Source organism: Vombatus ursinus, unplaced genomic scaffold (assembly GCF_900497805.2).
Source record: "Vombatus ursinus unplaced genomic scaffold, bare-nosed wombat genome assembly UNPS02015414.1, whole genome shotgun sequence".
In the NCBI taxonomy this organism is placed as follows: Eukaryota; Metazoa; Chordata; class Mammalia; order Diprotodontia; family Vombatidae; genus Vombatus; species Vombatus ursinus.
This window is the reverse complement of record NW_020955192.1, coordinates 810,736-882,824: the sequence shown is the minus strand read 5'-3', so window position 1 is coordinate 882,824 and position 72,089 is coordinate 810,736. Positions and strand designations below refer to the sequence as shown.

General features: G+C 36.8%; 2 protein-coding genes and 2 pseudogenes across 2 annotated transcripts; 2 read left to right on the top strand and 2 right to left on the bottom strand.

The window, feature by feature from the left end:
* Positions 1-9,645: 9,645 nt before the first annotated feature.
* Positions 9,646-10,227, bottom strand: LOC114032324 (annotated as a pseudogene).
* A 9,055-nt stretch (positions 10,228-19,282) lies between these two features.
* Positions 19,283-25,513, bottom strand: LOC114032294 (olfactory receptor 8G1-like). Its single transcript, XM_027847544.1, has 2 exons — positions 25,492-25,513; positions 19,283-20,208 (listed from the first exon to the last, which is right to left on the bottom strand). Exons 1-2 carry the CDS (start codon positions 25,511-25,513, stop codon positions 19,283-19,285), a joined length of 948 nt encoding a protein of 315 aa, XP_027703345.1.
* A 19,287-nt stretch (positions 25,514-44,800) lies between these two features.
* On the top strand, positions 44,801-49,887 carry LOC114032297 (olfactory receptor 150-like). The gene is made up of 2 exons (XM_027847547.1): positions 44,801-44,815; positions 48,961-49,887. Exons 1-2 carry the CDS (start codon positions 44,801-44,803, stop codon positions 49,885-49,887), a joined length of 942 nt encoding a protein of 313 aa, XP_027703348.1.
* Positions 49,888-62,083: 12,196 nt separating this feature from the next.
* On the top strand, positions 62,084-63,028 carry LOC114032323 (annotated as a pseudogene).
* Positions 63,029-72,089: the final 9,061 nt, after the last annotated feature.

Sequence of the window (72,089 nt, the reverse complement as noted above, 5' to 3'; positions counted from 1 at the left end):
ATTTGCCTTAGAGCTAGGGAGTATTTTGTCAAGAGCTGGCCTTCTGTGTCTAAAAGGATATCAGTGGTCAGAAAAGATCTACCAAACAGTGGTTCAAAGGGGCTGAGCTTAATATGGGCTCTGGGGCCATCCTGACTCTGAGTGAGGCCACAGGGAGGAGTGAACTTCCAGAGTCAATTTAGTCAAGGTTCTTTCCAGGGTGTGGTTCATCTTTTCAACCTTGCCAGAAGACTGGGGATGCCAGGCAGGATGGAGGTGGCAAGTTATGCCAAGGGCCTCGGCAACCTTTTGGGTAATTTGGGAAGTAAAAGTCGGTACATTATCGCTCTGCAAGGAGCTTGGCAGTCTGAGTCTGGGAATAATTTCCTTCAGGAGTACTTTAGTCACTTCCACAGCTTTTTCAGAGGACAAGGGAAGGCCTTAACCTAATTAGTGAAAGTGTCAATGAGTACTAAGAGGAGTTTGAATCCTCTACAAGGTGGTCTGTATGTGAAGTCTAACTGCCAGTCTTCCCCAGGAAAAGTTGCCCTGGCACTGGACATGGTTGAGAAGAGGAGGGGGCCTAATAGTGCCCTCAGGATTGGCTCTAATGCAGATGGGGCCTGTCTTACAGACTTGCCTTATGGCGTCCAGCAGTCTAGGTCCTGGGAAAAGGGGTTTCACAAGATTGTGGAGGCTGTGCTTTCCCAGATGGGTAGACTGAAGCCCTTGAAGGAGTTTCCACATCCCTGATTCAGGAATAACCCGCTGGCCAGTGGGAGTTTTAAGCCATTCTGTAGGCAAGAGTTCAAATCCTCTACAAGAATAGTGTTGTCTTTCCTTGGGCGTATGTTGAGGGCCAAAAGAGGGTGGGACCTGGGGAGTTAGGGGTGTAAAGACAGGGCTTGCATTGGGGCTCCAGTGGTGGTATCTTTTGATGTCCCCTACAGTGCAGAACTGCTCCATCTTTGCTGGAAGAGGCATAAGATTTCAGGATCACTTCTTATGGGGGAATTCTGTGTGGTTAGGAACCTCCTCTTTCCTTCCACATCGCCCTATGGGCATGAAGGCATATTTGGAGTCAGAGTAGACAAAGATTCTCTTATCTCTCCCCAGTTCTAACGCTCTAATGAGTACTATTAACTCAGCCTTTTGTGCTGAAGTCCCAGCAGGTAAGGGGTGTGATTCAATGGTGCTATGAAGGCTGACTATTGCATAGCTGCTCTCCTAATTCCCTCTCTATAAAGCTCCAACCATCTGTATGCCACGTATCATAGGAGTTTTCCAAGGGAATGTCTGTGAGGTCAGGGCAACTGGTGTGCACTGCCCCAAGTTCCTCCTCACAGTCACGTAAGGAATTCTCCAGGATCCCTAGTGGAAGGGAGCAGGGCAACAGCGCGTAAGGTTGAATCAGGGATATCAAGGAGGAGAGCCTGATGCTTGGTCAGGTGGCCACTAGCTAGCCATTGGTGCCCTCTTATTTCCAAAATGCTCTGGACATGTTGTGGGATCAGGACAGTCTGGGGCTGCCTGAGAGGGTGGTGGCTGCCACTGCTCCAGGACAGGCAGACCAGCAGGAGGCTGTTGCATCTAGCTGTTTAGAAAAATATGCTCCGGGGCATGGATTGGGCCCCATGGTCTGAGTAAGTATACCATGCCCTGACCACATTTCTCATCTACCTACAGGGTGAAGGATTTCCCAAAGTCTGTTAAGGCTAGTGCCAGAGCAGAGGTCAATTTGATTTTTTAAGTTAAATGCCTTAGCTTGTTCAGGGCCCATTCAAAGGGTAAGATGTCAGGGCCCCATGTGTCATTGTAAAGAGGTTTGGCGATGAGGCCAACGTTAACATTCCAAATCCTACAAAACCCTGCCAGACCCAGAAAAGTGTGGAGCTGGCATTCAGAGGCAGGGGTATGATAGCCTAAATTGCTTGTTTTCCTTTCACTGTCAAGAAACAAGAAGTGGGGTTTAGGAGGTGACCCAGGTACTTTATAGACTGTACTTCAATGTGGGCTTTTGGAAGAGAGACCTTGTATCCCCTCTGGCCTAGAATATTCGGGGTGGAAATAGCAGCTTCAATGTCCATTTCATGGGAGGGGCTGCAGATAAGGATATCATCTATGTATTGAATAATAGTGCTGGAATGTAGCTCTAGATGCCTGAGGTCTTTGCCCCAAAAAAGTGAGGGCTATCCCAGAAAGCCTGTGGTAGGAGTGTCTAGGTGAGCTGCTGGAGATTTTGTTCCCCAGGCTCCACTCACTCAAAAGCAAAAATATATTGGGAATCTTTGTGAAGTGGTATACAAAAGAAGACATCTTGGGGCAGCTAGGTGGCACAGTGAATAGAGCTCTGGCCTTGGAGTCCGGAAGACCTGAGTTCAAATCCAGCCTCAGAAACTTAACACTTAACTAGCTGTGTGACCCTAGGCAAGTCACTTAACCCTGATTGCCTCATCAAAAAGCAAAAAAAAAAAAAAATTCAATTACAAAAGAAGGCATCTTTGAGATCTAGAGTACTAAACCAGTAAGTATCTCCTGGATCCTGAGCTAAAATAGTATAAGGATTTGGGACAATGGGGATAACAGCTTCATTCACAGCCCTTAGGTCCTGAATCATGAGAAACTCCCCATTTGGTTTAAGAACAGGGAGTTTCAAGGTGTTACAGGGTGACTGACAGGGGACCAGTAAACCATATTGTAAAAACTTAGCATTGAGAGGCTGTAACCCCAAGAGGGTTTCATGTTTAATAGGATACTGTCACCCATGTGGGTATGAGGTTGGGTCTCTTAAACGAATCTGAACAGGGGTGGCATATACAGCCTTGGGGACCCTGGGCCAGACCTCGGACGTGGTGGTGTCTGTCTGTCATGACTAATAGGGTTAGGGGGTTCTGGATCAAGGAAAAGTGGGATCCTAGTTTAAACATGAAGTCCTGGTCCAGTTGGGGAATGGTACAAGTGGGGAGGATAATGAAAGTATGCATAAAAGCCCTTCCCTCATAGAGACAAGGAAGGGGTACTGTTTCCCTAACTTTCCTGGGTTTGCCATCAATCTCCATTAAAGATAAAATTGAGGGATAAGTGGAGCCCAAATAATACATGAGGAGAGAATAATTGGCTCCGGTATCAATCAGAAAATTAATTGACTTGCCCTCCACATTGATTTTGACCCTGGGCTCAATCATAGTGATGTCAAAAGAAGGAACCCAACTGACCCCAGGGTCTCATCATTCCAAATCCTAAGGGGCCTGGAATGCCTAGAGTTGGGGCTGCAGGTTGACTTCCTTGTGGACAGTCACATTTCCAATGGCCTTTATAGCAGCAATGAGGGTATGGCCCAGGAGGTGGATGGTTGTTTGACCCCTTCTGGGGACAGTCCCTGGACCAATGGCCAGACTTCTTACACCAAAAGAGTTGCCACTACTCTGTTTCCCAGATCCTGGATTTTCTGAGATAGCAGCAGCCAAGAGATTCATCTTATGGATTTTCTCCTTGGCCTTTGCCTTATCCCTATCATTAAAGACCTCAAAGGCAGTTTCCATTATCTCCTTAAATGAGGTTTGAGGGCCCTGTTCTAATTTTTGCAGTTTATGTCATATGTCTGGGGCTGACTGAGAAATAAAATGCATGCTCAGGACAGTCATTCCTGCAGGGGGGTCAAGAGGTCAGTGTATTTCTTCAGAGCTTCACCTAGTCTATTCCTAAAGAGGGAGGGGTTCTCACTGGGTTCCTGAGTAATGTCTCTCAGATGGTTATGAGACCTGTTTTTTTTAATCCTGCCTTCATCTCTTCCAATAGACAATTAATCATATGATCCCCACTATCCCTATCATTCACATGGTCCCATGAGGTATCAGAGCTTGGGACCACAGTGGCCCCAGGAGAATAGCGGGGTCCATTAGTATTTCAAGTCATATCATCCACACACTTCTGGGTATAATCCCAGATCATCCTCTTTTCCTCTACCAAGCAGGCAGTAGAGAGGAGCAGATTGATGTCTCCCCATGTGAGGTCAAGCTGGAGAGACATCAGTCGGAAGCTGTCTGAAAATTTAGTAGGATCCTCCGATTAACACCCCAACTTCTCTTTAATTTGGGCCATAGAAAAGGGGACACGGACTCTAGTGTTCTCACCCCAAGGATCAGGAATCTCCTGTAGTGGAAGAATAGGGGCTGGGTTTGTAAGCCTGGGAAAGGCAGAAGCTGAGGAGGGCTTTACAGAAGAGGGAACGAGGGAGGGAGTTCCTTGATGGGTATTGGAGGGACTAAGAAGTGGAGGCCCAGGTGAGTTAGGGACTTAGTAAGTGGGCAGGAGCTGAGGATAAAGATTAGAGGTATAAGGGGTAGCAGGGGAAGGGAGGAGGGAGGTGAAGCCCCTGGTCCAGTAGACCATGTGACTATGGCCAGGTCATCAAGTATGTCTAGGGAATCAGGATTTAGGAGTTTTGAGATATTTAGGATTTTTCTCCTGCGTCCTGGAGCCAGGTCCAAAGGAAAGTCTGACCAAGAGCATTTTATATTTTTCTCTAAGATCAGGATTTTGAGATAAACTCATAAAACTTTGAATATAGGGTACCTCAGTCCACCTCCCTTCCCTCCTACAAAATAGATCTAACTGGAAGATAGTATTATAGTTAAGGGACCCATTCAAGAGCCATTTCTCCTGATCTTACAATTGGTACTGGAACCAGGTGGTGTTACAATAAAACATCAAGGGCTTTTTCTTAAGATCTCTTCCTCCAAATTTCTCCCAATGATGTAGTTAGCATCCTAGTGGAGAATCACAGGGTATTGACTGCTTCTGTTCCCATCCTAAGTCTCCTAGCAGCCTCTTGCTTGTCTTAGTATCCCAAGACAGAACAGAGGGTAAAAAAAGTGTGACCAACCCAGCACAAGGGTGTCCCCTTATCTGAGGGTCAACAGTCTGACTGACCCCAGAAGTCAGTGGAGCTTAGACACTGCTGGCAGTGTCCGGGCCCTCCAGGGATCTCTCAGCTAGGGAGACAGTAGGAGCAAAAAGGTCTGGGGAAGAGAACAAAGAAAAGGTCATTTACCTATTATTCTAGTGGCCAGGAGAAGATCAGTGGAGTCCAATTAACATTTGGACTCCTGGGTTTCAGCACCACAATTATTGAGCTTCAGAATTGGGAGAGCTGGTTCAGGTGTAGAAGAATTCACTTAGATGATTTTCTCTTAACCAGTGGAGCTTTATTACATGTAACACATGGGCCTGAGATGAGCAAGGAGCTAAACAAAAGCCCAATATAGGAAAAGACCCAGGCTTATACAGACTGAAAGCTATACAGCCTGTAGGATGGTGATGGGTTTCTTATGGGGGTTGAAGATTAGGGACAGGATAAGAACAAACAAGATGGAGAAGATAAGGATCCTTACAAGATGAGGAAAAATTGTCCTGACACAGGATGAAGAAGATGAATGACAGGATAAGGAATACAGGATAAGGGAGACAAAGGCAATTCTTTTTGGTACAAGTTGTATGGTATTTCAAGATAAGGGGAAAAGGACTTGAGAAGTTCTCAAGTTACAGGATGGGCTGCAGAATGAGTCTCAAAACGCCTCGGGCACTGGGAAAGTAATCCATTAATATTATTTTTATCTATATCATAAGCATGCTTCCTCCTTGGAAATTTTTATGAAAAAACTATCCCTTTCTGGTGCAATAATCCATTTCTGCTAATGTGGATTGTAAGATATCAGTTACTATGTATAGCGCTATCCAATTTCATGGACATCTGAATCAGAGTGGTTAAGGCTAAGAACTTTTGGTGTTCTAGGCAGGTTTTAAAAAGGGCAACTCCACTGGAATCTTTCAGATATCATTTTAGCATGCATTGATTAACATGATAAAATAGTTTTCTATTTGGGGTAAAGAGCAACATTTTCTGAAATTAATCATATGCATATTCAATTTAAAAATTCTAGTATCCTTCATTACATACTCTCACATGTTATGATTTTGGCAACTGCTTATCATGAGTACTCTAAGTTCTGTATTTGATTCAGGAAAATACTAAAAGAGATTTAGGATCTTCAAAAGCTCACAAAAATCCATCATAATTATGTTCACTTCAACAAATATTTATTAAGCTCCTACTATGTGTAAGGCATTATGCTAATTATTGGTGATACCAAGAAAAAAGAAAAAAACAGAAGAATCATTGGCTTCAAGGAGCTTGCATTAATCTGCAATGAGAATTGAGAATAATGTTTAAAAGGTCATTTTCTGTCTAAACAGCTCCCTCCCCATCTTCCAGTAAGTGAGTTCTTCCTTTAAAGGGTGAACCTTGTGAAAAATGATTTTTTTTCTTAGTAACCATTATCTTGGAGACTCAGAGTTTTCCCCATCCCTTTATCTAATTCATTGGCTCTACTCCTGCTCATTGTTACATAGGTCTGTGAAAATGTTAATTCCTCCCCATTGTCAAGACAGGTGATATGGAAATTGATGTCTCTTTGGCTAGGATTAAGTGACCTAAATTACTACTCAAGACCTTTATTTTAATATAGCCCACCTCTCAGTGTGTTGACCAATTAGAGTTGATTGGCACCCCTTGTTCACCTAATCTTCGAACGGCATATAACTATACCCCCAACCCCCAAATTGAGCCTGTTCTAGACTGGCCCCCATAGAGGGTCCAGTTTTGGAACTGTAACCCTCATGTATGTCATACCAGCCCGAAGGAAATAAAAACACGGACCTGAACTAATCATTTGTCTCTTTCTTAGAACAAACTTAGTTTTGGATTTTGGGGGTTCACAACCCCTAACACAGGCCCAATAAGATCATAGGAAATATCTGAGAATGTGCTTTCAATTCCAGCTGCTGTTGGCCTTTTGACATGAAGCCATCATTGTTCAAGTCCTTTCAGATATTCTGCTCAAGGCAGCACATTCTGAAGTGCAGGACATCCCCAGGACATGAACAAGGAAACACAGAGATACACAGCGAAAGGCATCCTGGAATGTTCCGACTCCTAGAGTCCTGTTGATCCTCTGTAAGAGGCTGTTTTCCCCTCCAAGACAATGAGGTCTAAAGTTTAATTCAATTAGCATTTACTAAACACCTACTTGGTATAGAAAGCACTGAAGTATAATGAGACCATTTGTAATACCAACAGAGAAGAAAGGGGAACTCTCTACTTTTGAAAAAAAACTATTTCTGAATTTGAAAGAGGTTGGTGAAGTTGTTAGGGTTGCTACCCATAGCTATTGTGTTGGCTACCTTTGTCCTTTTTTTTTTTTAAGGTGAATGAATGAATTTTAAAAAAGTGTTTGTTAAATACTTACTATGAGCAAAGCACTGTGCTAAGTACTGAGGATACAAAACAAACAAACAAACAAACAAAAAACAGATACCATTCCTGTTCTCAAAGAACTCACATTGTAAAAGGGGAGAAAATACATTTAGGAACTTTCATCTCCAAGTCAGATGGAAAGGTTCCATGATCCTTAGAATGCAGTAGCAAAGCAAGTATTAACGTGCCTTCTTTAATGTCCTTCCACTAATAGAATGTATTTCTGATTTTGAAAAATTTGCCCAAGTGATTTGGTGGCAAGAAGTTTCTTATCTGGGTCTTCTGTAGCTGTGGTAGTTGAGATTTTAGAGGGAGGGATACAGCATATACAGAATCAGATGCCAGGTTATTTTTCCATAGAAGTTGCTCCTTGGGATGATGGCTGCAGGGCCTGGCCTGGAAGCAGGTCTGGTGGAGGGCACTGCTATTCTGAGGGTTCTTGGATTCGGGTCCCTACATTGCTTTCATTGGAGTTTAAGGAGAGATAGTAGTTGAGGTGATTTTACTTGCTCAGTATATGGTGTCTCATAATTTTCAAAATCTCATGGTGCCTTGCTATTTCAACTAGGAAGGGCTGACTGTTTTGCGAGGGGCAGTTGGTTAGCAGATGGTGGGGATGGCTGGTCCCTTCCCCACAGTAGTTGCTTCCTGGGATGATAAATTCAGGGGCTAGTCTAGAAGAAGGACCATTTTGGGGACACTTGAGCCCAGTTTGTGGCAACTGATTGGTGGTGTTTGGAATTGGTGGTAGTAAATAAGGTGAGCCCCTTTTCCCTAGGCACTGCTCCCCTAAGTGATGGCTATGTGGATTAGGATGGAACCAGAGCTGGTTCCATCTCAGGGCTCTTGAGTTTATGGTCCTGGGCTGTCTTCATAAGTGCCTAAGTGGAGGTGGCGGTCAAGGTAGTGGCAGTAATTTGATTCTCTTGGCACAAGCTGCCTTTTCTCTCTCCCTCAGGGTGCCTACTTCAGCTAGACTGCCTCATCTGCCCTGCGGGTGTGTGCTAACATCATGTATTCAAGTGGCATCTTAGTAGGTGCTGTGGAAGAGACAATGAAAGAAATATTGTACCTGCCCTTTAATATGATTATAATAAGAAAATGTTATTATTTATATATCACTTTCAATTAAAGATAACACTTTTTTATTAACCACCTACTGTATTCAAGACACTGTACTAAATACTGGAAGTCCAAAGGTGAATAATGACATAAACTCTGCCCTTACATATATTACAAATTATCAGAGGGGAGAAGTATAGGACAAGTTAGAATGTAATTAACTATATAATTATGTATACAATGTAAATATGCATGTAGTCAAACCATGTGGCAAAAGAGATGTGAGGAGAGGGTTGTTAGGAATGGCCTTCATGGAGGAGGGGGCACCTGTGCTAGGACTTGACGGACAGATAGAATTTCAACAAAAAAGAGATATGGGTGAGTGTGCCCATTCCAAACATGGAAGAGAACCTACTGCTTAGAGGCAGGAAAGGGAAGAACTAGAATGAGGAACAGGGACTATGACAGCTTAGCTAAATAAAGACTATGTAGAGTAGAATAGTGTGAAATGAGGCTAGAAATGTATTTTGAAGACAGATTGAGACTGAGAAGGGCCTTGAATGCCAGACAAAGGAGTTTATAATTTCTGCTATTGGTAATAATATGATGCTGAAGTCTCAATTGCACTTATGGGGAATCACATGGTCAGACTATGGTTGTTGTATATAAGAATGTCATTGATCATGAATCGTTTGCCGTATTTTGCTCTCCGAGGTCCACCATGAATTACCAACCGCCCTGATGCTTTATCCTTCAGACCGCTGGGCATTGTCAAGTGACTTGCTGTTTAACTCTATATTCTAAATTCCTTACTAACAGGGATCAGGTTTTTTTTCCTTCCATTTTCTATTCTAAGACTTTAACTTTTGTAACATAGGCCTGGGGTGGCCACCTAGTCTGTAGGACGTTGCACATCTCTTATGTAGCATTTAGACACCTAATTAATCTCTAGGTTGTTTTGCTCACTCCAACCTGCTCTCATACTGTCAGGTCTAAGTTTTTAGAGAAGAACCATCCCCATATGATTACACTCAAACTTTCTCATAATTCTAGGGAAAAACCTATTATGGGGGAATAAACTAATTTTTCCTACCATGTTAGCTCTTCAGGCACTATTTCCAGAATCAGAGACCCTGGGTTCAAATTGCACCTTAAAGAAAGAAAAGAAGAAACTGGAGTTCTGACTGGCCTGTTCAGCCACCTGTGATAAATTCATAGGTAACTATGTCATCTTGAGCAAGACATTTAAAATGCTAGGCCTAAAATTCCTCATTTTTAAAACCAGGGACCTAGCTTAGGGGGTTCAGCATAGGTATCACTATGGTATAAAACACAAAAGATACTTTTCCGTCGTCCATGGAGTTGGTAAAAGAAGATATATGAGTGTAGCTGAACCAAAGAACAGAGTGACAGCCATGATATGGGGTTTTGCATCTTCCCTCAGTGGACTGGATGTGGAGGATGCTGAAGAGGATGACAGTGTAAAACTAAGGATGATTAAGGTTGGAACACGGAAATTAAATGAATTGAAAACCACTACTTCATTGATATAGGTTAAGAGGGGGAGAAGATCACAAAAGAAATTATTAACAATATTGTCTTTGCAGAAGTAAACTCTAAGCATGAAGCCTATGTAAATTGTGCCTCCAAACATAGCCATTGTACCCACTCCACCCACCAGCCAGGAGCAGACCTGATAGGATGTGATAACATTATACAGTACAGAGCTATAGATAGCAGCGTAGAAGTCATATGTCATCACCGCCAACATATGGCACTCAGAAATTATTTTTAAAAATGAAGAAATAGAGCTCAACCATGCACTCAGGGTAAGAGATAATGTTCTTCTCTGACACAAAGTTCACCAGCATTTTGGGAATGAACAGAGGTCAATGAAGGACAGACAACTGAGGAAATAGTACATGGGGGTGTGAAGGTGGAAATTAAGACCAATTAAGATTGTTAAGATACTATTAGGGGTTTTCAAGAGCTAAGGTCCAGCCAGCAAGCTGTACCCTGAGCTTGGTATAACAACAAACCTTTGCACTCACCTTCTCGATAATCTCAGCCACAGCAAAATCCCACAATTGTTTTATATAATTATTGTATTTGACCAGCATTGCATTCTCTGAGCTCAGACAAGCCCCTGCTGTATTCATGTTCTGGTCATGAATCCCTGCTACAAATCAAATTTGTCTCATAGTTGCTGTTATCCCTCATTGTCAGGGCTACAGCCCAGTGCACAGCCATTGATTTAAATATTGAAATTTGGCCACACTAAAGCAGCTCCCCCCATTAGGGGCTGGGCTCTGGCACATATGTCCTCACTTGTAAGCCATTTCCCTCACCTTGAAGTCAAATTTCTGTTTGATTCCTGACTCTCCTGTCTCTAGCTTGCTCTGTTAGGCTCTGACCACCCACTGTCCAGAGGCTGGTTCTGTCTGGTTGGTGTGATCACGCCCAGGTTTCCTACCTTGGTGATTATATAGATCCCCAGGATCAGGAAGAAAATGAGAAACTGGAGTTCTGACTAGCCTGTTAAGCCTGGTATGATAAATTCAGTCGCGGCAGAGTGTTTTCTTTCTCTGAGTTGTGGACCTGTAGGACTGGGAAAGAAGTAGCCCATTAGAATGGCTCTCCATTTACCACCGTTCCCACTACTCACATAGAATTTGATTACACAGAATGGGCACTGCTAAATTCTGAACATTTTGGTTATGTGGGGCTTATTCCAATTGCTGTTGATCTCCCTATCACTATATATGACTTAGAGTCTTAATCACTTTTAGCTTTCACTTTAGCAATCATTCTAGTCTATTTTTATTCTTATTACTACGTCTAAGAATTAGTATTAGAATGATAGTACACATGAACACAAAAGTTGAAAATGAGGCATGCTCAACTTTTCCTCATTCTGTACTAGGGAGGAATTTTCTACTGGTATAGAGTGATTCTGCTGACAACAATGAATGTTCAGGGGTTATAGAAAAGCATAACTTTTACTTCTTCCATTTAGCCACTTTCTGCAGCCCTTCTCTCTAGCTCCTGTTCATGTTTTGGAAACTCTACACACAACACAGCAGATCCCTGTGCTGACCATCAAAAGAGGCTGAACTCCATTAGGGTAAGAACTAGCTATTGTCCCTATCATCAAAGAATCTCAGTTGTTGCCCAAAGTCATTCAGTGAGAACACAGGAACCATCTCTGTTGAAGCAATTATTCAAGGCACTAAGGGATCAGAGCCATCATGATTCCCAATATCTCTAGACATTTTGCTCTCCCTCTCAGAGGCATTACTAGCTCCTGAGTATTGATAGTAAGGTCCTTGAAAATTATTCATTAATAATACAATCCTACTGTCTTATGAATATCTGATGAATCAATAGACCCAGTGAGATTGAGAGATGGTGTTTACTTTCCTGTACATGGAATGTATATGTACATGGAAAGTTCTTGGGATAAAGTAATAATAAAGAAATCATCTTGTCATCTCTCAGAACTCCTAGGGCAACTAAGAAATCAAGGCTCATGTGTGTATCACTACAGTACAAGAAGGAATAGAAGAGTCCCTCCTGTAGATTCCCACAACTGATTTCATTGGCAAGATACACAGATTCCTTCACTGAAGACCTGACAGTAAGGGTTAATGCTTTGTTTCAATTGGCCTGATGTTGTCTACAAAACCAACCATCATGGGGGCCCAGATCTCTATGAAACCAGACTTTCTCATCTTCTTTGGCCCATTGCTAGCCCTAAGTACTATGGAGCTAGTAATGCCTCTGAGAGGGAGAGCAAAATGTCTAGAGATCTAGCTTGTCAGAAACTCAGATGTATGTATCTCAACCTCACCTTGAGAACTCAAGAAAGATGAGAAAGGGATTATCCTATAAGGCACTCTATTAAATAACCAAAGTATGATTAGAATCCACTGATTAAGATGGGTTGAGAGCAGAATATGGTGGAGGAGACAAATTGTTTTTTTCCAAGATAAGTCTATATTCTTGATGAGATAAACACATAGGAGAGGGTAAGACAGGTACATCTGAGTTTCTGGCAAGTTATTTCTTAGGAGTGCAACACATCTTGAAATTCTGAAATAATGGAAACTAAAAAAAAAATTTCTAATGTGCTCATGAAATACTTATGTTAGGATTAAAAAAAAAAACAGACCTGCAATTTCATTGTCATAAGGAATTCCCAATGTGGAGAAAACCCTAACAATAAAAATTAGCATCTGATTGTAACTTCTAGTCTTAGAGAGTTGATGGATACAGTGAGAGATGTTTAGTGACTTGTCCAAAGTCATAAAACCAGTAAGTTTATGAGGTAGGAGTTGAATACAATTATTCAATTATTCCTGACTTTGAGGACAATTCTATGACCATTATACAAAACTGTCAAGTTTAGTATTATTGTCTAAAAAATAACTAAGTCACCCAATAGTTATGAATTAATGCAAAATCCAACAACTAAATTACACAGAACCATATAATTTGCATTTTACTGTTTTTGGAAAAATAGAATTGGAGCTATAAGCCATTCACTTTAAGGAATCTGGTATCAATTTTCTGTAATTCCTGGAAACTGGGTCTTTATTCTGACCTCAGCAGTGAAGCCAAAGTAAGCATCTCTGTAGTAAGAAGATCTGGATTCAGCCCCACCTGTGACAATTACCTTATTCCTGACTGTGGACAATTTACTTAACTCCCTGAACTTATGTTTTCTCATGTGTAAAATGAGAAATTATGCTAGAGATGCTTTAGTTCCTTGTTCATCTCTAGAGATATGTTACAATGATTCTGTAATCCTACGATTCTTTTATCAGAATTCTTGTCCATTTGGGTGAAGCCAGCATGCACTAGAAAACAGACTCCATTAAAACCATATTAAGGAAATGAAAGCTACTGTGTATATGTGTACTCAAAAATGTCAAATTTATTCAAAAAAGAAGGTGAAGGGGAAAAGTAACACCATTTAAAGATGCTATTCCAAGAAGACATCAACTCATCCCCTTTCTTTCTAAGTGTGTGGACAGGAAATATCTGATCTGAAGATGGACAGGGATCCGGAGGGAAGGGATGAAGTCAGGTTTAGAAAACTGAAATGACAAGATAGATAACCTTTTGCTCCTCAGTATGAATTTAAAACGACTTCAGTGTAGTTGTATTGCTCCTATCTGCCCTACTCACTGGCTTTTCATAATCCAGTAATAAATCAGGAAGTATTTATTCATATTAGGCTGTGCTCATTAATGAGCTAAGACTGGATAGAATTATATAACCTAGTCCAGAGTTAGTTTACTCTTGAGTTGGGGAGATAATACTAACAAACTGTTATAGAATAACAGAGCAAGCAAAATACTACACAGTTGTTTCACTTTGAGAGTTAAAAAGTATAAATATTTTTGATATAGGTGGGAGTAGCAAAGGACAGTTTTATAGAGAAGGTGGAAAATTATCTGGGTCTTTAAAAATGAACAAAACGTAGATATTCAAGAAGTAGTCAAGAAGGCACCCCTGGTGAGGGGAAGATGATGACCATCAGAAGGGAGGAGGGGATGCGAATGAGTACATAGTGTTTGTGATGAATTTGGGGAGACTGGCCTGATGAGACTATGGATTACATTGGGTATCTGTGATGAAATGTGTGAAGTTTGAGTTAGTTAAGGGCATGGGGATCATCAAAAGTCATGGAGAATAATATTAATTTGATAGGGTAAGAAATGATCATTCACTTAATTTACATAATTTCAAATTGATAGTGACCATGCTATAAGTTATACTTAGAAATTATGCTTGTGTTCTCACCAAATTTCTTATTCCTTTCCTTTTGGCCTCAATTTATCTCTGCTTGATCTGATTTTTCATTATTTTATGAGTTCACATGATAATTTCACCAAAGAATACTTTGAGCATTGCTAGAAGTCAATGAAATACATATCAGTCAATTGCTCAAAGGATAATTCTTAAATGTCTACTATCTGTCAGGAACTGGGGATATAAAATATAAAAAAAAGAAATAGTTCCTGCCTTTATGTATTTTACATTTTAATCAAATTCAAATTATTATATGCTTCATCATTATATTTCTTTTTCTTTCTTATTTAATATTTTATTTTTCCCCGGTTACATGTAAAAACAGTTTTTAACATTTGTTTTTAAAGCACTGAGTTCCAAATTATTTCCCTTCTTCCCCCCACCGTGCACCCCCAACTCCTCCTCATTAAGAAGGGAAGCTATTCCATAGTCATACTGTGAAAGAAAACATAGACCAAAAAAAAAAAACCTGAAGAAAAATAAAGAAAAAAAAAGTATGCTTCAATCTATATTCAGACACTATTAGTTTTTTGTCTGGGAATGGATAGCATTTTTCTTCATGAATCCTTCAGAGTTGTCTTGGATCATTGCATTGTTGAGAATAATTAAGTCATTCACAGCTGATCATCTTACAATATTGCTGTTACTTTGCACACAGTACATTTCACTCTGCATCAGCTTATGTAAATATTTCCAGGTTTTTCTGAGAGTATCCTGCTCACCATTTCTTATAGTACAATAGCATTACATCATAATCACATACCACAATTTGTTCAGCCATTCCCCAATGGATTGGCATCCCCCCATTTTCTAATTCTTTACCTCCAGAAAAGAACAGTTAGAAATATTTTTAACATATAGGTCGTTTTCCTTTGTTTTTATTTTTTATCTCTTTTGGGATACAGACCTAGTACTGATATTGCTAAGTCAAAGGGTATGCATGGTTTTATAGCCCTTTGGCATAGTTCCAAATTGTTCTACAGAATGTTTGAATCAGTTCACAACTCCACCAATGGTTCATTAAAGTCTCATATTCACCACGTCCCCTCCAACATTTGTCATTTTCCTTTTTTGTCCTATTAGCCAATCTAATAGAAATGAAGTAGTACCTCAGAATTGTTTTAATTTGTATTTATCCAATCAATGGTGAGAGTATTTTTCTTATGATTATAGATATATCACCTGAAAAGTGATCATATTTTTCATCAATTATCAATTGGAGAATGACTCTTGGTTTTTTTTATAAATTTGACTCAGTTCTCTACATGTATGAGAAAAGAAGACTTTATCAGAGAAACTTGCTTCAAAAAACTTTCACAACTACTGTTGCTAACTGTATTTCCCTCCACCCTATTTCCCCCATTTATTCTATTCTCTCTCTCTCCTTTCACCCTTTCCCTCCTCCAAAGTGTTTTGTTTCTGACTACCTCCTCCCCAAATCTATTTTCCCTTCTATCATCTCCCTCTTCTCTTATCCTCTTTCTCTCCTACTTTCCTGTAGGGTAAGATAGATTTCTATACCCAATTGATCGTATGTTATTCCCTCTTTGAGCCAATTCTGATGAGAACAAGGTTATTCACTCCCCTCACCTCCCCTACTTTTTTTTTTTTTTTGGTGAGGCAATTGGAGTTAAGTGACTTGCCCAGAGTCACACTGCTAGTAAATGTCAAGTGTCTGAGGTTGGATTTGAACTCAGATTCCCCTGACTCCAAGGCCAGAGCTTCATCCACTGTGCTATCTGACTGTCCCCCTTACCTCTCCTTCTTCTCCTCTTCAAGAGCTTTTTCTTGCCTCTTTTATGTGAGATAATTTACCCCATTCTACCTCTCCCATTCTCTTTCTCCTAGTACATTCCTCTCTCACCCCTTTATTTTATTTTTTAGACTTCATCCCTTAATATTTAGCTCACACCTGTGCCTTCTATCTATATATACTCCTTCTAACTACCCTAATAATGAGAAAGGTCCTATGAGTTACAAATGTAATCTCCCCATGTAGGAATGTAAACAGTTTAAACTTATTAAGGACCTTATGATTTCCCTTTCCTGTTTATCTTTTTATGCTTCCCTTGAGTCTTGTATGTGAAAGTCAAATTCTCTCTCTCTTTCTCTCTAACTGCCAATACTTATGCTGATTGGATATCTCCCTTATTTACTTTCTTGGTAGAAAGATACCACTGAATTTTTCTCTCCTACTCCTCATAACCCCAGTAACTCTACATTTTGTCATGCTTTCTAGGGACATGGCATATGGTATCATGCATCTACTATTTTCAAGGCACTGTTCTAGGTCAAAGGGGTAAAAAAAAAAAACGAATATGGTCTCTGCACACAAGAAGCTTATATTCTCTAGGTGAGGTATACAAAAATAATTAATGGCTGTATGTTGCTCATATTAATAAAAAGTATTTCTGCCCTTCCTCACTTCTGTTGTATGCCCAACAAATCTACACTGACAGTTGGATACCTTTCCCAAAATGTGGCTAGGAAACGAAATCCCTTCCAACTCTTTGAATCCTACCTCCACTACAACCTTTACCTGGATAAATATACAATACAAACCAGCAGTTCCCCACATCATCAAAATCTCAATTCTGTACATATGGCACATACATTCTTTACATTGTCATTTGGGTGTATGGGGATAGAGTCTATAATTTCTTAAACTCTTTGATTCAACACTGTGTGACCCAAACATGCTTGGCTCTGGTTTTGTTCGTCCAACCCCATAGATCAGTGGTAGTTTAAACTAAGATATATTGAACATTCTATCAATGGGAGGATTCATGTGTCAATGAGAATGAGGATATGAGCAAAGATGGTCAGCAAAGTAGCAATGATTAGGAAGCTGGAATGATAACAACATGCATTACTTTGTTATAGTAATCCCATTCTTGCTTTTACTGCATTGCATCAGTAGGGAGATGCTATTGACAAATTCTATGAACAAATCATTAACAAATGCTATTATTAAATTCTGTCAAATAAGTTAACATAAATTTATTTTTAATAAAATCATATATACAATATGACAAGAAGAAAAGCTTAGGACAAGAGAATAGTGGAGTTGTTTGTTTGTTTCATTAAGATAGGTTTTCAGAAAGCAATCTTGAGAATCAATGGTCAGAGAAAACAGTGATGTGGAGTTAGGGTTGGACTTTTCCCTTTTAAGTCAAGAAGAAGGCTAACTCTGTAGTCCTAGGTGTGGAAAGATTAGAAACCTCTTACCAACCTACAAGTTTTTTTTTGTAATAATGGACATAATGGTCAGCTATTCCTTGGTTATCTCAGAGAATTAGGTACTGATCTCAGCAGTTACATCCTTTGTGTATGACAAGAAGGAAAATTCACTTTCTGTACTAATTTTCTACATGAATAAAATCAGATCTAGGAGTTTCAGGACCCAAATTAAACTGTAAGTGCTTTATCTATACCTAAGAACATATCCCTCACAACCATCTACCAAAATGGGAAGCCAAGTATATAAACTGTCAGATGCTCTATGCCTCAGAAACTTCATAAATCCACCTTGAAAAAATCATAGGTGGAGGGCTTCTGTGTATATACTATGGAAATGAGTAGCATACCTGTTATCTGTGCTGTGGTGGGTGAAAGATGAAATGACTGAGGAAACAAAGGCTTGAGCTTCAGAGTATATCAGTTTATTAAGCAATGCATACCAGTTGCCTTAACTAATTGGGACTGGACCTCCTCACACATACAGAGAGAAACAGATTCTTATGCACTAAAAACAGTTAATCAAATAAGAGCCATTAATTAAATAAAACAAAATTAACCAGGATACAAAATTAAATAATCTGATTTCTAATTATAGGAAAGATTAGGGACTTTCTAAGTTGGGAGGGGGAAAGCAAATAGGTGCAATTCCCTGAAATCAGAAAGAAGAGGTGTCCTACTCCTTCCAAGTGTCTATATTCAAAGGAACATAAAAAAGTTACTGATTGAACAAAATGGGGCCAGTTTTCAGAAAAGACATGTGGGTTGCTTGAGTTGTATAATTGTGAGAAAATGCTTTCTACCAGTCTTCAGATCTGACTGGGTTTCTTGTGAGCATAACCTTGTTTCTCAGTTCAGGGTCTCTAAGCAATAAGTAGAGTTAGTTCAAACCATGCAGAACTAATTTCCAACAATATTAAAGTCCTATCACAATTCACATAATTGAATAAAATTTTTTTAACAAGACAGAAATTAGACTAGACCCATAATTGAACAGAAAGGAAACTGAGCTCCAGAATTGATGGAGTCAGTGTAGTTTACTCAATTCCCATTACCACTTACTGTTCTAATCCCCTCAATCCACTCAGTGCAAGCAAACTGATTGTATGTTTAGCTCTAGATACTTAAAGTTAGGTATATACCATAACATAGCAGCAACTTTATGGATTATTTGTTTCTTGATCCACAATACACAGGGTTAATGAGAGCACTGAAGGTTTTTGTGTAGGCAAGAGGACATTAGTAGCCTGATTTGGTGATGATGGACTTAGTACTGAAAGCTGGGGTACAATTGTTGGCACAGGTGGGGGAGTCCACAGTCCATGAATATAGGAAATTTAACAGAGATTCTTGTTTTTTAGAGGCACAAATATACTAAAACACCAAGACAGTAGAGTGGGCAAGAAGGAAATGGAACAGGCAAGAGTCCATGAATGTTGAAGGTAGACCAAATGAAGTACAAAAAGTAATTGTAGGGTAACTAGGATTACTAAAAAGGATTGCCCACATTGGAGGTAAGGCAGAGCTTGTAAATGTAGAGAAGTGGCCTCTTGTAATGATAAAAATAAACTGCACCTTCATCAAAAGGGGCTGCATAGGATCACAAAGCAATTCTAGTTGAATGTGTAGAGTGCCCTGGTAGCTACACTGTCAGTAGCTTATCTGACCTAAGATTAGATATGTGGCTATTCCATATTATTAGAATTAATTTTTAAATGATTCCTCCTCCTACAGACATTGAAAATGTAACTGAAAGAGGAGCTACTTTTTGGAGGGAGATAACAGGAAAAGGGTTATGGGAGGAATGGAGTCAATTGATGCCATCATCTAGGATGGAACAATGTTTTATTTCTCATAAAACAGCATTAAAATTCACCAGAATTTACTTCTCTTTAGAATTTTCCTCAGGGCAACTTTGACATCCTTGTTCCTCAAGCTGTAGATCAAAGGGTTCAGCATGGGTATCACTATGGTGTAAAACACAGAGGACACTTTCCCCTGGTCCATAGAACTGACAGAAGAGGGCTGCAGGTACATAAATGCTGTAGAACCATAGAAGAGAGAAACTGCCATGATATGGGAGCTGCAAGTGCTGAAGGCTTTGGACCTTCCCTCAGTGGACCGGATGCGGAGGATGCTAGCAATAATGAATACGTAAGAGCTAACAATGGTTACTACAGGGGCAAAAATATTTAATGAACCAAAGAAAAGCATCATTGCTTCATTGATGTAAGTACTAGAGCAGGAGAGCTTCAAAAGGGGAAGAAGATCACAGAAATAATGATTGATGACATTTTTCTTGCAGAAGAATACTCTAAGCATACAGCCTGTGTGAGCTGTGGCACCAAGCAAGCCCATTATGTATACGACACTTACTAGCCCTGAGCAGATCTGTGGGGACATAATGACATTATACAGTAAAGGGCTACAGATGGCAACATAACGGTCATATGCCATCACAGCCAGCATGTAACAGTCAGCAATTACAAAAATGGAGAAGAAATAGAGCTGAGTCATGCATTCAGGGTAAGAGATGATGTTTTTTTCTCCAATAAAGTTTACTAGCATTTTGGGAGTGATGGTAGTTGAGTGACAGAGATCAATAAAGGATAGACAGCTAAGGAAATAATACATGGGGGTATGAAGATGAGAACTGAGACCAATCAATATTACCATACCCAAGTTTCCCACAACAGTGACCAAATAAATTGCCAGAAAGAGGAGAAAGAGGGGAAGCTGGAGCTCTGGCCGGTTTGTCAGTCCTGCAAGAATAAATTCTGTCACTGTGGAATGATTTGCTGTGAACATTGTTTGGGTGTGATCTGTGGGAATGAGAGAAAAGCAATGTATTAAAAAAGGATCTTCATTAATACCCCCATCCAGAGAAAGCTCACCCACAGTGGGAAATTTATGTTATAAGAAATGTATAAGGTTCTATTAGTCCTTTTGAGTCTGTCTCTTTGTCCCCTGAATACATAATTTCCCTTCCATGCTATCTACACTATCAATAATATAGCACAGAGAAACTCAAGGCAGCTGTTTTTGTATTTTTCTGAGATGTTAGACTGAAGACTGAGCTTCTGAGTCAGACAATGGAACCACTAATGACACACATGGACCAGGGTTCAGGGAAAGGCAAAAGAAGAAAATTCCAGCTCTTCTTTATCATCTCTATTTCTCTCTCATTGATTGTTGATTGAGTTTTGACTGTCCATATTGGTGAAGCTTTACAAAAAGCCCATTAGTTTCCTTTGCTGGACACTGGAGGGGGGAAAGGGAACTTGCTCGTCATTTCAGAGAGAGGACAGCAGTATCACAGAGGAATGTGGTGGCTTCCTACAGGTTCTCAGTTAAAAAAAAGTCACTGGGAAAGTACTAGGTACTAAGGGATTGGAGCCATTGCAATTTTGATTATATCTATATATTTTCCCCTTTTGCCCCAGGTGCTTTGGCATTCACAAAGTAGAATATGTTAAGGATAGATTGATCCAAACAGGGAAAGAGTGTGTCACAGAGCTTTTGGATCCCATAAGTATGAGTTTGGAAAGACAAATCAGGATACTGAGTCATACACTTACCGTCCAGTGTGGCACTTTATAAATTCTGCACTGACATTGTCCTTGAAAGGAAATGATCTTGATGAGGTCAGGGTTGATCCCTGCCATAGAGCTTTCTGTTGAATCTATGACAACATGGAAATCTGTTTCTAAACTACTCTGGATTTTTAAGCTCTTGAGATGATAATTCCTGAGTGTGATTTTTCACAGATCATCCTCTATAGGTTCAGAGAGTCAACTAATACTTATTAATTTCAGCAGGGCTGTATGTTACAGAAGGATTTTCTTCTCAGTTTTAAGATTTCAAGGACCTCATTAGAAATGGCATGGACGAAGGCTTGACGAAAGACTCACCAGGGATCCAACTCTGTTGGGAAGAAATTATTGATGTTTACCTTTCTCATTCCTTAAGTCTAGCATTTATATTCATTCTCCAAGTATCGAATGATCTCTCTTGGGGAGATGGTAGAGGAAGTCTCTGCCTTACCCTTGCTTGTGGTCTACAGCAATAGTGTCAAATTAAAATGGAAATTGGGGCCACTAATCCATACATAAGAATCCCCACTGGTCGTATGTTGACTTAATTTTAAAATGTAGTATTATTCTTATTTTTTTGCATTTTATTTCTTTTACTAAATATTTCCCAGTTACATTTTAATCTGATTTGGGCTACACTAGGGAGCATTGTAGATGCCCTGTGACCTTCCAGATGTTTGACACCTCTGGTTTAGAGTAGTCAAGTAGTAGAACTAGGAACTTCAAAGCTGAGTTCTGACAAGCAACTTCCTAAGTATTTAATTCAATTCAATCACATGTCTGTTTATTCTTTCAGTACTTACTAAATGGAAAGCACAATGTCAAATGCTACCTCCTACATGAGGCTTTCCTGACCTCTCCCAGCAGTGAGTGCCTTCCACCAAATTACTTTGTATTTGTTTATATATATATATATATATATATATATATATATATATATATGTATATGTATATGTATATATGTATGTATGTATGTATAATATTTTATATTCTTATGTATGTGTATGTTGTCTACCCCCCCATAGATGTAAACTCCTAGAAGGCCAGGACTGCTTCATTTTTGTCTTTGCATGACTAGCACAGTGCCATACATTTACAGTAATAACTGCTTAATAAACACTTGATGATTGATTTTGAGGAATCTACAAATGAAAAAAAAAATGATAGTCTGTGATATTGTGAGCTTACAACCACAAAAGTGGATAGGATTTGTATACAGTTATAGTATGAGAGAAGAAAGAGAAGTCTACATGCTCCAGAAAAATCTGAGGCATGAAAAAACACTTTTAGCTTCGGGTATACTTTAGTCTCATTCAGTGGTAGCATCGAAATAATGAACTTTAAATGATAACTGTAGTTTCAGGAAACGTGTTCATTAATTTTCATAATTGTCTAGCATCTATATACATTTTATAATAAATATTAATGGCACCAAATGTAGTCATGTTTCCCAACTTTTGAATAAATGATAAAACTGTACTGAAATTTAGCTACCTTATTTTATAACCAACATACCATAAAACAGAGATTGTTTTCTTTTGTCTTTAAATGAACTTAGTAGAAATAATAAGTTTCTATATGTATATTCTATTAAGTTGGATAGAATCTTAGTGTCAGGAAGATTTGATTTAGTACATTATAGCTATGAAAAGTAATTTTATTTTTCATTTAAGTGTCCCAGGCAACTCAAAGGTTTTAGATTACACATGGATTGCCAATACATATTGATGGAGAAAATTGCCAAATCCAGGGTTCCTGCTATCATTAAATCTCAGCTCTGAATGACAACACACAAAAAGCTTACTAAATTACAATTTGCAATGAAGCACAAAATTAAATCTTTTCAAAGTATCCATTTGACTGAGCGTTATTTTTAAATTAGAAAAATATTGTTTTCTCAAGGACTTGACATTGAATATATTAGCTATGTCAGTTAACCAACAAAAATAATTTTAAAATAAAAATAAAATTGCATATAGAATATAAGAATAAAATAAATAAATAAAATAATAGAAGAATATAATAGTGTAAAAAGATATTTTTTTAGAAAATTAAATAAAAATTAATAGAAAATTTTATATTGACTAGAATGTCAGACAAATCTCAATTTCTGCTGCTCAAATTGCTTGTGTAAGTATACATGTGGTGGGGGGGCAAAAAATAATTGGATCCCCATTCATAAACAAGCAAGAGCTCATTCCACAATAACATTTATGATAGAAAAGGACAGGGAAACATAACAAAGTCTTTCCAAAGGCATCAAAAATAGGAGGATGCCAATGGCCTAATAATATGAAAGGAAAGTTGGGACAAAAGGAATGGGAGGATATCCAGAATGAAGTTCTAAAGACCTAAAAATAATTTTTTTCTGTTGAAGAAGATAAGAAATAACTTCCTTCTAAAAGACTGCAAAACCATTGGAAACTCATGGACAAACATAAATTAAAATTTAAAAAAAAGGAAAGATAATGGAAACAAGGAGTGGGAATGAATAAAAATTAGTACCATAAGAATACTGTTGAGTTATATAGGGCAGCTAGATGGCACAGTGGATAGAGCACTGGCCCTGGAGTCAGGAGGACCTGAGTTCAATCCAGCCTCAGACACATGATACTCACTAGCTGTGTGACCCTAGGCAAGTCTCTTAACCCTGATTGCCTCGCCAAAAAAAAAAAAAAAAAGAGTTATATAGGGCAGAATAAACTGACATTGTCAAGAAATGCTAAGGACAATTAGAGAGGGTTTTTGAAGCTACATTTGAGGTAATAGAAGGACCAAGAAGGATTATAAATGCTGCTCAAGGTTGATGAGATAATAAAAAGGATAATAGTAAAAGGGCCAAAATAATTAAATTTTAGTTTGCTCCCATTTTTTGTTTCAAATAAAGTGATCCTTGGACTTGAAAGGTTAAAATAAAAATATTCATGAGGAGTTGAAACCCAAAGTAAGTGGGGAGATGATCTAGAGGTTCTCAATAAGTTCAAACACTAGGCCTAGATGAACTACATCTTAGTTTAGTGAAATAACTGATTGATGCTGTTGCTAATTCACTATTGGTGATTTTGGGTTACTGGAAGAATAAGAGAGGTGCTAGAAGCATGATGAAGGTAAAATATTTCCATTTTCTAAAAGGGAAGTTAGTCATCAGTCAACCAATGAGCATCTATTAAGGGACTCCTGCGTGTCAGACATTGTTTGGTGCTGAGGATACAGACACAAAGAATGAAACAATCCCTTCTCATAAAGATTTATATTCTAATAGAGGAAACAATAACATATGTAAATATATAATGAATAAAGATAAAGATAACAAGGGCAAATACCTATAAATCAGTTAAGTAGAAGAGTACAAGATGTTTGGTAGGGAGAGCTCTAGCTGGAGGGATCAGAAAAAGCTTCATATAGAAAGTATGCTTCAGCTGAGCCTTTAAGGAACAGAGAAATTGAATAAAGCAGAGGGAGTATATCCCAAATATGAAGGAGAGCAGGTACAAAGGTATGGAGGTAGGAGACAAAGTGTCGTGTTTGAGGAAGAAAGGGAAGGCTGGCTTGGCCAGTAGTGTAGAATGGAAAATATCATATGAGTCTAGAAAGCTAAAATGGGTCCTGGGGGTGAAGAGCTTTAAAGTTAAAAAAGGGTTTTATAAAGGCAAGAGGGAGTCATTACAGTTTATTGAGTGAGGAAGTTGACCTCGTTAGATAAGCACTTAAAGAAATGGATTAGAGTGAGGTAAGACTTGAAGTAGAGAGAGGCACCCATTGGATTGATCTAGGTGAGATGTGATAATAGGCATAATCACCACTAATGTGGTGATTATGAGAGTGGAGAGAAGGGGTTGGATTGAGAGATCTTATGGAGGTAGAAATGTTGATATTTGGTAATTGATTAGATATATGTGGTGAGGGAGGATGAAGAATCAAGGATAATGCTGAGATTATGAAACTGAGACACTTGCCAGAAGAATGGTGTCCCTTGACAGAAAGAGGCAAGTTTGGAAGAGAAATGAGTGTGTGGAGAAAGATAATGAGATGTCTCCAGGACATCCACCTTGAAATGTTCAGTAGGTGCTTGGTGATGTAAGACTAAAGCTCTGGTGAGAAACTAGGGCTGGATACATTTCTGTGAGACATTTGCACATATATGACAATTAAACTCATGAGAGCTGGTGAAGTCAGTAAGAAGGAGAAAAGAAAAGGAATCAGGACAGAGACAAGAGGGAATATTCATAACTAAAGAATGTGTGTAATAGGTATTAAACCACCAAAGGATATTGAGAAAAAGGTAGGGTCTACAGGCTAAAGGCCCATGAGTCTTCTTTCTATTCCTGAAAAAATAAAGTCTAGAATATTAAATATATAATATCTGAGCTCTGGAGCAGTAGTAAGACAGTGGATTGAGAGTTGGCCTTGGAGTCAGGAAAAACTTGGTTCATATCCCACCTCTGACTTATAAAGTAAATCATTTAACTTCTGAGACTTGAAGATAACTTTCTAATTCTCTAATTTGCATAGGTCTCAGTCATCTGGAATGAAATCACAGGTCCAGACAAAACAAAAAAATTCACAAATCATTATGAAAATTTAGGGAAATCATGCTCAATTAAAACCAACATGGTTTCATCAAAAAAAGATCATGATACATTTATTGAATTTCTTTTTCTTCTTTTTTTATAGTTTATTTTAACTACTAGATCAGGGGAATCTTATAAACATGGCAGACAGATTTTAGCAAAGTATTTGTTAGTCATCCATGTTATATTTGTGCATAAGATGAAGAGTAATTAGCTAAATAATTATATAGATGGATCAGTTCTAACGTTTGAATTTTAGAACCCTACCACACCTCAATATTCATTAGTAGGGCTATTGTTGTTTGTTCTTTGTTTTTGAAGAGGACCAGTGATATCATAGAGTGATGTCTTGACTTGCTCATGGATTAGATTAAAGCAAGGCAGAATTGCACAAAGTCATCAGCCTCTCTCTCTTTTCCAGTCATCAAAGTCCAGTGACAAGACAAAACTCAAAACAACTAGTGATAGCTTGGCACACAGTAGATGACCTCAGGGTCTTTGATGTCAGGTCAAGCTCTACCTGCTCCACAGTACCTGTTTTAAAACCTCATGGCCATTGCAACACATAATTCTCATCCTCCCATTCTATCAGGGAAAGTCTTCATCTGCTTGGGGTAGAAAGCACCCTAATTCACTGATAGGTTTGAGGCCTATTGGTTATCCTCAACCTGGGTTAGCCTGTTTGCCAAGATGGTTTTCTGGGGTGTGGCTGCTGTGCATGCTACAGTTTCTTGGAATGACAGATGTGAGTTGGGTGACAGATGGTGGATGAGCAGCCTTGAAAAGGGCTTGGCAAGTCCTCATACCAGAGGTGCTAGTGCTCCATGAACACTCCATACGGCTAGGTGGTTCATTAGACAGAGTGCTGGACCTGGAGTCAGGCACACCTGAGTTCAAATTCAATAGCTGTGTGATCCTGGGCAAGCCACTTAACGTCTGTTGGCTTTAATCCAAGGAAATGGCAAAGTGCTCCACAGTATCCTTGCTAAGAAAACTCCATATTGGGGTCACAAAGAGCCAGACATGACTGAGCAACAAAGAAGTGTTTTTCTCATAACTACCATATGAAATTGTTAGTGAAAGTACTATCTCTAGCTGCTGAGAGGCAGCTGGTGGACCAGTGGAGAGAGTGCTGGATCTAGAGTTCAAATCTATCCTCAGACACTTATTATTTTTTTAATGGGACTAAATCAACTCAGAGATAAGTCACTAATGAAATAGCCATATGAATGCTTCTGGGAATTCGTCGTATATTTGTATTATGGAATATGGTAGGGGATGGAATTACAAAAGGGACATCTCAAAAGGAAAGATTAGAAATAATGCACTAAAAATAAACTGCTCATCTTTAAGGAATATGGTTTCTTTATTATTTTGCCTATTTGGAAGAACAGAGATAACACCTGAACATTATATAGATGTAAATGTAGATAGAGTAAGATGAAGGAAATTAGTATTTTCTGTTTCTACTAAATACAGAAAAACATCTTTTAAAAAAAACTTATTTAGGAGCATCTAGGTGGCACAATGGATAAAGCACCAACTGTGGAGTCAGGAGGACCTGAGTTCAAATCTGATCTCAGACACTTATTGGCTATGTGAGCCTGGTCAAGTCACTTAACTCTGATTGCCTCCAAAAAAACCTTATTTAAATATAGCATAATTTTGAAAATTACCTATTTAAAGATATATGAATAATTTGACGAAGTTCATGTTAGAGAATAAAATACAGCTTAACTTCCAACCAAGCCTGGAGCAGTTTTGTAGGCAGCTGCATAAGGATACTCAATACCAGATCAATAGAGACAATACTGAATGCAATACTATATACTCATGCAAAGAACTTATTTCAATTAACTTTAGACACTTTTAAGAGAGAAATTTGTAGAAAGGATCTCCAGAAGAGTTGGTTAAGAGAGAGTATATTTGAATGGTGAACTGCAGTCCTTTGAGCTGCAGACATGTGGAGAGGCCCTCATTATATTCATGACTGTTGAAGGAGAACCTCTTCTGGATTAGATGATTTTTTCCTCTCTTAGTTTGAGCTGAAAAACTTTCTTGGCATATTCTAATCTCTAGAACTCAATTTGTCTGTTGTTTTGCTTAAATAAATGGGTTTCCTCACTATTTGCTAGTTGTGATGGTCTTTTTGGCAGCCATCATTTTATGGGGAGAGGCTAAGCTAGGAAGTGTAAGCTAAGGGTTACCCTCTTCCTTAAGAAAGATCAGGGAAGTAGTACAGGTTTGAGGTCCTATATTGAGCATTTAATCAGGAGTTATGTCTGCAAGAACACAAAACTGACCCAGGCTTGGGTAAAATATTACTTGGAAAGTAAAAACAGATTTTTCAAGACATTCTATTTGCTGTCTCAAGGGGACATGTTTTATAAGCACTGTCTCCCCCCTCATTTTTGGAAATGAGTATAGTGATTACCTTAATTTTTGGAAGATAAAAGAAGTCCTCTTTCTTGTAAATAACTAGATGGTTGTGGAAACTTATGCTCATAAGTGGCTTTCAGTGAGATATAAAATGACTTTTCTAGGATTTTGCATCTACTCCCTCCTTTTCCACTTGTTTTTGTCACTATTATAAATTAATAAATAAGCAATTTCATTACACATAGATAGAGAATGTGGAGAAAGGAGAATGAAGAAGGTAAAAATTGAACCTGGTGGAAGTCACAATCTAGTTGGGGAGACAAAATTAATACCCATTGAAAAATAAGAACACTAAATAATGTATTATTAAGAACTATGTTGCAGGTTAAATATATTTGTTGAAGCTTTGAGTAGAAAGGAAATGGTTAGTGGAAGTCAAAATTTAGTTGGGCATTTAAAAATTGACAAAATTTGGGTATTCAGAAGAGAAATGAAAAGGTTTTTTTCAGTGTAGGAAACAGTACAAACAAATAAGCATTTTATGAATCATATGTTTTCCTAATCTTCACCTCTTGAAATGACTACATTCTTTGAACTCTAATTCTTTAGGATTAATTTAGTTTCCAATTGATTTTTAATCTCTTGTTTAAAGGCAATTTATTGAATACAATTTTATTACATTATGGTCATCAAAGATACATTTAATATGTCTGCTTTTTTTCATTCATTTGTGAGATTTTTATGTCTTAATCCATGATCAACTTTTGTGATGATGTGATGGACAGTTGAGAAATAGATATACTTATTTCTGTTCTGACTTAATATTCTCATTTCTAATTTTTCTAAAATTTTATTTATCTCTTTAACTTTTTTCTTATTTATTTTATGGTTAGGTTTATCTAGATATGAAAGAGGTAAATTGAGGTTCCCCCACTATTATGATTTTACTATTTATTCCTATAGCTTATTTAACTGTCCTTTAAAAATTTAGATAATATACCATTTGGTTCATATATGTTCAGCATTGATATTAATTAATTGTCTATGATACCTTTTTAGCAAGCTACAGTTTCTCTGTTTATCAATCTAGTTATCTATTTTTGCTTTTGCTTTGTCTGAGATCATGATTTCCACTCCTGCCTTTTCCCTTCAGTTGAAGCATAATAGATTCTGCTCTTATTTTAACTCCATATGTATCTTCCTGTTTCAAGTGTTTCTTGTAAACAACATATTGTTAGATTCTAGCTTCTAATTCATTCTAATATACGCCTCCATTTTATGGGTGAGTTCACCCCATTCACATTCACAGTTATCATTGCTAACTGTGTATTTCCTCCTACCCTATTCTAGTATACATATCATTCTTTTTTACCTTGTTTCTTCAAGGAGTTTCTTTTGCTTCTGACAACTGCCTCCATTAATCTGTTCTCCCTCTTATTCTACCTCCCTTTTTCTTAGCCCCTTTCCCTCATACTTCCTGTTTGGGTAAGATGGATTTCTCTACTAAAATGTATGTGTGTTCTTCCCTCCATGAACCAGTTTCAAATGAGAGTGAGATTCAAGTTTTGACCACTTCCTCACTGCTCCCTTCATTCTATAACCTCTTCCTTTAATACTCCACCTATATGAGACAATTACCCCATTCTTCTTCTCCCATCCCCTCCTCTCCCAGTGCATTCTTCTTCCCCACTAATTCCATTCTTTCTTTGAGAACATATGAAAAGGATAGAATCACATCCAGTGATTCTACCTGTATAATTAAATGTATAATTAGATGCCCCTAACATCACTTGTGATGATAAAGTTCTGAGGGGTTATATGCATCATCTCCCCATATAACAATTTAAGCACTTTAACTTTTTAAAGTCCCTTATGATATCTCACACATATTTACCTTTACAGTTCTTGAGTCCTGTGTTTAAATGTCAAATTTTCTGTTCAGCTTAGGTATTTTCATCAAGAAAACTTGAAAGTTCTCTATTTCATTAAATGTCCATTTCACTCTGTAGGATTATACTCAGTTTTGCTGGGTAGGTTATTCTTGATTGTAATCCTTTATCTTCTGAAATATCATATTCCAAGTCTTCTGTTTCTTTAGGGTGGTGACTTCTAAATCTTGTGTGATCCATCCTGTGACTCTATGATATTTGAATTATTTCTTTCTAGCTGCTTAGAATATTTTCTCCCTCATCTGTGAGTTCTGAATTTGGGTTACACCAGGGATGGGGAACCTGTGGCCTCAAGACCACATGTGGTCCTCTAAGTCCTCAAGTGTGGTCCTTTGACTGAATCCAAACTTCACAAAACAAATCCCCTTAATAAAAGGATTTGTTCTGTAAAACTTGGACTTAGTCAAAAGGCTACACCCAAGGACCTAAAAGGTCACATATGGCCTCAAGGCCACAGGTTTCCCACCCCTGGTAGAGTCTAGACTTAAGAAAGTGTTAGATAAAATATTAAAAAATGGACAACATGGAAGATTAAGCTTAAATGTATGTACCTTTTTGGGAGAGCATGTTGTTAAATATTTACTAACCCAACCTTTATGCCCCTCTAAGTTCTAGTAACAATAGACCCTGTGGTTGTCTATCCTCTTAACACTGTAGCTCACAAACTTCCATCACTTGGTGGTTAGCTAGTAGAATCCATCAAAAGGCCACACCCAAGGACCTAGAAGGCCACATATGGCCTCGAGGCCACAGTATCCCCACCCCTGGGTTACACTTTTCCTAGGACTTTTGATTTGGGGTTTCTTTCAGGAGGTCATTGATCAAAATTTTTTTGATTTCTACTTTGCCTTTGGTTCTAAGATATCTGGACAATTTTCCTTTATAATTCCTTGAACTATGATTTCTAGGCTCTTTCTAGGTTCATGGCTTTCAGGTAGATCAGTTATTCTTAAATTATGTCTCCTTAAACTATTTCCTAGTTATTTTCTTTTCTATCATGTATTTTATATTTCCTTATATATTTTTTTCAGTCTTTTGATTTTATTTTATTAATTCTTGATGTGTCATGGAACCATTAGGTTTCATTTGGTCAATTCTTTTTTTTTATATTAAACATTTATTAATTTATTTATTTTTAGCTTTCAACATTCACTTCCACAAGATTTTGAGTTCCAAATTGTCTCCCCATCTCACCCCTCCTACACCCCAAGATGGCATGCATTCTGAATACCCCTTCCCCTAATCTGCCCTCCCTTCTATCACCCCCCCTTCTCTTATCCCCTTCTCCTTCTATTTTCCTGTAGGGCAAAATAGATTTCTATACCCCATTGCCTGTATATCTTATTTCCCAGTTGCATGTGAAAACAATTTTTAACATTTGTTTTTAAAACTTTTGATTGCAAATTTTCTCCCTTCCTCCCTCCCCACTCACTCTCATTGAGAAGGCAAGCAACTCAATACAGGTTATACATCTGTAGTCATGCGAAATACTTCCAAAGTAGTCATGTTGTGAAAAACTAACTGTATTTCCTTTCATCCTGTTCCATCCCCCATTTATTCTATTCTCTCTTTTAACCTTGTCCTCCTCAGAAATGTTTGCTCCCACAATCTGCCCTCCTCTCTATCATCCCCCTGCTCTCTTGTCCCCTCCACCCCCCCTATTTTCCTGTAGGGTAAGATAGATTTCCATACCCAATTGAGTGTATATGTTATTCCCTCCTTAAGCCAAATCTGATGAGAATAAAATTCACTCATTCCCTCTCATTTTCCCTTACTTCCCCTCCATTGTAAAAACTTTCTTCTCTATTTTATGTGAGATAATTTACCCCATGCTACCTCTCCCTTTCTCCATCTCCCACCTCCCCACCTCCTCTCTCACCCCTTAATTTTATTTTTTAGATATCACCCCTTCATCTTCAATTCACCCTGTGCCATCTATCTACGTATATTTTCCCCCTCTAACTACCTTAATATTGACAAAGGTCTCATGAGTTACAAATATCATCTTTTTATGTGGGAATGTAAAAAGTTCAACTTTAATAAGTCCCTTTTGATTTCTTTTTCCGGTTTATCTTTTCATGCTTCTCTTGAGTTTTATATTTGAAAGTCAAATTTTCTCTTTAGCTCTGGTCTTTTCAGCAAGAATGCTTGAAAGTCCTCTATTTTCTTATTTTACATTTCACTATTGTCCATTTTTCCCTGAAGGATTATACTTAGTTTTGCTGGTTAGGTGATTCTTGGTTGTAGTCCTCTCTCCTTTGACCTCTGGAATATTATGTCCAAGTCCTCTGGTCCATTAATGTAGAAGCTGCTAAATCTTGTGTTATCCCGATTGTGTTTCCACAATACTTAAATTGTTTCTTTCTGGCTCCCTGCAATATTTCCTCCTTGAGCTGGGTGGAATTTGGCTATAATATTCCTAGGAGTTTTTCTTTGGGGATGTCTCTCAGGAGGTGATCATGGGATTCTTTTCATTTCTATTTTACCCTCTGGTTCTAGAATATCAGGGCACTTTTCCTTGATAATTTCTTAAAAGATGATGTCTAGGCTCTTTTTTTTGATCATGGCTTTCATATAGTCTAATAATTTTTAAATTATCTCTCCTGGACCTATTTTCCAAATCAGTTGTTTTTCTAATGAAATATTTCACATTGTCTTCTATTTTTTCATTCTTTTGGTTTTGTTTTAAAATTTCTTGATTTCTTGATTTCCATTTGTTCAATTCTAATTTTTAAAAAAGTATTTTCTTTAGTGAGCTTGTGAACCTCCTTTTTCATCTGGTCAATACTGCTTTTTCAGGCATTCTTCTCTTCATTGGCTTTTTGAACCTCTTTTGCCATTTGGGTTAGTCTATTTTTTAGGGTGTTATTTTCTTCAGTATTTTTTTGCGTCTCCTTTAGTAAGCTGTTGACTTGTTTTTCAAGATTTTCTTGCATCACTCTCATTTCTCTTTCTAGTTTTTCCTCTACTTCTCTTATTTCCTTCTCAAAATCCTTTTTGAGCTCTTCCATGGCCTGAGACTGATTCATATTTTTCTCAGAGGCTTTGGATGTAGGAGCTTTGACTTTGGTGTCTTCTTCTGGTTGTATGTTTTGATCTTTGTCACTAAAGAAAGATTCTATGGTCTGACTATTTTTACACTGTTTGCTCATGATCCCAGCCAATTACTTGAGTTTTAAACTCTTTGTTAACATAGGGGTCTGCTTCCAATGTGCAGAATGTACTGTCCCAAGCTTTGGGAGTTTTGTGCAACTGTTTTCAGAGATACTTCTAGGAACCTGTACATTTTCAGGTATGATAAGGGGCAAGGTATTTACTCATTTCCCGGCCTGTGTTCTTGGCTATGAGTGGCCAGAAGCACTCTTTTCTGTGTTGGAACTATGAGAAGGATTCTCTCTTTACCGCCACCACAAACTCCACCATGCCAGCGCTCCTACTTGCTCCAGGACCAACACACAGAACTGTGACCTAGATCCAAGCATGAGCAAAGCAAGAGAATCCTGCCTCAGCACCAGCAAAGAGATCCCTGCAATTCCCCTCTTATGAGCCACTTGATCCCCCGCTTCATCTGTGGGCAAAGAGCTCCTGAAGCAGTCGCCACCCCGGCACTGTGCAGGAACTGGGGCTGAGACCAAGCTCCTTTCTCCCTGTGGTCAGACCCACTTTTCCTACTGATCTTTTAAGGGATATTTTTTCAGCATTTATGGGTTGAGAAGTCTGGAAACCACCATAGCTCATCTTGATTCAATCCCTTGATGACTGCTCCAGGTTTCTTGAGGCCCTGTTTTTGTCTGTACTGTCCATAATGAACTGTGCTCCTTTCCTAGCCCAATGCAATAGACCTTTCCAATCAACCATCCAGGTTGTCTTAGGCTGGAAATTTGTTTCACTTTGTCTTTTTGTGGGTTCTGCTGCTCTAGAATTTGTTTACAGCCATTTTTACAGGTATTTGGAGGGGTTTAGGGGAGAACTCAAGCAAGTTACTGCTTTTACTCCATAATCTTGGTTTTGTTCCCTCAATTCTAATTTTTAAGGAGTTATTTAATCCAGTAATGTTTTACCTCTTCTCAAGAAGTAATTCTCTAGGAGGCAGCAGGGTGAAGCAATGGATAGAATGCTAGGCCTAGAGACAGGAAGACCTGAATTCAAATCCAGCCTCAGACACTTAGTAGGTTTGTAACCCTGAGCAAGTCACTTAAACTCTTTTTGACTCAGTTTCCTCATCTGTAAAATAGAAGTAATATCACCTAACCTCCCAGGTTTGTGATGAGGATCAAATGAGATAAAAATTAAAAAATGCTTAGCATAGTGCCTAGCACATAGTAAGTACCATATAAATGTTAACCTATTATTATTATTTTCATAATTTTCTTGGATAGTTCTTGTTTCTTACTTTTTTTGCTACTGTTCTCATTTGATTTTTTAATCACCTTTCTCTCTCTCTCTCTCTCTCTCTCTCTCTCTCTCTCTCTCTCTCTGACTCTCTCTCTTTACCTTTTTCTTTAGCTACTGCTTTAACTCTTCCAGGAATTCTTTTGAGGCTTGGGTCCAATCTGCATTTTTAATTGAGACATTGTTTACAGATGTTTTTGAGTCATTTTCTTCTCTGTGTCTTTAGCTTCTCTGTCATTATGATATAGTTCTTTTTATTTATTTATTCATTATTCCAAGCTATTTCTGGACTTTGAAAGTCAAGTGTGTGTGTGTGTGTGTGTGTGTGTATGTACATACACATGCATGTATGTATGTATGTACACATGTAGGAAATGTCTAGTTTAAGCTTCTGCTGCTTTCACAACTCAGTTTGTGTGCCTGCAAGTTTTCAGTGACTTCAAGGTGGTATGATGTGAGGAGAGATCTATTCAATGCCCTCCTATTCTGAGCTTTGTAAGTTTCTGAGCCAGGTTTGGATCTTTTGTTTTTTATGTAGTTGTTCCATAGATTTTGCTGAACTCAGTCATTGTTAGCCTTTTGGGAGGTTCTGCAGGTTCAAAGTTCCTGAATCTCTGGTCTCCATTTGGTCTTGGTCTTCTGCCATGGTTTTTACACTACAGACTTATGTGCTGGGCTAAAGGTTAGAAATGAATCACCACTCTGCTCTTATGCTCAGAGCGGCACAGCTGAGTTTCTGCAATTTATTTTACACTCAGTACTTAGGGCTCTGCTCTCAGTAGCATCTGCCCTGCTTCTGTGATCTGGAACTAGGTAATGGATGACACAGTTGCCAGATGGCAAGAAATCCCTCTACTCTTTTAAGACTCAAGTGCCAACTCACATAAGATGCCTTTTTTGATCCCACTATTTAGGAGTCTTTCTACTCCTATATCATTTCATATTTATTTTGTATATTTTCTGGATTTTCTTATTTGTGAACATATTATGTTCCTCAATAGAAAGTAAATTCCTTAAAGTCAGGGAATGTCTAACAATGATATTTGTATTCCCAGAACTTAGTATGATGCCTTGCACATAGTAGGTACTTAATGAAAGTTTTTTGATTTATTCTTTGTTTCTCACAACTCTTTCCATGGATAAATTATTATCATTTAAATTAAGGTTTCTTTTTCATTTTTATGTGCCATGGACTCCTTTTGCAGTCTGGTGAAGCCTGTGAACTCTTATTCAAAATAATATTTTCATGCTTATAAAATAAAATACATAGCAATGATATTGAAACAATTTTATTAAAATATAAAAATCCAAGTTCACAGACCCTAGGTTTAAAACCTCCAAACTACATTTTGCCCAACTGATAAGAAAGGTTTCTCTGTATCCTGGAGTCTCAATGTAAAAATGCATGTGTGTATATGTGTGCATTTAAATGTGCATATCATTTTGTTACCTTTCAGTCCCCTGGCAGGTAAGATCAATTACTCCATTTCTTTTTTTTAATAAAATGTTAAAAATCAGAAATTTTTGGAAATAAACCTAAGCTATAAAATTAAGGAATTTGATCATACTTATGAGTGTCCTGAGACACTGGAGCGGGGTTACAAAGAATATTATGACTAAATATCATGTGACTAAAATTAAATTGATTTATACCTTTAGATAAGAGGCTTAATTAAGCATCACATAATTTTTTATTCTGTACTGGGTTGAATCTTAAATTTTGATGATTTAGAACCCATTATCTCTTCATCTCTGCAAGGAAGTCCATTCCAATCCCCAACCTCCCACTCCCTCTGCTACCACTATTCTACAGAGAGAAAAATAATAAAATTTCATAGCTATCAGTGCAATGAATCTCACATGACAAAATTTCCTTTGGACTCTGGGGATGAGATAGCCTAGGAGATTAATTTAAATGTTGTATTTCCACTAGAGTCCATAGAGGGCTTTTAATGTGGGAATAGCTGGAAAGTTCCTCTGGGTTTATGTGTCAAAAATAGCAAAGGCAATACTTCTACTCTTAAAAGTAGAGATTTTAATTTTTTGTGTGTTGTGAACCCCTTAGACAATAATGAAGCATATGGGTTACTTCTCAGAATATTTTAACTGCACAAAATAAAACAAGAATAAAGGAAACTGTTGAAATACAATTATCAAATTATTAATTTTTTAAAAGTTTACATATCCTGGGTTAAGAGGCCCTGCTCTAAGGATGTGGCTTAAGTAAGAATTAAAGTATTTACATTGTGGCCTAGATATCCTTAGGAGTGGACATTAAGCCTCATAACACCTCATGTGTTTCTTTATCTAACTCTAGAATGTCCATTTTTTGCTTTTGGTGAGGCAATCAGGATTAAGTGACTTGCCCAGGGTCACAAAGCTAGTAAGTATCTTGTGTCTGAGGCCAGATTTGAACTCAGGTCCTCCTGACTCCAAGGTTGGAGCTCTATCTACTGTGCCACCTAACTGCCGTTATGCCATTACTGCCATAACTCTAGAATGTCCATTTAAAACCAACTTCACTGAAGACAGTTTTAAATGGAGTAGATGTTAATGGACCATCCCAAAATGTAGAATCTGGTTTTTTCTTCATTTATAACAAATGCCACCAATATCGTAAAAAACCAATACTATCTTTTGCACTGAGAAAGGTTTGATGACACTGTGGGAATTTGATGACTGGCTCCCACAGGTGGGAGAGGAATTCATTCCATCTTCTTAGTTTATTTACTAACAAGCATTTAATGAACATTTACTATCTGTCAGAAACCATGCTAAGTACTGAGGATACAAAAAAGGGTGGGAGGAGGGTGCAAGAACAGTCCTTACTGTCAAGGAGAGTGCATTGTAGCTGGGAAGACAACACGTAGATGACTATCTGCACCCCCCCCCACATACACACACACACACACACACACACATACACACAGAGTTGTTGGAAGAAAGTCTTCATGTGAAAGGCACTAGCAGCTCATAGGAGCAGGAAAGGTTTTCTGCAGAAGGTGAACTTTGAGCTGATTCTTCAAGGAAGTCTGGGAAACTTAAAAGAGGGGTGAGGCAGGAGACCATTTTGTGCATGTTGAATTGTCAATGCAAAGAAACAGTCAAGAGATAAATTGTTATTTAAGAGGAAAAGCCATCAGGTTAGTGTGGAAGGATCTAGAGTGTGTGCAAGGAAGAAAAGTGGGAAGGCAGGAAGTGGACAAGGGTTTTAAATAACAAATAGAAGGCCTTATAATTGAGTCTAAAGATGTTACTGGAGTTTTGTTTTGTTTTGTTTGGATAGTGGGATGACAATATCAGACCTATACTTTAGAGGAAAAAAAAACACCTTGGCGGAGAAGTGGAGGATGAATTGGAATGGGGAGAAAAGAGTGAGAAAGAATGATTAGAAAGCTTGTTCAGTAGTCTAGGTGAGAGATGTGAGGGCCTGAACTAGAGCAGTAGACATGTAAGTAGACTAAACTTTTGCAAAAGTAAAAACAAGATTTGACAATGGATTGTATCTGTCAGAGAAGTGAGAGTAAAGAGCTGAGAATGATATCAAGGTTATCAATCTGTGTCATTGGGAGAAGGGTGGAGTCCTTGACAGTTATTGGGAATGGTAATTGTAAAGTTTCAAAGAGAGGGAAATGAGTTCTGCTTTTTAATGTTCTGAGTTTGAGGTGCATTTGGGGCATCTAATTTGAGATATTTAAAAATCTCCCAATTAATGTATTTTCTGTTGTTTCTTTAGAATTTCAATCCTGACAGCTTCCTCTTCCTCTTCTGTTAATGTCCTTAAAGACTATTTGGTCATCCATCCTTTTTCAGAACCATGTAAAACTTCCATTCCCCTAATTCATAGTGCACATATGTATTCATCTTCCTTCTCCTCTATCATTAACTTCATGATGGTGTAATCACTTGCCCCCAAGGATCCTCTAATTTTTCTTTCAGTGACCACGTCATTGGGCCAAATAGTAGAGTTCCTTGTGATTTCCTTCATGTTTTTTTTTTGTATGAATGATTTTTTTTCATTATAGCAATGATGCCAAAAACTAGTTTTTGTGGGTATCATGTCTTAATGTTGACTCTAATTTTTCTAGGATCCTCTAATTTTTCTTTCAGTGACCACATCATTGGGAAAAATAGATTTCCTTGTAATTTCCTTCATGGTTTTTTTAAATGAATGAATTTTTTCATTATGGCAAGTCATGAAATTCTCAGGTTCCCTTTCTCAGAATAGTATACTTATCTTAAAGCATTCTAAGTTTATATTAGTTTTTGTGGGTGTCATGTCTTAATGTTGACTCCTATTAACATTGTAGTCTCACAAAATAACAAAATCTTTTTTTCACTGTACTATCGCCTAACCATGCTTCTTCCACACATATGTTTACAATTTATTTTTTTGCACCTAGGCATAGAACTTTATGTTTATCTCTATTAAATTTTGTCTTTTTAAACTTGACACATTTTTTTTCATCCTGACATTTATTCAACACATTAAGTATCCTAGCTAACAGCATCTTGTCTTTAAATTTGATGAGCATGCCATCTAGGTATTGAGGTATTGATAAAAATATTGGACAAGAGAGGACTAATGACAAATCCTTGGATTACTCTTTTGGAAAAATCCATCAGGTGAAGGTGACATCAGCCTGCTAATAACTGCTTTTTTTTGTTCCAGTCATTCAACTAGATTTGTAATGATTAATCTCATATGTCTTCATCTTGCCCATAAGGATGGCATCACAGATATACATTATTTCACTGGAATCCTAGACAGTTAAATCTCTGACATTCCTCTGATCTTTAAGTTTAGTTATTTTTTTTTGAAAAAAGAAGTGAGATTAGTATCTTAGTGGCCTATTCTTCATGAAGCTATGCTGATTCTTAATCATCACTGTTTACTTTTTAAATGCTCAGAGAATATTAATTTAATTTTGTTGTTGTTTTTAACTCACAAAGATGAGACTTCCTGATTCTACGTCCATCACTGTGCCACCTAACTAACCTCATCATACTGTGTAAACTTTTAACTCTCCATATTGTTTCCCTTTTTTTTGTAAATCAAGGAATTTACATTTTTCTAGGCTTTTTGTACTTCTACTATTTTTCAAAATTTTAATACCTTTACTCATGCCCATAGTGAGATATATATATATAATATGTATATTATATATACACACATATACATATATATATACACACACATGTGTGTGTATGAAGAGAGAGAGAGGACAGAGAGAGAGGAAGAGAGAGAGGAGAGAGAGAGAGAGAGAGATTATCTGACATTGGGAAACAAAGTATCTCTCCTTCAAGTCAATGAAGGAAATGTTTGAAATAAGTCACCTATTTATATCTATAGACAAAGTGGAGCTATCTCTAAAAGACGGATTTCATCTTGAACAAATTGATTTGAATTTAATTCTTTAGTAAGTACAATATTTAACTATAAATCAATGTGCTCAATATCAATTTCTCTTTGTTAGATTTAATATTTTACTTTTTCCTCAATTACATGTAAAAACAAATTTTAACATTTAAAAATTTTTGAGCTCCAAATGTTCTCCCTCTCTCCCCACCTCTCATTGAGAAGGCAAGCAATTTGATATAGGTTATACATGCACAATCATGCAAAATGTATTTCCACATTAGTCATGTTGTGAAAGAAAACACAGAACAAAAAACAAATGAACAAAAATGAAAAATAAAGAATGTAAAGAAAAAGTATGCTTCAATCTGCATTCAGATTCCATTAGTTCTTTTTCTGGAGATGGATAGCATTTTCATCATAAGTCCTTCAGAATTGTCTTGGATCATTGTATTGCTGAGAACATCTAAGTCATTTACAATTGATAATCATACAATAGTGCTATCACTGTGTATAGCAATTCTGCTTGTTCTGCTCATTTCACTTTGCACCAGTTCATATAATTCTTTCCAAGTTTTTTTGAGAGCATTCTGCTTATCATTTCTTATAGCACATTATTATTCCAACGTAATCATATTCAATAACTTGTTCAGTCATTCCTCACTTGATGGACATTCCCTCAATTTCCATTTTTTGACACTATTAAAAGGGCTGCTTTAAATATTTTTGTATACATAGGTTCTTTTCCTTTTTAAAAAATTTCTTTTGGTATTGCTTGGTCAAAGGAGATGCACGGTTTTATAGCCCTTTAATAGCCCTTTGGGCATAGTTGAATTGGTATACAATTTCACCAACAATGTTCTCAATTTCCCCACATCAAGGCCAACATTTGTCTTTTTTCCAAGTCATATTAGCCAATTTGATAGGTTTGGGGTAGTATCTCAAAGTGTTTTAATTTGCATTTTTTTACTCAATAGTGATTTAGAGCATTTTTCACATGATTTAAAAAGCTTTGTTTACTTTGTCTGACAACTACTTGTTCATATCCCTTGACCATTTATCAATTGGGGAATGGCTCTTGTTTCTATAAATTTGACTCAGTTCTCTACATATTTGAGAAATGAGGTCTTTATGAGAGTAACTTGCTATAAAAATTTCTTCACAGTTATGATGACTGTGTGTTTCCCTCCATCCTATTTTTCTCCTGTTTATCCTACTCTCTCTCCTTTCACCCTGTTCATCTTAAAAAAGAATTTTACTTTTTTCTTTTACCTACCCCAATCAGCCCTTTCTTCTATCACTCCCCCATTTTCTCACCCTCTTCCCCTTTTACTTTCCTGTAGGGTAAGGTAGATTTCTATACCCAACTGAATGTGTATGTTATTCCCCTTTAGAGCCAATTCTGATGAAAATAAGGTTCACTCTTTCCCTTCCCACCTCCTCCATCTTCCCCTCTACTGTAAAAAGCTCTTTTGTACCTCTTTAATGTCAGATAATTTACCCCATTCTACCTCTCCATTTCCCCTTCTCCCAGTGTATTCTTCTTTCTCACCCCTTAATTTTATTTTTTTAGATAATCATCTCATCATATTCAACTTGCATGCATTTCCTCTGTCCATGTATACTCCTTCTAACTGCGTAGTAATGAGAAAGTTTTTAGGAGTTACAAGTATCATTTCCCTATGTGGAATGTGAATAGTTTAATCTCATTAAACCCTTATGATTTCTCTTTCTTGTTCACTTCTTTATGCTTCTCTTGAGTCTTGTATTTGAAAGTCAAAATTTCTATTCAGCTCTGGTCTTTTCATCAGGAATGCTTAAAAGTCTTCTATTTCATTGAGTATTCACTTCTCCCTTGAAGAATTTATACCTAGTTTTGCTGAGTAGGTGATTTTTGGTTGTGATCTTAGTTCCTTTGCCTTCCAGAATATCAATTCCAAAACCTTTGAATCTTTAATGTAGAGGCTGCTAAATCTTTTGTTATCCTGTAGAGCCACTGTGGCTCTACAGTATTCAATGTTTTTCCTCTGGATGTTTGCAATATTTTCTTCTTGACCTGGGAGCTCTTGAATTTGGCTACAACATTCCTGGGAGTTTTCATTTTGGAATATCTTTCAGGAAGTGATCAGTGGATTTTTTCAATGTCAATTTTACCTTCTGGATCTAAAATATCAGGGCAAGTGTCCGTGATTTTTTTAAGGCAATTGGGATTAAGTGACTTGCCCAGGGTCAAACAGCTAGTAAGTGTTTGGTCTGAGGCTGGATTTGAACTCAGGTTCTCCTGATTTCAGGGCCAGTACTCTATCCACTTCACCACCTAGTTGCCCCTTCCTTGATGATTTCTTGAAAGATGATGTATAAAAAAATTAAAAAAACCCAAAACAAAAAAGAAAGATGATATATAATGTATAAGCTCTTTAAAAAAAATAGGGCTTTGAGGTAGTCCTGAATCTATTTTCCAAGTCACTTGTTTTTTTTTTAATAATATAGTTCACATTTTCTTCTATCTTTCCATTCTTTTGATTTTATTTTGCTGTTTCTTCCCATTTCACTGAGTCATTAGCTTTCACTTGCCAATTTTAATTTTTACGGAATTATTTTCTTTGGTGAAGTTTGTACTTCCTTTTACATTTGGCCAATTCTACTCTTTAAGTTCTTCAGTGAATTTTTGTACTTCTTTTTCTATTTGTGCATTTCTACTTTTTGAGCTCTTCTTTTCAGTGAATTTTTGTCTGTCTTTTACCATTTGGCCTATTCTGTTTTTTAAGGTGTTATTTTCTTCAGTATTTTTTGTGCCTTCTTTAACAAAATGTTGACCCTTTTTTGATGATTTTCTTGCATCACTCTCATTTTTTTCCCAATTTTTCCTCTATCCCTCTTACTTGATTTTTGAAAATTTTTTGAGCTCATCCATGGCCTGAGACCAATTTATAGTTTTCTTTGAGGCTTCAGATGTAGCAGTTTTGACTTTGTTGACTTCTTCTGACTGTGTGTTTTAATCTTCTTTGTCACTATAGTAACTTTCTATAGTCAAAACTTTTTATTTTGTTGTTTTCTCATCTTTCAAGAATATTTTTTGACTTTCTCTATGCTAAAGTGGGGTTCTGCTTCCAGGGTGAAAGGTGCACTTTCCCAAGTTATAGGGTTTTTATGCAGTTGTTTACAAAGTCAGTGTTGGGGGTCTGTAAGCTTTTTTTTTTTTTCTGACATGGTATGATCTAAGGATAGGTGTGTTTACTACTTTCCTAGACTGTGCTCCCATCTGTGAGTGACCAAAAGCACTCTTTTCTGCCATAGAACTGTTGACAGGGTTCCCATTCTTATGCTAGTGTTCCTCCTTGCCCTGGGACTGTCACCCAAGACCATGACCCAGATCTGAGTATGGGCAATACAATAGAATCCTGCCTCCAGTGCCAACAAATGGATACCTGTAATCTCCTTCTGACCAATTTTCTGACACCCCCTCCCTTACCACCTGTGGGCTGAGACTTCTGGAAGCCACTAAAGCTAATGATTCAATAATTCCCAAGGCCTGTTCCTGGTTGCCAGGGCCCAGTCTATACTGGTATACCCTGCACTGGAATGTACTCCACTCTCACCCTGGTTTGACAGACCTTTCCTGCTGATCTTCTAAATTGTCATGGGGTAGAAAATTGTTTCACGCCATCATTTTGCTTGTTCTCCCACTCCAGATTTTTTTAAAAATATTTTTAAAGTATTTGGAGGGGAATTTTGGAGAACTCAACTAAATCCCTGCCTTTTCTCCACCATCTTGGCTCTGCCCCTCAATATAAATTTCTTACAAAATTATAGGATATACACAAATCTCAAGGGAAATAATGAAAAAAAGTGAAAAGGAAGGGGACTTAGCTATATCAAATCTTAAATTATTCTACAGAACTATTGTTATAAAACATTGTGACACTGGTAAAAAAAATAGGTTGATCAGGTGATTCTTATCAATTGGGGAATGATTGAGCAAATTATGTTACATGGGTGTAATGTTTCTCTCTTCACACTATATGAGTTCACGTAAGTTTTCTCAGGTTTTCCTGAAACCATTCATTTTATCTTTTCTTACATAATAATATTCCATTACATTGATATACCATAAGGATTTTTTGATTTGAGTGACCCACCCCATCTTTCCTGTCAGTAAGGTGGTTTCTTTCCCCACAAACCCAAATTCTAGTGATCTCTTTTCAAATGTCAGCACTTACTCTGGAATGGTCCTCCTCCTGAGGAGCATACTTCATTTTCCTGCAAGCTATGACATTATTAATTTCTTAGCTTCCATAAAGAATAGTGGTTTATACTTACTTGCCAATGCTTATTCTGTTCCTATCACCAGGACTACTTTCTTTTCTACTTTCTGAATGTCCACATTTTATCTACTCTTCAAGGCATAGATAAAATTCTGCCTTCTCCAAGAAGTCTTCCTTGGATTCTCCCACCTACGTTAAGGTTCTTATACTTTTTAACTCTTAAAATAGGACATAGTTTTGTGGTATTTTGCTATGTCCCACCTATTTTTTAGCTATTTATTAGCATTATCTTTTTAATAGATTTTATTCTTCTATTGGACAGAGACAAGATTGTATATTTCTATTCCGTGCCTCTTAGTTCTTTGTGGAGCACATAATTCAATATGAATAAATATTTCTTTGTTCATTACTTAATGATCATAAAGTGATAAATGGGGAATACATGAGCATATGCAACCATACGGAAAAGTCATTTTAATTCCTAGCAAGTTCATGAACAAATGGTTCAGTTTCCATATGGTCATGTTTAACATGGAAGCATCATTGCTGTGAATATAGGACTAAGATTTTTATCCCTTGCTGTCCTGGGCCCAGTCATATAGTTCTGAATCAAGTTAATTACTAGAGGAATCTTCCTCTAAGTAAAGGAATTGAGTTTTCTTTTTACATATTAATTGGCTCATTAAACTCCATTCCTGGAGAAAGATGATAATTGTAGCAATGGCTATGACTCAAAAGATTGAGGAATTCCTCAAAAAGTATAAGGAAAAAGGAGAATAAAAAGATACATATGATATAATCAGTTATGGGAAGGTTGTTTATTCTACATAGAAAGATAAGATGCTAACCATGGAAAAATCACAGTGGTCATTAGCACTCTTAATGGTATCAATGTTGATTAAGTAAAAGTTTATACCTCTGGCTACAATCAGTTGGGATGACAATATTTAAAGTGTCATAAGATCATGCAACAACAATAAATACTGCTTATTAGGTATTTCAATTTCACCTCTGCATTAGGCGCTCTCTAATCAAACAGCTAAGTTATTGACTTCTCTTTTCAAAACAGATGTTTCCCTTCCAATCAGTCACTATTGCTACAGTGAGCACCTTTATAATGAACATTTGGCTCTTTAAATGGAACATTTTAATGGCACCTCCAGATTTTTTGAACTCTCAAGAATTTCAGACCAAGTCCATCTCATGACACTCATTTGTCTAAGATCAGGAGAAAACAAACACAGAAGTTCAAAGGCCACCATGCATCCTGTGTATAATCCAGCCTAGTTGAGTCCATATCTCACACGGCAAGTGGCAGTAAGGTCATCATGACATTAGAGTAGACAAGGGCCATCCTTCTCTGTCCTTTATTGGAATCACATTACCTAGAGAGATACAATCAAGAAGCCTCAGACCAAAGTTTTCTTTTTCTTCTTTTTAAAGGTCATTAGCCCTTCCAATTCAGCAGCCATTTAGGGGGTTCTTTGTTACCTCTTATTGTAAGACCATATGAGTGACCAGAATTAAACCTCTCTTATCTTCAATGTAGTGGACTGGAAGTAAGTGGTTACAACCTGCACATGCTCTGTACAACCTACTAAAATGGTAAATTTGAATACACAGCATGCTTCTTGCCCCTACTGTAGTATATGTAAAGTTCAAACCTTAATTCTACTCTTTTTCTCTATGCCCCTTCCTACAATAAGGTCAGCTACTTCTTGTCCACATGCTTAGAAAGGATTTCTTCTTTGGACATTGTTAATAAGTGTCTCAAAATATTTTTTTCAGATTTTTTTCCTTCGATTTTTTTCTGTAGCTACTTGATGATATGGCGGATAGACAGAAATATAACTTTTTTCTTTTTTCATCTTGTTGGTGGTGTCTTCTGTTCTCAAGTGTTGTTTGCTTCTTACAAGTAAGCAAGAATAAAGATTCCAAAATCAGAGGATTTTTGGATTGTGACTATAGAGATAGAAGAAGGTCCTTCAGAGGCTCTCTAATTCAACTCCCTTTTTATTGCAGATGGGTAATAGAAGGCCCAGAGGGGTTAGGTGACTTGCTCAGTGTTATAAATATATTAACTGTTGGGTGTGCAACTGGAACCCAGGTCTTCTGAAGGCTTCAATGAGCAATTGACAGAGCCAGATTCCTTAAAGTTCTAGGGCCAGTTGTTTAAAAAACATTCAAAGATAAATTATATATGTCTGTATCATTCAATTACTGCATTTGAACTTTTAATTGTTATGTGATTAACTACTTTAAACATCAATATACAAACATAACTGACAGCATGATATAATGGATAGAGAGCTGGTCTCAGAGTCTAGAATCTTGGGTTCAGGTTTTTACTTCAACATATATTGGACTAGTGTTCCTGGGCAAATTACATAACCTCTCAGTGTATCCAGAAATTCTTTAAGATTAGAATGAATGAAAAAAAGATTTAATAAATGATTGCTATGTGCTAGGCACTGTGGTAAGCACTGGGGATACAGATATAAAAGAGTAATAGTCTTTATGCTCAAAGAAGTTCAAATCAGGGATACAATACATATGGGGGATGAGTGCCCAGGGAGGGGAATTTTGTTTGGGAAATGACAGGGGTGGTGAATGGAGTTAAGAGGGCTCAAATGATCTACCCTTCCCACAAGTACTGGTAACATTGATTTGATTTCTGTTCCCAGAGTAAGATGTAGAAAGTAGAGTTTAGGGGAGTGTTCATGGGCACAGTAACATGGTGGGATGATGGTATTATCTGATATTAGGAGTCAGCTAGATGTAATGAACTGTCACCAATCAGTATGGACCCAAGGTGATAGTTGGAGGTCCAGTTGGGAGGAGCTACGTCGAATGATAGCCTTAGGGGCAGCTAGGTGGCGCAGTGGATAGAGCACCAGTCCCGAAGTCAGGAGGACCTGAGTTCAAATCTGGCCACAGACCAAACACTTGACACTTGCTAGCTGTGTGACCCTGGGCAAGTCATTTAACCCCAGTTGCCTAAAAATAGAAGAAAATAAAACAAATTAAAAGAAAAGAGTGATAGACCTGTATAGCAGTGGTGCCAAATTCAAATAGAAACAAGTACCACCAAAACATTGAAAAGAATCCCTGTGGGTTGCATATTGCCTTAGAAAAACACATTAGCTTTTTTATGATCTATTGTATTTTTCTTGATTTTGTGAAATATTTCCCAATTACATTTTAATATCATTCCTGTGCACTAGGGAGTGTTGCAGTTTTATGTTTGACACTTCTATTCTGCAGCATAGCAAGTAAATGGGAGGTTAAGTGTTTAAAGCTAGTTCTGTATAATGGCCTTTCTCCATTTAGTGAGACATAGGGTCAGGAACTAGAGGTCCAGTTAGTAAGATTGCAACATAAGTTCTTTACTGTAAGATAAAGGCTGTTATCCTACTTGGAGCTCCTTATACTAATGAAATCAAAGATATAATAGAGGAAATTGTGAACACTGTTGAGCAACTAAGGTATAAACAAATGGTTTATTTATTAAAATTAACACTGACTTTAAATTTGTAAAAGAGCTTAAACAATATAGTATGGAAAATGTTTTTATTTTTCTCAGTTTCATTTTTCTCAAAAAAAGAAAATCAGGATTAAAAAAAAGAACTTTATACATTCAAAATCTGCAGAAATGTTATACTTCTAGGAACCAGTCAGTTATAAATTCAGTCTGGTATCTGAGTATCTGATCTGTTTGACTCTCACCTCCAGAACTTAAGAGAGTATGAGAAAAAGGCAATGCCATAAAAAAAAAAACCAACTACTAAATAGCCAGTGTACTAATAGAGCTCCCTGGTTAGGGGCAACCTGTTGGGTGGTGGGAGGAAGGGTGACTATGGAACATGGTGGAAAACAATAATGATTTATTCCCAGAAGACCCTGGATCTCTGATGAGGTAAGACCTTGGGCAAACTCTGTGAGTTTCTAATAAGGTCCCTGGAAACAATCTATTAATAATAAAACTCTAATATCCCATCAACCAGCAGTTACAGTGAGATTGAGAGATATTTTCTATCCTAAAGTTATAGAGAACTGTTGGGTCAAAGTGATAATAAAAATGTAATCTCTTAGAACTCAAGGCACTTAAGAAATCAAAGACCACACTTGTATTCCAAGCAGAACAAAAGGAAGCAGAAGGGTGTATAAAGATAATCATTCATGACTCCATTGCTACATGTTCCAAACACTTTTTCAATGAAGATCCAGCAGTGGAAGGTGAGTAATATAATTCAACTGCCCTGATCCTTTCTACCAAACTCACCACTATGGGAGCCCAGTTCTTATGAAATCTCACTTCCTTATCTTTATTGGTCCATTGCCAACACCAAGTCACATAGAGCTGGAAATGTGTCTGTGTGGAAGAGAGAAATATCCAGAGATACTGGGAATCATAGAGGCTTCAGTCCCCTAGTTCACTGGATAACTGCTTCAACAGAGAAAGCTCTTATGTTTTCATTGAATGACTATTAATGGCAATTGACTCTCCCCAAGAATCTATTTTCTTTTCTTTGAAAAAATGCCTGAAACCATGGTACCCATCCTGATGGAGAGCAGTTGCCTTTAATGTCCAGCAAAGGTTGCTTCTGTGCTGAGTTTCAGGAATGTGAACAATAGCTAGACAGATGAGCACCCCAATGAGTAGACAAATAGAGAGCTGGAAGTCGTCCCTTTCTTTCATCTCTGAGCTCTCATTTCTGTCAGCAGATTCAACTATCTTTATCAATAACATATTAATCCCGTGGGTAGAATAAAAAAAATTGGATAGGGCTCCTTTCCAACAGTTCTGTTCACAGATACCATCACTGTAAATACTAAGACATGCTAATAATGACACTGATACTCTCACACAGTGACCAGGGACAGTGGCCATAGGCCCCCAGGACCAAAACAGTCCTGGATTCTAAGATTTAGAGTAGTCCATTGTGTGTAAACATCCTTTGTGAGGGGAGGGAGGGAGGAAGGGGAAAAATCCTCTCTAATGTACTACTTCTTTTTCATTCCCATAGGTCTACCACCCAGACAAAGAAAATCACTCTGCAGTGACTGAGTTTATCATTGAAGGCTTAACAGACCGACCAGAGCTTCAGGTTCCACTTTTCTTCCTGTTCTTAGGGATCTATGTGGTCACCATGGTAGGGAACCTGGGAATGATCATCTTAATTGTTCTCAGTTCCCACCTTCACACTCCCATGTACTATTTTCTCAGTTGTCTATCCTTTATTGACTTCTGTCATTCCACTGTCATTACCCCTAAAATGCTTGTGAACTTTGTGTCAGAGAAGAATATTATCTCTTACCCTGAGTGCATGGCTCAGCTCTATTCTTTCCTCATTTTTATAATTTCTGAATGCCATATGTTGGCAGTGATGGCATATGACCGCTATGTTGCCATCTGTAGCCCTCTACTATATAAGGTCATCATGTCCTATCAGCTGTGCTCCTGGTTGGTGGGTGGAGTGGGTACAATAGCTATGGTTGGTGCCACAGTTCACACAGTCTACATGCTTAGAATTGACTTTTGCAAAGATAATATTGTCAATAATTTCTTTTGTGATATTCTTCCCCTCTTGAAGCTCTCCTGCTCTAGCACCTACATCAATGAAGTAGTGCTTCTGGCTTTTTGTTCATTTAACCTTTTTGTCCCAACCCTAATTATTCTTAGCTCTTATGTTTTCATCCTCTTAAGCATCCTTCGCATCCAGTCCACTGCAGGCAGGTCTAAAGCCTTCAGCACTTGCAGCTCCCATATCATGGCTGTTTCTCTGTTCATTGGTTCAATTGCCTTCATGTATCTGCAGCCTTCTACTGACTCCATGGACCAGAGAAAAGTGTCCTCTGTGTTTTATACCATAGTGATCCCCATGCTGAACCCTCTGATCTATAGCCTCAGAAATAAAGATGTAAAGGTTGCACTGAAGAAAATTCTAGAGAAAAGGGTCTTCTCATGAACAGTAGAAAGGTCATCGGTGATTGGCTCAAAGGCTTTGCTGATGTTACTTTCCTTTTCAAGGGATGGATCATATTGCCTGCTCACGCGGCATGATCTACTCACATACCCCTCCTCACAACTCTTTTCCCTCCATCTCCCCAACCTCTTCTTTCCCTGCTTATGCAAACAAACTTTTGTGGGTGAATCACAATTAGAAGTTCTATTAACAATGAATAGCAAAGTGACATGTATTAAAGAGATATCTGAACTACTGGACCTTTAGTATCAAAGAGCTGGGTAGCTGTGAAGCCACCCCATCAGTCTGCAATTTTGCTTTGGTGGAGTAATCAGTTGCTTTTCTGGATTTTTAAGAAGATGATAGACATAGGGTAGGAAAGGATAGCACTTTAAAGTTTACAATAATTTTACAAACATTATCTCATTTTATTTGGACAACAACCCTGGGGGGAGGTACTATTATTATCCCCATTTTATAAATGAAGCAACTGAGGCACACAGGGGTTAAGACTTGCTAAGGGTGACAGAACTTGTAAGTGTGTCTTCTAATCCAAACTCCTCATTTTACAAATGAAGTTAAGGCCCTGATTCTTGAGCTAGTTTTTTCTCTTATACCACACTGCTGACCAGGGTCTCGTCTCTCTCTTTGGCCTGTTGGTTGTTCTTGAAACCAGGAAGACCTGGATTCAAGTTCCACTTATGATCCATGTTGTCTGTGTGATTCTGGATAAGTCACTTAACTAGTCAGTGCTCTTGGTAATGTGTTAAGTTGCCTAGAATGTGTTAACCTGTATTGAGAGAGGGTCTTGCCTCACCTGAGAATTCCTTACATCAATAAAATCACAGGTCCAGGTCCTTTCCCTCTCCCTCATGACATGTTTTTTTTTAAATGGGCCCTTAGGCAAGATCTATGAATCATTGTGGCAGTCAGGTGGTGCAGTGGATAGAGGGCTGACCCTAGAATCAGGAAGATCTGAGTTCAAATCCAGCCTCACATACTTACCAGCTGTGTGACACTGGGTAAGTCACTTAATCTCTGTTGGCCTCAGTCTTTTCAACTGTAAAACAGTGATAAGAATAATACCTAACTCCCAGGGTTGCTGTGAGGATCAAATGAAATAATATTTGTAAAGCACGAAATGCAGTGCCTGACACATAACAAGAGATATTTAAATTCTATTATTATTATTGTTTTTGTTTTTGTTGTTTTATTTCTAATGTATGTTTCAACTTTCTAGTTGTTCATTTTTCTGGTCAGACTTTTTGGTCCCCTTATGTCTTTCAATTATTTTTCAATTCAATCTAAAAAACCCCATAGATTTATCACTTAATAGGTATAAAGAATTGTCCTAGGATAGAAAAACCATAAACAACACAGCCCTAGCTCTTAAGCACCTTGTAGTCTACTTGTGGGGGTGAGGGAGTTATGAGGAGGAGGAAGAATATCATGTGTACAAAGTCTGGCAGAATACAAAATAGAATGCCATAGGAGTAAAGGGGAGATGGAGACCAGAAGTGTCAGACATAACACATATGATCTGCAATACTCCCATGTGGCAGGAACCAGATTAAAATGTAGTTGGGAAATATTTTACAAAGCAAATAAAAATGCAATAAAACATAGATTACATTGTAATTTGATACTAAGTCACCACACAGCCCATGGGGATCCCCTTGTATGAATTAGTGGCTCCACATCTATTTGATTTTGACACCAGTGATCTAGGTAAAATGCTCCAGGAAAATGTAATTGAGGAGAGAACACTTTTAGCTAGAAGAAATAACTGATAGATTTATTGTACTTAGAGAATAGTAACCCTCCCAACTGTGCTGGGATCCTCCTTTCCTACCTAAAAGCACAAATCTCACTGAAGTGGTAGACAAAGGTCACATTTGTTCTATGCCAGTATCAGAACAACCAGAAGATTTGCTTCAAATCAAAGATACTCTGTTTAAAAGAGTGTCCTAGAGGTTCATGCAAAGTCAGGAAAACCCAAACCCCAGGATTGCTGACTGCTGCTGCTGCATTAAGCTCTAATGTTATAAGGATGAGTAGGGCTATTGGAAGATTTGCATTTGCTTGCACAGATGTTGTATGCACTATTATCACCTAAATAGTATGTGTGAAGAGATTCCTGGCAGAACAGCTCTTCTAAGGACATTTCTCGCCATTGGACAGGGTTCTCTGCATGTCACAGCTGTCACTTATGTGGCTGGCTCTCCCACTAAGAAGAAATATTGTGGAGGAATCTGAACCCATGCACATGTAATCCAGCTCCATCTTACTATGCCTTGTGAAGTGTGGCCACCAGAGCTGGCTCCTCGTTGTAGAAAATCTGTGCTGAGCAGGGATTGTTTCTGGCTGTCACACAGAGGGCATCCTATTGTTGGAATCTCCATTATCATTTTGTTTTAGAAATTAGAGAATTTTGAAGAGAATGATTGCATAAATTTTATTTTTTTAAAGGCCTCAGGCACAAGAACTCAAAGAGTTTTATTTTAAATTCTGGACGTATTAAGACTTAATAAAAAGAGTTACTGAAACTAGCAGGTGACTTTCTAGGATTGCCAAAAAATGAGCTCAGCTGTTTTGAAAAACTTAAAGGATAGAAACAGAAAAGCATCTCTTCTCTGTACATGCAGTGACTATGGAGGTAGACCTTTTCCAGTCCCAATAGAGAAATCCAGCTTTACCTTTCTTTTTCTCAACCTATTGATTCCCAGTATTTTTTGAGTTTTGTTAGCTTATACTTTCCTGCTAACTCCATGACCCTCCTGTCTCAAACATTCTATAGTTGGGCATTGTACACATTGTTTTTTCAGTTAAAGTGAAATAAAACAACTGATTTTGAGACTTTCACTGTAGCCCTTGTAGGATTGATGAGATGTTTTAGAAATAGGGGTAGTATTCTTTCTCCCACAAACATTGTCCATTGTCCATTAGTATCATTCAGCTTGACCAGTTACTGCATCTGGTTCCACTATCACTGACCCTAATATCCTGCACTACCATATGAAACTTCCTTTCTGATACCTGATACCTCAATCCATCCTGAGAGAAAAGAAGCAATAAATGGACCTGGGCTGATAAAGGCAGGACTGGATATAGTTGTGTTAGGTAAATGCCCATCAAGGAATTAAGGAATGTGGAGCCCTTAATCTCCAAACCATCAAATTACTATGAATCCATATGGGTATAGGCCTAGCAATGGTAAAGCTGAGTTAAAAAGCATATACTGTTTTAGAACTTTTGATGTATAGTTCAAACTGCTTTCCAGGTTGGTTGTGCCCATGCATTGGTCTACCAACAAAGCATAAAAGTGTCAGTTTTCCCACACTCCTTCCAATGTTTATTATTTTACTTTTCTGTTGTCTTTTCAAATCTGATTGCATTTCTCTAGTTAGTAGTGATTTGGAGCATTTGTCATATAATTGTAGGGGTCCTAGGTTTCTTCTCTTGACAGTTGAACAATTGTACCCTCATATCATTTATCAATTGGGGAATAATTATTATTCTTAATTGAAATATTTGAAGTATTTGATATATATATATATGTATATTCATGTATGTATGTGCAGATAAATTCTTATATATCTTGAAAATGAGACCTGTACCAGAGAAACTTGATACAATTTTTTTTCCACACAATAATCAGCTCTATTGAATTTGGTTATACAAAACCTTTTTAATTTTAGATAGTCAAACACCTATTTTTTCTTCTGTGATCCTCTCTAAATATTGGTTGTTCAAGAATTTTTCTCAGACCTGATGAGTAACATTCTTCGTATTTCCCTAATCTGTTTATGATGTGACTTTTTTATATCTAGGTCACCTATCCATATGCCATTACTAGGCCTATATGTAAAAAAGATCAAAGAAAGACAAAAAGGCTTTATATGGGATAATATCTCTATGGCATCTCTTTTTGTGATGTCAAAAACTATAAACTAAACAAATGCTTATCAACTGGGAAATGGCTAAATAAGTTATGGTATAGGGATATCATGGAATATTATTTTGCCATAAGAAATGAAGAAATAAGGGGCAGCTACGTGGTGCGGTGGATAGAGCACCAGCGCTGAAGTTGGGAGGACCTGAGTTCAAATCTGGCCTCAGACCAAACACTTGACAATTACTTGCTGTGTGACCCTGGGCAAATCACTTAACCCCAATTGCCTTAAAAAAAAAAGAAATGAAGAAATAGATGATTTCAAAGAGATATAGAAAGACTTAAATGAACTGATGCAGAGTGATGTGAGCAGAACTGGGTGAAAAATTTGTATTACAACACCAATTTTATAAAATGAACAATTATGAAGACTTGGTTAAACTGATGAAGCAAGAATTGTGGAGAACCAGAAGAACAATGTATACAATAATAATAATAATGTAAAGACAAACAACTTTTAAAGCTGTAAGAACTATGATCCAATGATCCAATAACCATCCATGATTCCAGAAAATGGATGAGGAAACATATTATCCACCTCCTGACAGAGAAATAATGGGTTTAGAGTACAAAATAAGACACACATAAACATACATACATATACACACATTATATATACAAATTATATGTGTATGTATATATATATACAAACACTATATGAGTATATACCATATGCACACCTATGTGTATATATACAGAAACACACACACACACATGTATATATTCGTACATACACAAATTTATATATAGCCAATTTGGGTTTTTTTTGGATTCTTTTTGTTAGTTTGTTTTGTTTGACAAAGCATATTTTTGCAGGAAATTTTCTTTTCTTTTTTTCTTTTTTTCCAGTGGGAGTAGATGTGAGAAAAAGAAAAATAGATTTATATTAATTAAAAATGATTTCAAAATGCAGAGATGGAGGTATTACAAATGTAGGAATGCTGCTTGCATTTTCAGATGAAATTAATGTATTGTTAATTTTGCTTAAGATTTACTTTGTTAACAGAAACCACATGATCATCTCAATAGATGCAGAAAAAGCTTTTGACAAAATACAACACCCATTCCTATTAAAAACACTAGAAAGCATAGATATAAATGGAGTCTTCCTTAAAATAATAAATAGCATCTATCTTAAACCTTCAGCAAGCATAATATGCAATGGGGACAAGCTAGAAGCATTTCCAATAAGATCAGGGGTGAAAGAAGGATGTCCATTGTCACCAATGTTATTCAACATCGTACTGGAAACGTTAGCTTTAGCAATAAGAGAAGAAAAAGACATTGAAGGCATTAGAAGAGGCAAAGAGGAAACAAAGCTATCACTCTTTGCAGATGACATGATGTTATACTTAGAGAATCCCAGAGAATCAAGTAAAAAACTATTTGAAATAATAAACAACTTTAGTAAAGTTGCAGGCTATAAAGTAAACCCACATAAATCATTGGCATTTCTATATATTACCAATAATCCCAACAGCAAGAGATAGAAAGAGAAATTCCTTTTAAACTTAATGTAGACATTACAAAATATTTAGGAGTCTACCTCCTGAAACAAACCCAGGAAGTTTATGAACACAATTACAAAACACTTTTCACGCAAATAAACTCAGATCTAAATAATTGGAAAAACATCAGTTGCTCATGGGTAGGCTGAGCTAATATAATAAAAATGACAATTCTACCTAAGCTAATTTGCTTATTCAGTGCCATAACAATCAAACTACCAAAAATTATTTTATAGAATTAGAAAAAATAATAACAAGATTCATTTGGAAGAGCAAAAGGTCCAGAATATGAACAGAACTAATGAAAAGAAATGCAGGGGAAGGTGGCCTAGCCATTCCAGTTCTTAAATTGTATTATAAAGCAGCAATCATCAAAACTGCTTGGTACTGGCTAAGAAATAGAGTGGTGGATCAATGGAATAGGTTAAGTATGCAAGACACGGAAGTCAATGACTATAGTAATATACTATTTGATAAACTCAAAGACTCCAGCTTCTGGGATAAGAATTCACTCTTTGAAAAAAAACTGCTGGGAAAATCGGAAAAGATTATGGCAGAAACTAGGGATAGACCAAAATCTCACACCATATACCAAAATAAAGTCAAAATGGGTACATGATTTAGATATAAAGGCTGATACTATAAGCAAACTGAGAGAGCAAGGAATAGTTTACCTGTCAGATCTACGGAGAACAGAAGAATTCATGACCAAACAGGAGATAGAGAACGTTATGAAAAGCAAAATAGATAATTTTGATTACATTAAATTGAAAAGTTTTTGCACTAACAAAGCCAATGCAACTAAGATTAGGAGGAAGGTAGAAAATTGGGAAAGAATTTTTACATCCAGTCTCTCTGATAAGGGCCTCATTTCTAAAATATATAGAGAATTAAGTCAAATTTATAAGAATACAAGCCATTCCCCAGTTGATAAGTGATCAAAGGATATGAACAGACAGTTCTCAGATGAAGAAATTAAAGCCATCTATAGTCATATGAAAAAATATTCTAAATCACTATTGATTAGAGAAATGCAAATCAAAACAACTCTGAGGTACCATGTCACACATATCAGAATGGCCAACATGACAAAACAGGAAAATGATAAATGTTGGAGAAGATGTGGGAAAATTGGAACACTAATGCATTGTTGGTGGAGTTGTGAAATGATCTAACTATTTTGGAGAGCAATTTGGAACTATGCCCAAAGGGCTATAAAAATGTGCATACCCTTTGACCCAGGAATAGCACTTCTAGGACTATATCCCAAAGAGATCACACAAATGGGAAAAGGACCTAGAAGTGCAAAAATATTCATAGCAGCTCTTTTTATGGTGGCAAAGAATTGGAAATTGAGAGGATGCCCATCAATTGGGGAATGGCTGAGCAAGTTGTGGTATATGAATGTGATGGAATACTACTGTACTATAAGAAATGATGAACAGGCTGACTTCAGAAAAACCTGGAAAGACCTGTATGGTCTGATGCTGAGTGAAGTGAGCAGAACCAAGAGTATGTTCTACACAGTAACAGCCACATTGTGTGATGACTAATATTGATAAACTTAACTCCTCCTGGCAATACAAGGATCTAAGACATCTCCAGAGGCCTTGTGATGGAAAATGCTATCCACACCCAAAGAAAGAACTATGGAAGCCAAATTGTTATTTTTTTCTCTTCTGTTGAGTTTTGTTTCCTCTTTCTGGTGGTTCCTCGTATTGGTTTTAATTTCTACTTACAATATCACTAATGTGAAAATATGTTTAATATGAATGTAAATGCATATCAGATTGTGCGCCGTCTTGGGGAGGATGGTGGGGAGGAAGGGGGAGAAAAATTTTAAACTCAAAAGCATATGGAAGTGATTGTTGATAAATCAAAATAAATAAATAAATAAATAAATAAATAAAAGATTTACTTTGTTAGAGACCTTTCCTGGAATGGGTATAATACATAAATGTTAATAATGTAAAAATAAAATATATCAATAAAAATAGAAAAACAAAAGAATCTGTATGCAATACATATGTTGGCATTATATATTCCTCTCTGTGAGGAAAGATGACAGAATGTGGTTAGTAGAAGTTAAGAAAATCCCAGACACAGCTCTGAACTTGGGGATTCTTCAGGGACTTAAGCCAGTGTAACATTTAGGGGACTTTAGACCACCTGGTAAAGCAAAGAAACATGGTCTGTGATCAAGAACTCCATAGCCAACATAGAACCTTCCCTGTGCCTTCACCAGATCTCAAGAGGTGACTCTGGAGTGAGATAAACAATAGATTTTTTGATAGTGAGACAAACAGATCTAGCCATATCTTTCTCCACAGAGGGTGATTAAGGGATATTTTTAAGAGTTGTTTATATTTCATCTATGCAGAAAGCTGGGCCTTTTATAGAAGAATCAATTTCTCCTAAAATTGAACTAATTTTATTTTAATTGAATTCTTTAGTAAATGAATTCTTCAAACTATGATCCGGTGAGATTGGCATCAATTCCTGGCAAAATTGTACAGCATGTTATTTAAATAGATGGTTTCAACATACTTAAAAAAAGATATTCAGGGTCACTATGATCCAAAATGTATTGATTTTTACAGAAAAATACATATGACACAAACTTTTGGAAAGGATGTTTAGATGGGTAAGTATGGGGACTTTCACAAATATAGAGTACCTCAATTTAAGTGAATCATTTGATATTCCTAGTGGTCTCCATGTGGAAAAGGAACAAAAATATGAATTAAATGATAGCACAATTTGATATGTCCAGACTTGGTAAAATAAAAGTATGATGATTAGTAGAGTTATTATTATAAGGCTTTGGTGAAGTTCTACTGAGATCTATCCTTGGCCCTGCTCTGTTTAACATTTTATCAATGACCTATATGAAAGGAAAGATGTCATATTTATGAAATACAAAGTTGACATAAGGCTGGGCTGCATAGCTAATAGGAAAGATGATAGAATTAGCATCCAACATTATCTGGACAGGCTGAAATAGCAGACAAAATCTAATAAGATGAAATTTACGTTTACTTTAGTACAAATTTTTTTACATGAAGTCAAATCTCCACTTACTCACAAATATTGTAAATATCTATGCTTTTAGTATGTATTTTCTTTTTCTAAAAATAATTTTATTGATATTTTCTGTTTCTTAAATCACTATAGTTATCCTAAGTATCCTCTCCCAGAAAGCCATCCTATATAATAAATAGTACTGTTTTAGAGAGGGAAAAAGTCATCATAACTGATTGAAACAATGAAAAAGCCCCCAAATATGCACAATATGTAAGCCCTGTGGACTTCCTATCTCCATGAAGGGGAACGCTTTTACTTTTTTTTCTCTTGTCTCATTGCTAGCAGTTCAAGAATTACATGAATTGATAGTGGGGATAGTGGGGATAGATACTTGCTTCACTCCCATATGTATTGGGCAGGGTTCTAGTATATCTAGAATATCTAGTATATCTAGTACATCTAGTATATCACTGTATGTAATATTTACTTGGATTTAGATGAGTGCCTTTATTGAATTTTTTTAAAAAGTCCCTCTATCCCTATGCTTTGTAGGAGTTAGCTTATTGCTTTGATTTTTGAGAGCTTTTTTTGAGGTTCTCCTTTGGAATTTTAGGCCATTGCCTCCTCCTTCTCTTCTTTTCTATATCCTTTGAAAACTATTCTTCTAGGTCCTAGAAGGTCCCCTTAATAAAAGGATTTGTTCTGTGAAGTCTGGATTCAGTCAAAGGGCTACACTTGAGGACATAGATGGACATGTGGCCTCCACACCTATTCTAGGATCTAGGGTACATTTTAGGACTTTAAGATTGTCCTCTGCTTGTTTATTACAAATTCTATAACAGAATGCTCACTCTTCTTCCCTCTGGCCCTGCACTCACATACATTTTTTATTTTGTTCTAGTTAGAATTTGAGATTTGTCTCTACTATAAACTTAACAAATAAAATATTCTATGCAAAATATTTACATTTAAAGTTATTATATTCCAGCTCATTTGATGTGAATTACTTTTTGGGTTTATTTAGGATGGCACTTATTCCATTTAAAAAATTGACAATATGGATTTTACCAATTTAGATTTAATTAAGAGGTCAAATTGAAGTTTTGAAAGTGTTTTAATTATTTGCCTATTTATAAATTGTTCATCAATAGAATATGCTGGTAGGAAAAATTGTCTCCCAGGGACCCAATTTAAAAGCAAAAATGAAAGACTGACTAATTCTTTATGGTAATTGGAGTATGATAAATATGATTAATATCATATATGACACAAATATAACATATCATATACTGGAAGAGGATAAATATATTCCAGCATATTCTGATAATGATTTAAATCTTAGAAAAAATAGCAGCATTTAGTTATATGAATACTTATTGGAATACATATTGATACTTGAGATGTATAAAAATGTAGTTAATTAATTTTATGTGACTGGAGTTTATTACTTAAAGTTCAATATTAAGGTGCTCATGATGAGCTAAGCTGAAGTGTTGTTCCCTTCTAAAACTATTCTTGCTTCCTCAAATGTTCCCAGAGCACTTGTCTACCATTCCTAGAATGTACTCCCTCTTCACCTCTATCTCTTGAAATCTTTAGTTTTTTTCAAAGCTTAGTTCCAGTGCTGCTTCCCTCACAATACTCTTCCTACTCACTCCCATTGTCAGTACTCCTCCTTGAAACCACTTTGTATTTTTGGTACACAATTTGTATTTACTTACTTGTGCATACATTATTTTCTCCCAGTAGAATGTAAGCTCCTTGAAGGCAGGGATTATTTTCATGTTTGTCTTTGAATGCCCAGTAACCAATCTCATACATTGTCTGGTACATCATAAGTGTTTAAAAAAATACTTGTTGAATATATTTACATTTTATTTACATTTGCATATATATATTCCTCCTAGTAGAGTATGTTTCTTAGGTGAAGAAGTGAGTCTCTTCGCATCTCTATATCCCCAGCCTTATATATACTGTGTTTTACATTTTCAAGGAGACCAGATCTGTGATTTCATTAATATAGGGAACTCTGATGAAGAAACTTCCTCTATCAGTGCAAATTGGTACCTGATTTAAAACTTGGAGAATTAAATATTTGCCTGAGGACTTTGAGGATTAAGTGTAGAGTCAGGGTAGAGTAACTAAAATGTCTCCATTGGAGCATTGACTCCAAGTCTTCCTGATTACAATGATAGCTCTATTGATTATGGCACAGTTTCTCTCATCTTGTTCTTAATATGTATTCAATATACTCCTATTTATTTGAAATCAATTAAATTAAATTGGATCTTCAAGAAGGGGATTGTAAGTATTTGGCCTAGAACTCTGGTGCTAACTGTCTGAGTCTAACCCAAAGAACAAGATAGGGTACAGTGGGACTACTGCCCCATTTTCCTCTCCCCCAAGGAATTTTGGTAAACAATTGAGGAATTAAATGATTTGTCAAAGTAAAGGGAGTAGAAAAGTAAACACTTGTGGAATCTTTCCCACAGAGCTGGATCCCTGAGGAAGCCAGTCCCTGGGGAAGACTCAGTCTGTGTTGATCCTAAAAAAGTCCCCGAAATCTTCAAAATGAGAGTAAAACCCTATGCCACATCAACCAGCACCTCTATTACAATTAGGAAGCTATGGTTTATCTGTTGCATCTGTGGAGGACTCTATATATGAAGCTACATGAGAATTAATCACCTCTACCTCAAAACCCTCAGAATTGCTTTTAAATTGATGGCCATGTTTTCACCCACTTAACTGGAAGATATGTGCTTGAGATGATCACCAAGGACAAAATGGATTAAAAAATATATAAAACATAGTATTGGATGGTGAGTACTTGATACAACTATCATGATCTGTCCTTCCAAACCCCTAGACATGGTATTTTAAAATTAGGTCAAAAAGTACCTTTTTATCCTATTCAGTCCATCCATAATTAAATTGGACTAATTTGGATCTAGTACAGCATTTAGACTGAGAATAAATAATGCATAAAGTTGAAATTGCAGTAGCTCCAATCCCTTAGGATAGTAAAATCTATACCAGATCACGACTTTGCCAAAAAGGGATGACTCCTTTGCCAACAACTATTTCACTGAAATACATTGGAAAGCCACAATAACCCTATAGGACATTGTTTTTCTGTCTCTGAAACAGAGGAGCTATTGTTCCCACAATGGCAAAATTTACTCTCCATTTGCAGCCAACTGCTAGATGGTTTGTGCAGAACTTTATCCACATGAACAGGAGCTAGAAAGAGATGAGTGATATTCAAGAAATGCTGGTGATTTTTTTCCTCTTTATCTTTAAAAATGCTTTTTGTTGTGTGGGATGATTCTCTGAGAAGAGGAAAAGGGGGCAGGGAAAGAAGGGGGAAGCTATGATCTGTAAAATAATCAACAAAATTATTTTTTAAAAACTGCTAGAAGGATCTCCTTTTCCCTAAAGCCCCTTTCCCTGAGTCATGCATTTTCTAACCTAACACCACAGTTTTCATTCTCGTACTCTGAAGGAAAGGCAGCAATGGTATTTTCTTGCATTTAAATGGCCCATGGGACTGCGAGACAGTATGAGGAACTAGGTGTCTAAGAGAACAGACTCAAAGGAAAAATAAGGGCCCTAAGTTATGGGTTTTTACCAGGTTTGAGAACTGTCTCTGTCTGCAGGTAATCCTAAACATATTATTTAATGTGTTTTTCAACCCATCCCCAGAAAAATCATCCAGAGAATGGCCACAGGAAATTACTCCACAGTGACTGACTTTATCCTCGCAGGATTAACAGATGAGCCAAAGCTCAAGCTCCTCCTCTTTCTCTTATTCCTGTGCATCTATGTGGCCACTGTTGTGGGAAACTTGAGCATGATCACGCTGATTGGGTTCAGTTCCCACCTTCACACCCCCATGTGCTGTTTACTCAGTTGTTTGCCCTTCATTGATCTCTGTCCCTCCACTGTCATTACTCCTAAAATGCTTGTTAACTTTATGTCAGAGAAGAACATCTCCTACAATGAGTGCATGACTCAACTCTATTTCTTTATAATTTTTATTGTTTCTGAGTGTCATTTGTTGACAGTGATGGCATACGACCGTTACGTTGCCATCTGTAGCCCTCTCTTATATAATGCCATTATGTCCTATAAGATCTGCGCGTGGCTATCAGGTGGAGTGAGCATAATAGGCTTGGTTGCTGCCACTGCTCAGACAGGTTGCATACTCAGATCATTCTTCTGCAAAGACAACATCATCAACCATTACTTCTGTGATCTCAATCCCCTCTTAGAGCTTTCCTGCTACAGTACCTATGCCTGTGAAGTGATAATTCTATTTTTTGGTGTAATTAACATCATCTTCCCAATTCTATACATCCTTAGTTCTTACTTCTTCATCATTGCCAGCATCCTTCGTATCCAATCAACTGAAGGAAGGTTTAAAGCCTTCAGCACCTGCAGTTCTCACATAATTGCTATTTAGATCTTCTATGGTTCTGCAGCATTCATGTACCTACAACCCTCTTCAGTTAGTTTCATGGACCAGAGGAAAGTGTCCTCTGTGTTTTATACCACCCTTGTGCTCATGCTGAATCCTCTGATCTACAGCCTGAGGAATAAAGATGTCAAAGTAGCACTAATTAAAATCTTGGAGAAAAAAAATTCTGATGATGACTAGAGATATGACCTCATATGACTATAGATAGCTTTAGTTTCTTCCTCTGAAAACTGCCTGTTCATATCCTTTGACCATTTATCACTTGGGGAATAACTTTTGTTCTTATAAATTTGACTCAGTTTCCTATATATCTTAAAAATGAGGCTTTTATCAGAAACACTGATTGTAAAAATTCTTTCCCAGTTTTCTGCTTCCCTCCTAATCTTGGATGCATTGGCTTTATTTGTGCAAAACCTTTTTAATTTAATGTAATGAAAATTGTCCATTTTGCATTTATAACATTCTCTATCTCTTGTTTGGTCACAAACTCTTCCCTTCTCCATATATCTGAGGTAAACTGTTCCTTGCTCTTCTAGTTTGCTTACCCTTTGACCCAGCAATACCACTTCTAGGTCTGTATCTCAAAGAGATCATAAAAACAGGAAAAGGACCCACATGTACAAAAATATTTATAGCAGCTCTTTTTGTGGTGGTCAAGAATTGGAAATTGAGAGGATGCCTGACAGTTGGGGAATGGCTGAACAAGGTAGTATATGAATGTAATGGAATACTATTGTACTATAAGAAATGATGAGCAAATAGACTTCAAAAATACTTGGAAAGACTGATGCAGAGTGATGTAGAGTGAAATCATTGACCAGTTCAGATGAGAATGAGGTTCTTGTGTCACCCACTCCTCTACCACTCCTCCTCATTTGTATAGAGTCATACTTTCATACCCCAATTATGTGAAAAGATCTTCCTCTCCCCTTTCCTTCTAGCATATTACTTTTCTCTTACATTTCTATTATTTTTTAAAGATAGTTAAAATGTACAAAACACTCCAGACCCTGTGTCTAATTATTCTCCTTCTGTGACCTGTGATGATCATAATGTTCTGAGAGGACAAATATTATATCCCCCATATTAGAATATAAACAGTCAATCCTTGTTTTAATCCTTATTATTTTTCAATAATTTTTATGTTTCTTTTGACTTCAATATTGGCATATAATTTTTTATGCTAAGCTCTGGTCTTTTCATCAGGAATATTTCTGAGGTCCTCTAATTAAAGGTCAATTTTCCCACTTAGAGTTATACTCAGTTTTTCTGGGTAGGTTATTTTTGGATGTAAGCCTTTATCTTTTGCCTTCTGGAATATTGTATCACAAGTTCTTTTCTCCTATAGTGTTGTCACTGAAAAGTCTTGTGTGATACTGACTATGGCCTGTTAGTACTTGAATTATTTTTGGCTGCTTGCAGTATTGTTTCCTTTCACTTGGATTCTGTCTGGATTCTGTTTCTGGGAGTTTTTATTCATATGTTTTTTCAGAAGTAAAGAGTTGATTCTTTCTACTTGCCCTTTGCCCTCTGGTTCTAAAATATATGAGCAAGTTTCTTTTATGAATTATAAAAATATGATGCCAAAGCTCCTTTTTTATTATGATTTTCAGAAGATCCAGTAATTCTTAAACTCTTTCTCAACATATTTCCAAGTTATGTTGTTCTGATATTTTCATGGTGGTATTTATTCCCATAACTCATTTAATTTTTCCTTTAAGTATTTAGATTTTTAAATTTTTCTTTTATTTTTTTCAGTCTTTTTACCTTGTTTTAATATTCCTAATTTCTCATGGAGCTGTTATTTTTATTTAGAGAATTCTAATTTTCATTGAATTTTTTTCTTGGTGCTTGTATTTGCACCATCTGCTCTAAACTATTAATTAATCCTGTTTCTAAATCTTTCTACCATAGGTCTCATTTCTTTATTTTTTCCTATGGTGCTTTCATTTGGTTTTTAAAATAAATTTTAGCTCTTTTTGAATTCTTACTTTTGCTCTTACAGGAATTCTCATTAAACTTTTTCTTTACCAAGCTGAATTTTTTAAGGGGCTTTGTAGATGTTTTGGAGTCATTCTTTTCTTAGAAGTTTGCATCTTGAGTATCATTGTCCCTAAAACAAATATTTTATGGTGGGATGTTTTTGGTTTCCTTTTTCTTCCAGTCTATTTCATGCCATTAGACTTTATGTGAGGTCCAATAAAGCTGCATTTATAGCAGAAAAGGGAAAATAATCATAAGTTGAAAAAATATTAAAAACTGATTGAGGAAACTATAAACCTAACTCATATATTTAAATGTGAATGGATAAAGCAATCCAATAACATAAAAAGAAGTGCCAATTTGATAAAAAAAAAAAAACAAACCCTACAATCTGTCGCTTAGAAGCAACATATTTAAAAAACAAACACATATACAAAACAAAGTTGTGAGGATGGGAAAATATTTTGCATCATGAATCCAAAAATATCAGCAGTGGGAAACAAGCTATCTGACAAAGCAAAAACCTTAAAAAAAAAAACAAAAAGGGATAAAGAAAATATATTATGCTAATGGAACCATAAACAAAAAATTAATATTACTAACAAAATCATATAACCCAAATGGCTTAGTTTCTAAGTTGATAAAGGGAACATTATCTGAACAAGAAAATAGAGTAAAATAAAAGTTACAAGAGACTTCAATACCTCTCATTTTTGATAAATCTAACAGAAAGATATACAGCAGGGATATATGAAACCAAACACACTGTTGGAGAAACAAGAGTTAGGAGACTTATGTCATGTTCTGAATGGAACAGCAAAAGAATATGCATATCTCAACATTTTATGGAACTTTTATAAAAGTTGACCATATAGAAGGGGATAGAAATATTGCCAACAAATATAAAAAGGCAGAAAGAGTTAATATATCTTTTACAGATCATGATACATTCAGAGTACTAATTGGTTCTGTGACCACAAACAAAAGTTGCAAATCCAAATAGAGATTTAACTATGTAAAAGAAAATGACAATGATGAAACAAAATAACAAAATTTCTAGGATGCATGTAAAATAATCCTGAAGGGGGAGTCATATCCTTATGAACATACATTAACAAAAGAGAAAAAGAGAGCATTTATGAGCTGAATATACATTTTAAAGAACTAGAAAAGCCAACAGACAACCCTAAAATAATAACAAAGAATAGACATTAAAAATTTTAAGGTAAATAAATAAACTGGAATCAAAAACATAGATATTAACAATAAAACTAAAAGTTGATTCATTGAGAAAAGTAATAAATTGATAAACCCTTAGCTAATATGATGAAAAAGAAAAGAGCAGAAAATCAGATAAAAGATATCAAAAGAGCCAGGTAAAATTACAGAAAAATCAGAAGAAATAAAAACATAATCAGCATACTATATGGAGTTATATGCTAACAAAACTGAGAACAAAAAAGAAATATCTTTTTTTGAATGGAATATCTTCAAAAATATAAAACACCAAAACAAATAGAAGACTAGATAGAGACCATAAATAACTCAGTCTCAGAAAAGGATATGGATCTAGCTGTAAAAACCTACCAAAAAAACCTTCCTTGTCCTGAAAGATTCAAAGAAGAATTCTATTAAACTGTTAAAGAAGTTAGTATTCATTCTTTATAAATTATTCTTTAAAAATATGAATAAAAGAACCCTGCTAGAATTTTTTATGAGACAAATATAGACCTAATGGCTAAACCAGAGGACAATAGAACAGAAAAAGAAAACTACAAGCCAATATCATTAATGAACATCACCTTAAAAATTTTAATCAAAATCCTCTCAAACAGATTATAGTGATTTACCCCAAAAAATCAGTTATTATGAGCAAGTGAGGTTTATACTAGGAAGGCAAGGATGAATTAACATTACAATCAACATAATTATATTAAATACCAAATAATCCAAAACCACATGACCATCTCAATAGGTGTATGAAAAAGTTTTTGATAATACATAGCACTACTTTATGCTAACACAATTAAGTTATGCTAACTCATGAATAGGGAGTTAGGAATAAAGGATATTGATATTAATCCACAATTTCCAAATTGAAAAGTGAGGGGATGCCCATTAATTGGAGAATAGCTGAAAAAATGTGGGTTTATGATAGAGATGGAATGCTATTGTACCATAAGAAATGATGAACAGGGTGGCTTAAGAAAAACCTGGGAAGTCTTATATGACCTGATGCACAGTGAAGTGACCAGAATCAAGAGAATATTGTATAGTAACAGCAAAATTGTAACAATGATCAACTGTGAAAGACTTAGCAACTCTTATCAAGACAATGATCCAAGACTCTTCCAAAGGACCCATAATGAAAAATGCTATCCCCTCCAGAGAGAGAACTGGTGAACTTTGAGTGCAGAATGGATCGTACTTCTTTTTCAATTGATTTTTCTTGTTTATGTGTGTATTTGCTTTTGAAACATGGCTACTATGGAAATATGTTTTGCATGATTTCACATGTATAATCATTATCATATTGCTTGCCTTCTCAAGAGGTGTGGGAAAGGCAGAAAATTTTATACAATAACTTAATTTTTTAAAATGTAATTAAAAAAATCTAATGACATGAAAATATATTTAAAAAAGAAAAAAATTCTAGTGTATCTCTATTGCTTTTGGATTTAGATAGATGCTTATAATGAAATTTTTAAAAGGTTCCTCCATGCCTATAGTTCTGAAGCCACCCTGCTCATCATTTCTTATGGCACAATAGCACTCCATCCCAATCATAAAATACATGTTTTTAGCTATTCCCCGATTAATGGGCATCCCCTCAATTTCCAATTCTTTGCCACTACAAAAACAGCTTCTATAAATATTTTATACATGTGGGTCCTTTTCCTTTATTTTACGATCTCTTTGGGATACAGACCTAGTAATGCTATTGCTGGGTCAAAGGGTATGCACAATTTTGTAGCCCTTTGGCTACTGTTCTCCAAATTGTTCTCCAGAATGGTTGAACCAGTTCACAAATCACCAACAGTACATTCATGTCCCCATTTTTCCACATCTCCAATATTTGTCATTTTCCTTGTCTGTCAAGTTAGTCATCTTTAAATTAAAACAAAGGTTTTGTTAGGTTTTGAAGTTTTGTGTTTAGTTTCCAGTAAATATATAGTGGGCAGCTAGATGGTACAGTGAGAAGTACCATGTCTAGAGTCAGGAAGACTCATCTTGAGTTCAAATCTTGACTCACATATTTATTAGCTGTGTGACCCTAGGCAAGATACTTAATGTTGTTTGCCTCAGTTTTCTTATCTGTAAAATGAGCTGGAGAAGGAAATGGCAAATCACTGCAGTATCTTTGCAAAGGAAACCCCAAATGGGGTTATGAAGAATTAGACACAACTAAAGTGACTGAACAAAAACAACAAAATATGTAGTATCATTGGATCTAGAAAGAATTATTCCAGCTCTCCTAGGCCATCCAATGGAAAGAATATTAGATTAGAGGCAGAGGAAATGAATTTGAATTGCAGCTCTTGGTATTTTTTTTAACTATCTTATAGTCACTACTAAATTAATGAATATTAGATGGAACAGGGGAAAGAACACTGACTCTGGAGTCTTAGGACCTGGATTAGCATCCTGCTTCTGACACTTATTATCTATATGACATTGAGCAAGTCTTTTAACCTCTCTGGGTTCCAGTTTCCTCATCTGTACAATGTGAAAGTTGAACTATGTAAACCTTTATGGTCTTTTCAAGCCCTAAATCTATGATTGTATGGTCTTATTTATTTTCATTTGTGCAGTTAAAGACATTATCATTTCTCTATCACAGAAGAAGTTCCTAGGCTTTACCAGATTGCCAAAGTGGTCTATGACACAAAGGAGGTTAATAACTCCTGCTTTAATGTATCATAAAACTTTGTGAGAAATCATTTGCTACATATCACCTGTGTCACATTGGAAAAATATCTTTAGCTTTCTTAGGTCTTATTTTCCTTACCCACCAAATTAAGGAGCTGGACTTCAATGGTTCTTTTTAGCCCTAAATCTATGATTCTATAATTAATGTAGTGATAGATCCTATTCCCTGGAACATTACCTTAGAAAATCTTCAGATAAATTCCTTTAATCATGCTGTGCTAATATCTTTGACAGTGAATTCTAGTAGTGAACCAGTACATTCTGATAATGCTTTTGCAGGAGTACTTAGTTACAATAAGAAGGTTAGAAAGCCAAAGTCTGAAAAGTAGACTCCTATCCCCTTGAAGAAAAAAAATATTTTATAAATGTGAGCTTCTAATAAAAGTGGAACATAAAAGAATGAAAAACTTTCACCAAATCTAGAGGTTCCATACCAATAATTATGTACTCAAATTTGGAAGTAAAAGAAAAAATAAGAGAAGATTTTTTTTTAATTTAGGGAATGAAAGTGAAGTATATTTGGCTCACTATAGCACAAGTCTTTGTATAAGTAAGTATACCTCAAAAAAAAAGGCAGGCTCCCGAATGTACGTCCCACATATAAGTTACTAGGTGCTGTTGGAGGACAAAAGCTGAGCTGTCAGCCATCTCTCCTTTTTGCAAGGGCATGTATTTCTTTTATTCAGTCTACAAGCATTTCTTAAGCACTTAGAATGTAGTAGTTGCTCCGTTAAGCACTAGGGATGTGAAGAATGGCAAAAACGTTCTTGTCTTCAAGGAACTCATATGACACTGTGAGATACACCATGTAAATAATGACACAAATGTAACATTAGTTTCTATAAATGGAACCTAATCTCAGAAGGGATAGGCACTAGCAGCTAGAAGGACTGGCAAAGGGTTTAACAAAAGGAATTTAAACTAAGTCTTGAAGGAAGCCAAGGGAACAAAATGGAAGAACTTAAGAAGAAATGACAGTCAGTGCAAAGGCATGGATGTGGGAGATGAAGTATCCTGTGTTTGAAATAGAAGGCAGGAGAGTATAGTTGTCTCTTAGAGTGAGGGAAGGGAATAAAGTGTAAGGACACTAGACAGATTGAGGTACTCAGGTTGTAAAGAGCTTTACATTTTAAATGGAGGACTTTATATTTGATCCCAAAGATAATCGAGATTTGGTAGGTTTTATTAATTAAAGGCATGTAATCATTTCCAGAAAAATCACCTTGGCAGCTGAGCAGATGATGGACTGAAGTACCTACTTCACTGAGACTTGAGACTGACTAATTAAAAAGTTATTTAAATTGTCCAAATGACGAAGGTCTGACTGGGGAGATAGGTATATATGAGATATCATGAAAGTAAAAACAACAGATCATACATTAAGGCTGAGTGAAGACTTGAGGATAACTTTTGAGTATAAGTGACTTTAATAGGAAGAAGAAAAATGGTTGAAACAAAATGAGTGAGTGAAAGAAAGCAATGGAGCCTAAATCCCCACTAAACTTCCCCCACAAGTATCTAGGAAATGGACCAGATAAAATTCTGATAGGTAAAATAAAAAAAACAATCAAACAAAGAAACACTGGTAGAATTTTTTTTTTTTTTCCATACAGAGCATCATAAGGAGACAGGCAGAAAAGACTTCAGACACTATGGATAGGTTCTTGTTAGGACCTTAGTGCATGCAGAGCATTCCAACCATTAAAAAGTGAAAGGGGGCCCAGACTGAAGACCAGAGCAAAAGCATCAATGCATTCAATCCAATAAACATTTATTAAGCACCTATTATTTTTCAGGCATTATGCTAAGCACTGGGAGACACAGTTAATAAAAAAGATAATCCCTACCCTCAAGGAGTTTACAATCTAAAGAGAGAGACAGCCCACAAAAGGAGACAGGAAATAAGGGCAGAAAGAGATCCCAAGGAATTTTTAAAATAACAGAAGGGTGACGGGAACAGGTGCCATATGGTGTCTCTGTTGCTCACCATCCACTTCTCAGCCTTGGATTCAGGGTGGAAAGGAATGGTTGTGAGCATGGGTCCAAGCTGTGTATTGAGCAAAGAACAAGTTCCAGAAGCAAACTACAGTGATGGACATCTGATCCCATGAGTACAGTTGTGAATCAATTCTAGACTCAAGGCCACCATGGAAGTCTGTCTGCAGTGGAATAACCAGGGTAGGAGTCCAAGACAAAAGATTAGCCAGCAATTTAGTTGTTCTGAAACTGTAGGGCCTCTCACAGGGCTAATGGCAGCTGAATTCAGCAGTAGCCTAATGAAACTCCCAATCAGGGGCAAGCTGACAGGCCCAAACCTGGGTCAGTTTCTTGCAGAGCTCAGATGAGGAGGACAATGAGCTGACCATACCCTGGATCATATAATTTTGGAAGCGCTTTGGAAACTTGAAGGGTCCCAGGATGAACCATGAAAAGTGCAGAGGAATATAAGCAAACAGAACCTCAGGCCAGATATCACCCAAAAGGGCACAGAGCCTAACTCTAACATAAAGGCCAAAATAAAGAAGTAGACTGGAAGAACGAGCAAACAAACAAACAACAAAAAGGAATCCCATCACAAAGAGGTAGTATGGTGGCAGAGAATCTAAGGACACAAACCCAGAAGAAAAGAATGACTTGAAAATATCTACAAGCAAAGTCTCAAAGAAAAATGCAGCTTGGACACAAGCCTTACAAAATAATTGTAGAAGAATTAAAGGAAGAGTTTTTTTTAAAAGAGAAAAATGTGAAATGGTCTCAAGACCAGAAAGAATTCATGGAAGAGCTCAAGAAGGAGCTTAAAATCATATAAGAGAGGTAGTAGAAAAATTAGGAGAAGAAATGAGAATGATACAAGAGAATTATGAAAAAGAGTTAACAGCTTGGAAAAAGAAAATAACTGCTTAAAAAGTAGAATTGGCCAAATAGAACAGAAAGTACAAAAGTTAATTGAGAAAAACAACTCCTTAAAAGTTAGAATTGGGCAAATAGAATGCCTAAATAACTCCATCTTAGAAAAAGAAATTGAGCAAACCATTAAGAAAAAATCCGCAGGGCCAGGTGGGTTCACAAATGAACTCCACCAACCATTTAAAGAACAATTAATCCCAATACTATATAAACTATTTGGTAAAAAAAAAAGGTGAAGGAGTCCTACCAAACTTCTTTCATGGCACAAATGTGGTGCTGATACCTAAACCAGGAAGAGCTAAAACAGAAAAAGAAAATTATAGACCAATAGGAAAACAGTTTGGCAATTGCTTTTAGGGGTTGAAGGTGAGAGAAGAGTTAAGGATCAGTCCAAAATCATGAAACACTATGACTAGAAAGA

Excerpts from the sequence above, each read along its gene's own strand:
- LOC114032294 (XM_027847544.1), bottom strand. The coding sequence starts at position 25,513 with ATGCAAATTAGAGAATTAGAAA. Across the intron at positions 20,209-25,491 it reads GCAAATTAGAGAATTAGAAA|CAAATCATTCCACAGTGACA; the intron begins GTTATCTTCAAG and ends CAATGTTCACAG.